At 45.2% G+C, this 72,089-nt stretch overlaps 1 protein-coding gene across 1 annotated transcript; it reads left to right on the top strand.

Annotated features, from left to right (window-relative positions):
• Positions 1-41,080: 41,080 nt before the first annotated feature.
• LOC115076881 (putative gastrointestinal growth factor xP4) lies at positions 41,081-71,783 on the top strand. The gene is made up of 6 exons (XM_029578855.1): positions 41,081-41,207; positions 59,793-59,933; positions 62,177-62,323; positions 64,330-64,479; positions 67,462-67,608; positions 71,452-71,783. The coding sequence occupies exons 1-6, from the start codon at positions 41,135-41,137 to the stop codon at positions 71,463-71,465; spliced, it is 672 nt and encodes a 223-aa protein (XP_029434715.1). The 5' UTR covers positions 41,081-41,134; the 3' UTR covers positions 71,466-71,783.
• Positions 71,784-72,089: the final 306 nt, after the last annotated feature.

Genomic DNA, 72,089 nt, shown 5'->3' with positions numbered 1-72,089 from the left:
AACAGAATGTTAGGAATTATTAGGAAGGGAATGGTTAATAAAACGGAAAATGTCATAATGCCTCTATATCGCTCTATGGTGAGACCGCACCTTGAATACTGTGTACAATTCTGGTCGCTGCATCTCAAAAAAGATATAGTTGCGATGGAGAAGGTACAGAGAAGGGCAACCAAAATGATAAAGGGGATGGAACAGCTCCCCTATGAGGAAAGGCTGAAGAGGTTAGGGCTGTTCAGCTTGGAGAAGAGACGGCTGAGGGGGGATATGATAGAGGTCTTTAAGATCATGAGAGGTCTTGAACGAGTAGATGTGAATCAGTTATTTACACTTTCAAATAATAGAAGGACTAGGGGGCACTCCATGAAGTTAGCAAGTAGCAGATTTAAGACTAATTGGAGAAAATTATTTTTCACTCAACGCACAATTAAGCTCTGGAATTTGTTGCCAGAGGATGTGGTTAGTGCAGTTAGTGTAGCTGGGTTCAAAAAAGGTTTGGATAGGTTCTTGGAGGAGAAGTCCATTAATGGCTATTAATCAAGTTTACTTAGGGAATAGCCACTGCTATTAATTGCATCAGTAGCATGGGATCTTCTTAGTGTTTGGGTACTTGCCAGGTTCTTGTGGCCTGGTTTGGCCTCTGTTGGAAACAGGATGCTGGGCTTGATGGACCCTTGGTCTGACCCAGCACGGCAATTTCTTATGTTCTTATAGGGCTAGTTTATTGCCCACCAGGCCTGCTCTACAAAGACTGCTCACCAATTATAGAACTGATCGCAAAGTATTCCCAGCTTTAGAATCTACAATAATTCTAGGTGACTTCAGTCTACAAGTGGTCAAAACACCTAGGTCCACTGCCTGTAATATATTCCTTGAAGCAATGGAAGCCTTAGGATGGATTCAACATGTCACCGAAGCAACCCATAAAGCTGGTCATACCCTAGATCTAATATTTGCAAATGCAAATAACTGCCAAATTAATACTAAACATACGATATTACCTTGGTCAAATCACCAATTAATAAAATTAGACTTATCCTTCAAAAATCTAACTAAACAAATAACTGGGAATAAAAACACCTTCACATACAGAAAGAAAATAAAAACTATTAAGTGCCCTAGAGAACAAGATGAGAGACCTTGATAAACCAACTGCAACAAAGCCTTCATCTCATGGGATAGAATAATAAACTAAATTGCAGAAGAGCACAGCCCAATACAGATAAAAACAATTAACAAGGAACAAGATAACAATAAGAATAACCCCTGTTTAATGAAGAGCTAAGAAAAGAAAAGCAAAATCTAAGAAAACAAGAAAATTATTCACCCAACGGATGAATCTAAAATATTATAATATATAAAGTCTACCTATCTCAATATTGTACCCTTACCCACAAAGCAAAAAAAGAATACTATGCAAAACAAATCCATGAGGTTTTATTCAATTCAAAATTATTATTTGAAACAGTGAAAAATCTAATAAAAGATCCATTGCAAATAAGCCAAAAAACACTAACCTCTCTAAAAAAAAAAGATTGCAATGAATATGCAGCCACCTTACAAGAGAAAACAAATAAACTGAAAAAACAACTCGACCTTAACTACAAGCATAAACCAACTGATGATATAATAAATTGTACAGAAGAAACAAACAATAAAAATACATGGACTTCTTTTATTATTTATTTATTTATTTATTTATTTATTTAAATTCTTTTAATATACCGATGCTCAAGATGAAGTCTTATCGTACTGGTTTACATCATAACCGGGGGGAAACCATTTAACTAGAAAGAAAGTTACAATAAACAGGGTGTACAATTCAGGGCCATTAAGAGAGAAAGAGTTAGTTTAACTTAACACTACTAAAGGAGTAGTGCAAAAAAGCAGAAAACAATTGACTAGCTTGGGGTGCTGATTTAGCAGCTAGTTTAAATAAACAATTCGAGCATAACAGTTCCTTTGGATAAGGGGCAGAGGAGGCAGCCAGAAGGGGCGAGGGAGGGCAGGGGCAGGAGGGGGGCAGGGGCAGGGGAAGTGGGTAAAGGGTCCAGGTGAGGAGGAAGGTATTAGGTAATAAGGAAGAGGTGTGAGAGTCAATGCTAGTAGGGAGTGATTCTTCAGGGGAAGGCTTGAGAGAACAACCAGGTTTTCAGTTTCTTTCTAAAGGAGAGATGGCATTGTTCCTGGCGTAGATCATGGGGTAGAGAATTCCAATGATATGGTCCAGCGGTGGACAGTGCTCGTTTTTGAATGGAGTTGTGAATGGAGGATTTGTTAGGAGGAGCCTGGAGAGATCCTTTGTATGCAGATCTGATCAGTCTTGTGGAAGAGTAGAGTTCGAGTGGGATGATGTGTTGGAGTGAGGATTGATGATAGATGGTTTTGTGAATGATGGTCAATGCCTTGAACAGTATTCTATAGTGGATGGGTAGCCAGTGTAAGTTTTTTAGTATCGGTGTGATGTGGTCCATACTGTTGCGGTCTCCGCCGCTTCCCCTCCCTTAAACCCGCACTGTACCGGCCTTCGTCGCTGGAGACGCCGCCTTCGGTCCTCCCACGTGGTCCGAGGGCCACCCCGGACTCGCTGCAGCCTCCATGGCCGGAACCGCGGCTTTCTTCGGGGCTGGGAACGCCCCCACCGTCATCTGGGTCTTCGCAGCTGGAGGCCGCAAAAGCCCCGGTGTTTCCTGGCGGCTGGAGCCGCCCTCGGGGCCTCCTGCAGCGGCTGGAGCCGCTGCACTCGTCGGAGCCTGCGTTCAGGCTCTCGCCTGCCTTCTCTGCTGCGTCTGACGCTGCCGACGTACAGACGCTGTGCAGGCCGCTGTCCAGGGTCCTGCACAGCCCTGCTCTGCTCCTGCTTAGATGCGCGGCCGCGTCTCTCTACAGGATTTAAAGGGCCAGACACAGGAAGTGTCTGGGCTCCACCTGACGGTCCATTTCCTGCCTGAGCCCTATATAGGGCTGCTTCGCTCATTGTACTATGCCTTGCAACGAGGTTCACTACTGGTTAGTAGTTCTAAGTTGCGCTACGTTTGTTCCACGTTCCTGACTCCGCTTCTGCCTGCCATTGACTTCAGCCTGTTCCTGACTCCGCTTCTGCCTGCCGCCTGCCATTGATTTCAGCCTGTTCCTGACTTCGCTTCTACCTGCCGCCTGCCATTGACTTCAGCCTGTTCCTGACTTCGCTTCTGCCTGCCGCCTGCCTTTGACCTCAGCCTGTACTTGACTCCGTTCTTGTTCAGCTTGCTTCAGCTCTCAGCTGGCTACAGACTCCGTTCCAACCTGCAGTCTACTCCAGTCTGGGTTTTACTAACTCCACTTCAGCTCGCTCCAGTTTCCAGCTTGCTTCAGCCCTGCTTCGGCTTGTTCCCATCACCGGCTAGCTACAGTCTCCGCACCGCCCGCTGTTTGTCTTCAGCCGGCCTCCGGCCCATTCAGCCGGTGCCTCTGCTACCAAGTATCCTTTGGACTTCCTCATGCCACAGACTCTGTTCCAGGTTCCCGCTTGCCGCAGAGACTTTGTCACTTCTTGGACTGCCTTGTTCCCTAGACCGGCCAAGTGCCTTTGCCCAAGTCCCAAGGTGCCAGAACCCTACAGGCTCCTCCTGGGGGGTTCCTGGTTCCCGGGTGAACGCCTCAAGCCTCAGGCTCCGCCTCCCGGCCTACCCTGCCTCTCGGGGTGGGTCGGCCCAAGGGTCCACTACCTCGCCAGCAGTACCAGGCCGTAACACATACGACAAGAGTTTGTAAGGATCCTGGCTGCGGCGTTTTGCAGCATCTGTAATGGTTTAGTTGTGGAGGCGGGGAGGCCGAGTAGTAGCACGTTGCAGTAGTCAGTCTTTGAAAACAGTATGGCTTGAAGGACTGAACGGTAATCATGAAAGTGTAGGAGAGGTCTCAGCTGTTTAAGAACATGTAGCTTATAGAAGCATTCCTTTGTGGTGGTGTTAATGAACTTTTTGAAGTTCATTCTGGTGTCCAGAGTGGCGCCAAGGTCTCTCACATGGCTTACTAATGGTATGATTGGGTTGCTGACGAGGGGGTTATTATCGTTGGGGGAGATGAGGAGGAGTTCTGTTTTGGACATATTAAGAACCAGATTTAGACTAGAGAATAGGAGATTGATGGAATGAAGGCAGCTGTTCCAGAAGTTTAGGGTGCTGTTGATGGGATCCGTGATGGGTATTAGGATCTGCACGTCGTCAGTGTATATAAAGTGGGTAAGGTTAAGGCTTTCAAGTAACTGGCAAAGGGGTAGCAGATAGACATTAAACAGGGTAGGGGATAGTGATGAACCCTGGGGTACTCCTAGATTGGACGGGACAGGGAGGGATTCTTTATCGTTAATTCTAACTTTGAAGTGCCTGTTGTTGAGGAAGGATTTGAACCAGCTGAGTGCAGAACCTGTGATGCCGATTTCTGCCAGACGGTTGATGAGGATTGAATGGTTTACTGTGTCGAACGCTGCTGAAATGTCGAGAAGAGCCAGTAGGTAGGATTGGCCTTTGTCAAGACCCATCAGGATGTTGTCTGTTAATGAGAGTAAGAGAGATTCCGTGTTTAAGCGTTTCTGGAAACCGAATTGAGACGGGTAGAGAATATTATGGGAGTCAAGGTAATCTGTTAGTTGGTTGTTGACCAGTTTTTCCATTAGTTTGGCAATATAGAAACATAGAAACATAGAAATGACGGCAGAAGAAGACCAAACGGCCCATCCAGTCTGCCCAGCAAGCTTCACACATTTTTTCTCTCATACTTATCTGTTTCTCTTAGCTCTTGGTTCTATTTCCCTTCCACCCCCACCATTAATGTAGAGAGCAGTGATGGAGCTGCATCCAAGTGAAATATCTAGCTTGATTAGTTAGGGGTAGTAGGGGTAGTAACCGCCGCAATAAGCAAGCTACACCCATGCTTATTTGTTTTACCCAGACTATGTTATACAGCCCTTATTGGTTGTTTTTCTTCTCCCCTGCCGTTGAAGCAGGGAGCTATGCTGGATATGCTTGAAGTATCAGATTTTTCTTCTCCCATGCTGTTGAAGCAGAGAGCCATGCTGGATATGCATCGAAAGTGAAGTATCAGGCACATTTGGTTTGGGGTAGTAACCGCCGTAACAAGTCAGCTACTCCCCGCTTTGTGAGTGTGAACCCTTTTTTTCTTCTCGCAATGGGGCGGAAGTTTACAGGGTTGGCTGGATCCAGGTTGGGTTTTTTAAGTAAGGGTTTTACGGAGGCAGTTTTTAAAGAGTCCGGGACAGATCCTTGCATGAGGGAGCAATTTATGATGTCGGCCAGTGGTTTGGCTATGGTGTTAGGGATGGTAAGTAGGAGTTTGGTAGGTATTTGGTCTGTTGGATGTGATGAAGGCTTCATTTTCTTGATTATAGATTCGATTTCCAGGGAGGATGTGAGTTCAAATGATTCTAGTGTCGGTTTATGAATAGCTGGGGAAGGGTTTTGGCCAGGTGGGGGCTGAGTGTTTGAAGTAGTCAGAGGTGCGAGTACATTTTTGATTTTGTTGTCAAAGAATAAGGCCAGTTCCGTAGATTTGTTTTGGGCTTCTTCTTCTGGGATGATAGGAGGAACAGGAGTGGTAAGGGCTGCAACATAAGAAAATAATGTTTTTGGGTCATAGATAAAGCTATGTATTTTTTTGGCATAGTTATATTATTTTGAAATAATATAAAAAATAGCGATAAATAGAATAATCAATAAATTAAAACCATCTACATGCTACCATTATGTAAAGTACTCATAGACCTTAGTCTAAACTTCTTCCTCTACGCAGATGACTTACAATTTTATTTTCCACTAACAAACGCAACAGAAAACACAGCATCGTTAATCGCAAAATATATGACAATGATGAATGAAAAACTATCCCAACTTAAACTAACACTACATACCAAAAAAACAGAAATCATATGGCTAAACCAAAACCCCCAAAAACGCTACCACTCGCTATAGACCTAGGAAATAGCCAAATTAATCCATTGACACAAATGAGAGACCTAGGAGTACAACTGGATGAAAACATATCAGTAAATTGATCAAATCTGGCTATAGCAAGCTGCGGATACTAAGCTGCTTGAAACATTTACTAACTACTACAGACTTCAGAACTGTTCTACAAACACTAATATTTTCGAACTTTGACTATTGCTACTCCCTGCTCCTTGGTCTTCCTGCTTGTACATAAAACCACTACAGCTTCTGCAAAATGCAGCCGCAAGAATGTTATCCGGAGGCAGGAAATATGATCACATTACTCCTTTATTGAAAGCACTACATTGGCTACCAATTCAATCTACAATCCAATATAAAACATTAATGATCATAATCAATATCATTAACTAAATAATAATGATCTGCTCGGAACACCACTTAAACAACACAAACCTCAACGAACATTGAGATCACAAAATAAAGGTCTCCTCTTGATCCCTACATTACAAACCTCCCACCTGTCATAAACAAGAGAAAGGGCAATATTATCTATTGCAGGTCCTGAACTTTGGAACTCAATGCTGGAAGAACTAAGAACCATGACAGACAAGAAGAAATTCAAACAAGACCTGAAAACATGGCTGTTCCAAAATGCATACAACTCAACTCAACAGAAACTGATTGAATGATTACTTTCTCACCCTAACTCTCTTCCCACTTTCTCCCTTATATCCCCTTCTCTCCCCCTAATACCCTCCCAAGCTACCACCCAAATATTCTACCCATTGTCCGGTAACTAATAATGGTGTATGTTATTGATGTACTTAGTGTTTTGTAATACTTATGAATGTTAATGTCATGAACCATGGTGAACTAGTGATTTTCATTTGGAAAGATGGTATACAAGATCTCTAAATAATGAATAAATAAAGTTTAATAAATAAAGAGAGAACATCCAGCCAGACCAGAGAATATTTTTTAAATCGCTACGTTTACATTGAGTTATTATAAAATATGTGTGACCTGATAAATTACTAATATTTTTTATTCCCCTTTAAACAAATGCATGTTTTCCAAAATGGGGGTTGGGGAGAGAATAATAGTCATGTGTGGAAGAGGAAGGACACCATTGGCGAAAATTTTACTCTGTGCGTCCAAGTGTTTGGAATTTTCACAATTCAAAGCTGGCAACCCCAGAGGAGGGTATTGGGGATACTGTTATGTTACATTCATAGATGAAATGCACTTATCAAGACTGACAATAGAGTCTTCTGGGAGGACTCATTGAAGTAAATGCAGTTGTGGAATTTTTTCTTGAACATTACAAAAGAAACCAAAAGGCAGCCTACAGTCAGATCTACTTCCCCGAACAATTCTGCTATAACGACAAAAGCCGCACAGTCTCCAAGCCTAAATGCATAAGAAAGCCACTGAGCCTCCACACACCACAGCTCAGATGTATGCAGCCTGAGGAAATACTTTAAAACAAGGTGCATATTCATAACAAAAGAAAGTTGTACACTTTGGGGCAGATTTTATAACCTGTGCACGCGGGGTACATTTGTGCGCGCTACACGGCGCGAACAAATGTACACCCGATTTTATAACATGTGCACGCAGCCACGCGCATGTTATAAAATCCAGGGTTGGTGCGCGCAAGGGAGTGCACACTTGCGTACTTTGCGCGCGCCGAGCTCTAGGGGAGCCCCGATGGCTTTCCCCGTTCCCTCTGAGGCCGCTCTGAAATCGGAGCGGTCTCAGAGGGAACTTTCCTTCCGCTCCCCCCCTTCCCCTATCTAACCCACCCCCCAGCCCTACCTAAATCCCCCCCTACCTTTATTTCAGGATTTACGCTTCTGGCAGGCGTAACTTGCGTGCGCCGGCCAGCTGCTGGCGCGCCATCCCCCAGCACGGCCGCTGTGCCGGAGGCCTCGGGACTGACCTCGGACTGCTGCCCCACCCACGGCCCCGCCCCTTTTTCAAAGCCCCGGGACATACGTGCGTCCCGGGGCTTGCGCACGTCGCCGAGCCTATGCAAAATAGGTCTGGCGTGTGCAGGAGCAGGTTTTCGGGGTTACGGGGTTAACCCTTTGAAAATCTGCCCCTTTTTGTTTCAAGCAAGAATAAAAGTTTAAGAAATGAACTACATTTGAAAGACAATCAAAAGTAGAATGAAGAAGTGATCAGGCCTTTCACCAAAGTAATGCATATCTCTTGGGAAAGACGCGCACAACACACACACACACGCACACAAAGCACGCATGGCATAGGCAGACACGTGTGCATGCAGCACACAGCTCTTACACACATTCTACGGGCTGGGGTAGACGTTGATGATTATAGTAGGTGGATCCCCTGTCCCACTCACTAGCAGGGCTCACTGGAGCCATATTCTGACCCATGCTCCTGGGTTCTTTCACCAACAGTGGGAAAGATAAAAGTATTTCAAGGTCTTAAGGCTTTCTGTGGAGGTCTTTTGAATAATACAGTAAAAGAAACACAACACAAAGTAGTGATTGTTCAAAAATAAATTCTTTTATATACTTGATTACAGATGAAAAATCTCTAAGAGATACAAGTCTGAATCTGGCCTGAAAATCTGGAGTCAGCTGGCAACCCTAGCAGACTCCAGATTTTCAGGCCAGATTGATCCATTCCTGGCTTTCCCTCCTGAAGAGAGGCTCTGTGCACATCGTGCTCCTGCAGCAGAGATTACAAACCTTTATTTTCAGATATTTTCATTTCCTTAGCCTTATAATCTTGATATATTTTAGTTCAGTTTGTGCTGAGGCATCATTCCTCACTTTTATTTAGAGTTTGTTTCATTTCTTTAGACTTTTATTTGATTTGTTTGTTTGAGGGGAAGGCAGCTCCTCTGCAGTCTCTCTTCCCTTCCCCCATTCACCACACACACACTTAATTTCCTATGTTGTAGGGTGAAGTTTTAGTTAGGCAGGGACAGTTTTTCAGGGATTTGGTTTTAGGGTGAGTTTTGTTTTAGGCAGGGTTATATTCAAAGCACATTTCCTCTCTTATTTGTTTTACAGTTTTAAGTTGTGTTGAGCTGAATGAAGAGTTTTATTTCAATTGTTTTGTTTGATTTAGTTATTTAATTTCAGCCCTTCCCCCATAATTGCCTTTTTTGATTTTATTTTAGTTTTATAAGTTAAAAGAGCAGCAAGCTCTTAGCTTTTTATTTTCTTTATGTAATCACTGAGACTCCTGGAGCTCTGGGAGGGGGAGGGCTCAGCCTGGCCACAAGCTCTGAAGCCCGGCTGAGCTCTGATTAGACACCTGCTGCAGGCCTTCCCGGAGCAGCCAAGGAGCCTTCTTTTCTAAGGAAGTTTTATTTCCAGTTATTTTGTACTTCTCACTCCCCTGTGCACTCTCTTTTTAAATTTTGGAGCACAGGTTCACTTGTTCAGTTAAAACTTCACTGTCATTTCACTTATTTTTACACATTTAATTTAATTTTTAAAAAATTAGGAAAAAAAGTCACACTTTAAGCGACCATTCTCACCTCCTTTAATTTTGATAGATGCTGCTTCAGTCCCAGTCCCCAATGCCTGTACCTCGATAGAAAGAACAGCCTGGGAAATGGGGAAGAAGCAGGCCCTAAGAAAGCTGGGGGGAGGGGGAAAGGTGCCAGCTGGATGTCAATACCGTCTGTGACGTTCTGGCTGGATCCCCAAAAGCTGCAGCTGCACCCTCAGCACCTCCTATTACTGCACCCCCTCAAAATGCAGCATCTGACCCACCAACAGCTAATAGTGACCTCTCTGCTGCTGCTGCTGGGCACAATACTCCTGGCCCAGCACTATTATTTGCTGGGGCAGAGACCCTTATTGTAGGGGACCCTTTAGTGGCTGGCAGTACTACGCCAGCCACGGAAAACACCATTGCTGCCTCAGCTCCTTCCACCACTGAGGAAGCCATTCTGGCCAACACTACCCTTCCTTCCACCTCAGAGGTGGCTGCGCGCCAGCCAGAGAGACAAGCGGTGTCCCTGCTGCTGTGGAAATTACTAAAACAGCTCAGGCAGCAGCAGCAGCAGCGCACTATAAAGATAAATCTCAGAGCTCAAGTTCCTCCCCGGTCATTGCTTCCACTTCTGCTGTAGTTAAACCACCGCAAACAAGGTCCTATGTGGCAGTGGTGTCGTGTGCAGCAGCTGAGGCCTCTGCCGGGAGGGATGGAGGACGAGCACAACACCCAGGATCAGGCAGTAGAGCCCCAGACCCAATACAGTATGTCACCTACCCCTTCCACAGACTAAATCGGAGACACGGGGTAAGGTGTCCAGCAATGGGAGGGGCAACTATCGAGGACCACGTTATGACACTGGTTGATGTGGTGGGTCCTGCAGCCATTGTGGCGGCTGGCAGGATGTACAGAAAAATAGTATTTTTCCTTTGCATGCTGGCCTCCACTCGTTCAGCAATTGTAAAGGGCAGAGTGGTGGAGGGGGACTTCGTACCAGTTGAACCTCTGGAGATCTTCGGAACCAAGGTGGTGCTATCAGATGTGACACCCTATATTCCTGAGGCAGTAATAATGGGTCACCTGCGCACCCTGGGGAGGTTCGCTCTCCCATCACCTTGATACCCCTGGGGTGCAGGCACAGGACTATACGCCACTTCCTGTCCTATAGACTGCAAGTGACCATGAAGGTGCCTCAGGGAAGGGAGAAGGTGGAAGGCTCTTTTATTATCCCATATGAGGGGGCCCTACACACTATCGACTACAGCACAGAGGAGGTGAGGTGCTTCCTGTGCCGGGAGGTGGGGTATAGCCACAAAGTATACCGCAAGGCCAAGAAAGCCAATAAGTCTGCCACCCCCTAAGCTTCCCTCCTCTGCTGCCCTCTCATCTGTAGCTGCTACTAACATCTTGGCAGCTGCAAAGCCCTCCACCCCAAACTCCACGTGTACCTCTGGGGGCCAAGGTCCTAGCATCCCTACCACCTTGGCTAGGACCCGCCCAATTGACACCACTCGGGCCTCCACCGCCAAAATTGCAGATACCCATCACCCCAACAGAACTGCAGTGCCAAGGAACACCAGGCCTCGATATGTGGAACCTATACTAACATCTCAGAGTTTCCCAAGAACATCACAGCCAGAACTGCCAGTTTTGGCACCTGACAACTTCCTCTGGCGAGCCAAAGAAAGCATTAAAGAAAACCAACAGGAGGATGAGGATGTCGTTTCTCCACTCGCCATCCTAAAGAGAACTACCCCTCACCCCAGTTCTGCTGAGGCAGATACTCCTGCAAATAACACCTCGCGGGGTGTTCGTTTGGATTTGTGCCTTTTATTTATGGCGATGATGTACACAAATCATTGTTCCCTTAGATCAGGATGCAGTTACCTCTAGTTCTCACTTAGAAAATTGTATGTTCGCTGTTAGTACTTGGTTAAAAGAAAACTGAGATACTGCAGAGAGGAAGTACATTGGAGAAAATCTTGATTTCTGTTGAGTTCTGCCGACGAAGTGAAGTTTTTAGGAGTCAGACTAGGCTCTTGTTGGTCAATGGAAAATCATATTAATTCAGTTCTTCAAACAGCTCATGGGTTAGTGAGTTTTGTGGCTCTAAAATCTGTGGTGTACGCTTTAGTAATTGCTGTGTTGGACTATTTCAATGCCATATACTGGGGTCTCACTGGTACTTTGATTAGAAAGCTCCAGGTAGAGCAGAATATGGCAGCCAGAACTGTAATGGGCCGCTCCAGACGCGAATCAGCGGTTCCTCTCCTAGGGAAATTGCTTTGGCTTCCAGTGAGGTTATGATGTAAGTTTAAGTTACTTGCTTTCACATTTAAGATCTTCCGTGGGGTTCGCCCTCCTCATAAGTTAGTAACTGGTCGATTTTAAAAGCTCTACACGTGCCAAAGCCGGCGGATGTGTAGGTGACTTGGCCTGGCGCGCGGATTTTAAAAAGCATGCGAGTATGCGCCTATTTCCCGGTCTGCGCACAAATTATAAAGTTCAAAAAAGGGGGGAGGCGCGGGTGGGCTCAGTCTGTTACATGAAGTCTGCGCAGAAGTATTTATGCGCACAAGCGTGCGCCAGGGTCCTCTTCCCTGTAACTTTACATCTGCTATGGATGGTGTGTAAATACTAAGGGGCAGATTTTAATACTTACGCGCGGGCGTAGATTTGTGCACGCATCCCGGCGCACACAAATCTACGCCCGATTTTATAAGATGTGCACCTTGCGCACGCCGAGGGGAGCCCCCGATGACTTTCCTTCTGCCCCCCCCACCTTCCCCTCCCTTCCCGTACCTAATCCGCCCCCCCCCAGCCCTACCTAAACCCCCCCATACCTTTGTTTTGCAAGTTGCGCCTGCCTCTGGGCAGGCGTAGGTTGCGTGCGCCGGCCTAGAGGCCCAACGGAGGCCTCTGGCCACGCCCCCGCCCCGGACCGCTCCCGCCCTGCCCCTTTTTTCAAGCGCCGGGACATACGCGCGTCCCAGGGCTTGCGCACGTCGCCGGGCCTATGCAAAATAGGCTCGGTGCGCATAACCCCCCCCCCCACGTGCATAAATCCAGCTGGATTTACGCTCGCAGGGCTTTTAAAATCTGCCCCTAAATAAACTAGGCTATCAGTGGGGTTTAAGGGTCGGGGTTAATAGGGTAAAAAGGAGGCAAGTTAGCTAGAGGCTTTAGGAAGTCCCTGTCCTTTACTGGGGTGAACTGAGAATGAACTGGGGAAACAGGTAATTGTGTTGGCACATGTATCTACTATAATCCCCCCCACTTATGTGACTGAGGCGGCATTTGTGCGTGCATGTGCGCATCAATATAAAATTGTGCTCACAGGTACACGTGTATAGCCGATATTAAAACAGGTGCGTGTATACGTGCATACACGCGCGTATGTTATGAAATCACCACGTCCATGTGCGGGAGCCGGCAAATGTGCACCCGTGCTTGGATCTGAAAATTCACCTCTAAGGCTGTGCTGGAAATCAGCAACCAGGAGTATATGCTCCCAACCAAAGCAGCAAATCTTTGTGGAGAATAAAATGGAAAATATCATATTGTTTTCTGTATCCATCCTCTGTGCCACCGCACCTTACATTAACAGGTGAATTTTCAAAGGTGTACGTAAATGTAGCATACTATCATATCAATTTTCAAAAGCCATTTACGTCTGTAAAGTGCACTTATGCAAACAAATCTTTTGAACAATTCAATGGCAAATATTGAAGCAATTTTCAAAAGCCCACTTACACGGGTAAAGTACATGTAGATGCTTTTGAAAATCAGGCCCATTGTGTTCAAAGCTGGTCGCTCTATCTCAAAAATACAGAGCGTAACTAGAAAAGGTGCAGAGAAGGGCAATAAAAATGATAAAGGGGATAGAGCAGTTCCCCTATGAAGGGAAGCTACATAGGCCAGGGCTCTTCAGCTTGGAAAAGGGACGGCTGAGAGGGGACATGATAGAAGTTTATAAAATCATGTGTAAGGTGGAATGGGTAAACAGGAGTCAGTTATTTACCCTTTCAAATAATACTAAAACAAGGGGTCATGCCATGAAATTAACAACCAGCAGATTTAAAATAGGTCACAGAATAGTTTTTCACTCAACCACAATCAAGCTGTGGAATCTGTTGGCAAGAGGACATGGTCAAAGTGACTAGATTGTGGGGTTTAAAACAGGTTTGGACAAGTCCCTGCAGGAAAAGTCCATAAATCAGTATTAGCCAAGTAGACTACAGAAAACCATTGCTCCCCCTGAGAGGGAATAAGAAGAAAAAGATCTAATTTTTTTGGGACCTGCCTGATACTTGTCACCGGGACTTGCTACTGTCAGTGACAGGATGCAGGGCTCAGTGGACTCTGCTCTGACCCGGCATTGGCACATTACTGTTGCAGGTGTCTCCACAGACACTCAGCAGCGAGGTCAGAAGAAGTGTTGGTAGTGTTCAGACACTCCCGAAGGGGAGGTGGCTAAGATTTGATGGACTGAATGTAGCTGAGAAGCCCAGACATTCCTGTATCTGTTATGCTTGGGCTCCGGTCAGGAGTCGTGAACACCACCCAGCAGGGTGGCTCCAGGTGGAGAGAGACAGGAAGCTAGAAACAGTGTCAGGTTCCAGGCTCTGTCAGGGCAGGCAGCAGTAGCAGTGTCTAAGTACAGGCTGGGTCAGGGCAGGCGGCAGTCAGCAGTGTCTGGGTCCAGGCTGGGTCAGGGCACAGTAAACAGGGCAAGGCAGGTCAGAAGGCCCATAGGCCACACACACACACACACACAGAAGGCCCGTAGGCCACACACCAATAGCGGGGCAAGGCAGGTCAGAAGGCCCATAGGCCACACACACACAGAAGGCCCGTAGGCCACACACCATAAGCGGGGCAAGGCAGGTCAGAAGGCCCGTAGGCCACACACATACATACAGAGGGCCCATAGGCCACACACCATAAGCGGGGCAAGGCAGGTCAGAAGGCCCGTAGGCCACACACACACAGACAGAAGGCCCGAGGGCCACACACCGTAAGCAGAGCAGGCAGGTCAGAAGGCCCGTAGGCCACACACCGTAGTCAGGGCAAGCAGGTCAGAAGGCCCGTAGGCCACACACCGTAAGCAGAGCAGGCAGGTCAGAAGGCCCGTAGGCCAGGTAAGAAAAGCGAGGAAGAAGGCCCGAAGGCCGCGCAGGGCAAGGCAAGGAAAGGCCCGAAGGCCGCGCAGGGCAAGGCAAGGAAAGGCCCGAAGGCCGGGCAAGGCAAGGAAAGGCCCGAAGGCCGCGCAGGGCTAGAGCAGGGAGCCCAGGTGAGCTCGATGCCGAAGCACCGAGGGAACTGTCAGGCAGGATTATAAGGGCCAACCCAGAATATAGAGTGGACAGGGGAGATGGCCTGGGCCTGTCAGGAGAGCCAGCACTAGAGGGACCCCTGGTGGTGAGGCGGTTGCACTGCAGCCAAAACTGTAACAGTACCCCCTCCGCAAGGCCTCCCCCTCCTCCTGGGTCCCATCTTAGCAGGGGGTACTCAAAAATGAAATCAGACCCCTCCGAGGGCAGCAACAGCTGGAGCAATTCAACAGGCTCAGATGGCTGAGTCAGAAAGTCTGTTAGTGGTACCGGTTTGAGCCCCTCCGGGGGTGGCAGCAGGACCGGTTTGGCAGGCTCGTCTCGGGGTAGTGCAGCAGGCTCGGGCCCCTCTCGGGATGAAACAGCAGGCTGGAACACCTCTCCGGGCATTGTAGCAGGTTCGGACCCCTCTCGCGGCGATGAAGCAGGCTCGGACCCTTCTCGGGGCGATGAAGCAGGCTCGGGCCCCTCTCGGGGCGATGCAGCAGGCTCGGCCCCCTCTTGGGGTGATGTAGCAGGCTCGGCCCCCTCTTGGGGCGATGTAGCAGGCTTGGATCCCTCTTGGGGCGATGCAGCAGGCTCGGCCCCCTCTTGGGGCGATGCAGCAGGCTTGGATCCCTCTTGGGGCGATGCAGCAGGCTCGGCCCCCTCTTGGGGCGATGCAGCAGGCTCGGCCCCCTCTTGGGGTGATGCAGCAGGCTTGGATCCTCCCCGGGGCGATGCAGCAGGCTCGGCCCCCTCTTGGGGTGATGCAGCAGGCTCGGACCCCTCTTGGGGCGATGCAGCAGGCTCGGACCCCTCTTGGGGCGATGTAGCAGGCTCGGCCCCCTCTTGGGGTGATGCAGCAGGCTCGGCCCCCTCTTGGGGCGATGTAGCAGGCTCGGCCCCCTCTTGGGGTGGTGCAGCAGGCTTGGCCCCCTCTTGGGGTGATGTAGCAAGCTCGGCCCCCTCTTGGGGTGATGTAGCAGGCTCGGCCCCCTCTTGGGGTGATGAAGCAGGCTCGGACCCCTCTCGGGGTGTTGTAGCAGGTTCGGACCCCTCTCGGGGCGATGAAGCAGGCTCGAACACCTCTCCGGGCGTTGTAGCAGGTTCGGACCCCTCTCGGGGCGACGCAGCAGGCTTGGCCCCCTCTTGGGGCGACGCAGCAGGCTTGGCCCCCTCTTGGGGTGATGAAACAGGCTCAGATGGCAGAGCAGCAAGGTTAGAAGCAGTGCACATAGAAGACACAGATTGCACTGCTGTGGGCTTGATACCCCGAGCCAAACTCTGAGGCTCCTTATTTTGTTTCTGGAGGAGCAGTTTAGAGAAGGCACAGGCAGTTCTAGGACGTCTAGGGAATGTGCTCGTTAGTGTCTCAACAGCAGCTGTGGGAAGCAGAGCCCTGCTAGAGTTAATCAACTCTCTCCGTTTGAGAGAAACCTGTTCCTGAGGCTCTAGCACTGGTGTCACAGAAACCTTCTTGGACCCAAAAAGCACGAAGGAAGGCGATCTATAATAGCCGTCAGGATGAAAGAAAAGAAATAGATGCCTGTAGTCTTAAAACAATCCTTTATTGCAGTGGAGACACAAGGGTAGCCCGACTCTGGCCGAGTTTCGCCGTTTCAAAACGGCTGCCTCAGGGGCTAAAAACATAAATAAAAACTTTAAGAATAAGAATAAAATAAAATAAAAAATGGCATCATCAATAATTGTATAGTTATTTGAATCAATCAACCACATTTGAGTGAATCAGTCATTTAAAAGTTAAATAAAAAAGCCAAGGTGACATATAGAGGATAAATACACTAAAAAGATGGGTTTGTAACACACCAAGTGAATTTGTACATAGCCTCACGGTAGAATAAATTGCATAAAAACAAAATCCAGAATATTAATAAAAACATCATCATTACCTTACAATAATCTTCTTGAATTCATTAGTTATATATCAACTAAGAATATAATGTGATCATATAAAGAGCTGTATGATCTCTTATGTTGCGTCTGTAATGGTGCAGAAAAAAGATGACAATATCACATGATGTATTATACATTATAGTTGAACATTAATCAAGATATTATGAACATTAACTGTACATATCAATGTATCTCTGTTAATATAAATAGATATATCACTTATTGTTGTGTGTGGTTAAACTGTACCCTGATAAAATCATTGTTATTATAATGTGTCTTACTGATGTATTTATATAAAATATTGAGCTTAAAACTGTAAAAGTGAAACAAATTAAGAACCTATGAGAATAAAAATAATTGTTAAGAATCTCTGTGCTATGTGAAGATCTGTGATGTATGTGTATGTGAACATTATAAGATAGTGTATGATAAAATTATTAATTGAGATGAATATGAATGAAAAAACTTAAAAAAGAGCAATACAAACTGGGGAGAACAACTTCTCATACATGTGTGAATACAACAATTGCACTACAAATTGCACTCTATGTACAATTTATACCAGCTAAAATGTCTGTTTTAGTGGAGCCAGAAGCAGAATACCGGTTAGGAGAGCTGATTGTTTTTTCTAATGGAACAGCTGATCCTAAAGCAGAACAACGGGGGCAGGGTTTGCCTGGTGGTAACAGACACTGAAGACAGGAGCATTTCCACCACCCTGGTTTAGGATTTAAACAATTTAAACATTCCTGATAGACTGAGACGTTCCTCTTATGACAACCACTGCATACCCAGTGTTCTTGGTCTGAGAGTTGACATGCAAGACAGTTCTTGTAACTGAGATAGTTCAAAGTCTGGCAACAAGCACAGACATAAAAACTTGGAGGCTGAGGCATAATGTGAGTAGAGGTAAAAGAAAAATTGGCTCACCGGTAGTACCAAGACCTGTCTCTTCCCCTGGAAAATTGATGGCTTCGGCATACTGTTACGCTTGGGCTCCGGTCAGGAGTCGTGAACACCACCCAGCAGGGTGGCTCCAGGTGGAGAGAGACAGGAAGCTAGAAACAGTGTCAGGTTCCAGGCTGGGTCAGGGCAGGCAGCAAGTATCAGAGTCTGGGTTCAGGCTGGGTTAGGGCAGGCGGCAAGTAGCAGTGTCTAAGTACAGGCTGGGTCAGGGCAGGCAGCAGTAGCATTGTCTAAGTACAGGCTGGGTCAGGGCAGGCGGCAGTCAGCAGTGTCTGGGTCCAGGCTGGGTCAGGGCCCAGTAAGCAGGGCAAGGCAGGTCAGAAGGCCCGTAGGCCACACACACACACACAGAAGGCCCGTAGGCCACACACCAATAGCGGGGCAAGGCAGGTCAGAAGGCCCATAGGCCACACACACACAGAAGGCCCGTAGGCCACACACCATAAGCGGGGCAAGGCAGGTCAGAAGGCCCGTAGGCCACACACATACACACAGAGGGCCCGTAGGCCACACACCATAAGCGGGGCAAGGCAGGTCAGAAGGCCCGTAGGCCACACACACACACAGACAGAAGGCCCGTAGGCCACACACCGTAAGCAGAGCAGGCAGGTCAGAAGGCCCGTAGGCCACACATACACAGAAGGCCCGTAGGCCACACACCGTAGTCAGGGCAAGCAGGTCAGAAGGCCCGTAGGCCACACACCGTAAGCAGAGCAGGCAGGTCAGAAGGCCCGTAGGCCAGGTAAGAAAAGCGAGGAAGAAGGCCCGAAGGCCGCGCAGGGCAAGGCAAGGAAATGCCCGAAGGCCGCGCAGGGCAAGGCAAGGAAAGGCCCGAAGGCCGAGCAGGGAGCCCAGGTGAGCTCGATGCCGAAGCACCGAGGGAACTGTCAGGCAGGGCTATAAGGGCCAACCCAGAACATAGAGTGGACAGGGGAGATGGCCTGGGCCTGTCAGGAGAGCCAGCACTAGAGGGACCCCTGGTGGTGAGGCGGTTGCACTGCAGCCAAAACTGTAACAGTATCATTCTGGCTCTCTCTGATGTGGGATCTCCGGCTGAAGGTCAGAGCCCCCGCAGCTTCTGAAAGGGATTAAGTGCCTGGAGCAGCCGGCAGGGGCTCTAAGCTGGAATCTGACAGGATTCCTATTGAGAGGAAGCCGAATACCAAATTTCTTGCTCTTTTGTTGGAATCACCCAGGTCCGAAGAAGTGGCACGATACCAAGAAAAAGGTATATATAGCATCTGCAGCTGGAGAGAGAGTCTGTGGGATCCTTTACAGAGATTGTCCTTCCAGTGGAAATTCCGTGGAGGATTTTATTCTTGTACAGAAAACTCCTGCCCTGTGAATCCTGAGGAGGTTCACAAGACTCAAACATGAAGTGACTTGCTTGTGACCTGCATTTGTGGTGGTTTGGATATTACTTTGGATGGTACCCAAACAAAGCAACTTTCTGTCTGTCAGTTGCATGCTGTATCAAATGCCTCAGTTAATGGCTTTATTTTTGGAACACCACAATTCTGGTGTGGATAATGGCATGTTTTGTCTGTGTGGCGTCTGCCGCCTCATCCTGTGGACGTCAAAGCCTAGAGGTTGCAGTGAGCCAGCTGATACCGGGCCTGCAGCGCCCCTACAGTGCGGAAGAGGGGGGTTTACACAGTCATCAACTTAGCAGCTTGGCAAGAGCGAGCAGGTCGCTGATGTGACCGATGGAAGGTTTCTGAAGGCAAATCCGCCATGACTCTTAAGATTTCACTTTCATTAGAACACAGCCCCAAAGGCAGCGGAATAGGAGGAGATCAGAAGAGGGGAACAGCCCGTCTCAGTTATAAAGCCAGATAGTGAAAATTAAAAAAACGATCAAAAACAGTCACCTTTACACCTACAAAAACCTTCTCCATTGTAAAATGAAGAAAACTGTGCCACCAGCCCTGTAACTACAATCAGAGGCCAGTGACCAAGCAGAAAGGCAAGCCTCCACCCCTGGGAGTTTGGAAACCACTGATCCATGCCATCGATTTTCTTTTTGCTTTGACAGCTGATGCTCTGATTACATGAACACAGGGTTTATCGTTTTGCTGAGAAAAATTTGCTGTAGGAAGCAAAGCAGTGGCGTGGAACATCAAACACTAGTCTGTGGCGACAAAAGACATTAATGAGATTTATCTTCCTTAAAATTTACTCTGTGCTGATAACTTACATATTTACATTCAGTATTCAGCTGCCCACAGCAATGAGAAATGATCTGTAGACAGATAAGCCCAACACAAAGGCAGGCTGTATCTCTTAACACCTTTAACCACAGACATATTTGTACATATAAACCTAAACATTTCCTTTTAGACAAATAATGCAATGGATTAGTGCAGACAGGCATCAGCTGCCAAGCAACAGGGGAGTCGATTATCAAAAGGATCAAGCTACCCACCTCTGGAGTTAAGCAACTAGATCCAACTGGCTGAAAATTTCGGCCTGCAGAGGGACTGACACACTTTTTTTTTGTGGCGGAGCGGGGGTCCTCCCTGGAAGTGTGAATATCTGGAAGGCCTGATGATCCAGACAGTGTCTTTTCCAGCTGAAATGCTCTACCCTGACAGCTGCGGGCTGGGTTTTAAACTCCCATGTGTTTAGGCCGGGAAGAAACCTGTTTGGCTCACTCAAGTTAGCTGACTATATGTTTCAGAGTGTGGAAAGCAGGCATAACTTTAGCCAGCCAAGTCTAGGAGAATTTTCAACTGCTACCTCAGTATGCAGACAGATATAAATGTGATTTGGCTGCACAGAGATCGGAACATTCTCACATATGTTATATTTCTATAACAAATAATGAAATTTTGGATAAGATATGGGGAACGTGTAAGGATACATTTATTTATTATATATATGTAATCACCTTTATTCTGCCTTTCTATACTCAGTGGAAGTACATAAGTAAAAAGTATGTAATACAATATTTGAAACAGAAAGTAATAATGCTAAAAACTGAGATACAGAAGAAATAGTCAACATATGATAAATGCCTGTGGGAATGTGATATTCATATTGAGGCAGTCGTAAAGAAATATTTCCTGACTGAGTCCCCATAGGTTCATATCTCTTCTAGGGGAATATGATATATGTACTTGTCATAGAAATCCCTGTAGATAATGGTGATCTGGGAGTTATCCAGCAAGGCTTGCGTATTGATCCCTTGCACTTCTACTGGAACATGGGAAGTAGGCTCTTTCATTCCCACTGGGGGTCACCTGAGACACCTTTCTTTTTTTCCTTTCCCATTTGAAAAGGTTGTGGGGTGGACTGATAGGAACCAACAGTGAGTTAACATTCACCTTGCTGTACTTTTGTTAACAGGCATGAAGTTATCATGTGACTGCACAAACTGCAAGTTATGAGGGCACTACATTTAAATCCATCACTGAGCAGCAATACTCAAGGATCAAGGATCCTGCAAGAAATCACAGGTATAGAGGCACTTTAGTGCTATGGAGGATCAGTGATTTGCTGAATGTCTTCACAGTCAGAAGACCATCAGTACTGGACCATCTTTCAAACAGTGCTATGCAGTGTTATTTTCAAAAGCAACACTTGCTAGTGTTGGTTTCAAAGTTCATCTTTCAAAATTGACCTCTAGGGCTTTTACCCCTCTTATGAAACGTGGACCCTGTGTCTGAGTCGAGGTTGACACCTAGCTGCTGTAGGAACCCTGTAGGTTCTTGTCGTCGGTAGGCGGAGCTGGCAGACTCGGATCCCCAACAGGACCTTCACCAATACCAGCCTTCATTCCCCTCAGGTTGAGCCCTTGGGTGCCGGAGCTGGCTGGACTTAGGAGTGGATCTCCAGAGAAGAGCAACTCCATGAGGCAGCAAGCTGACGGAGTCAAGGATGATCCCGAAATCAGGACAGGCGGTGATCCAGCAGAATCCATAACTGATCCAAGAGTCAGGGCAGGCAGCAATCCAAGACATAATCCAGATAGTTCAAACCAAAACCAGAGAGGCAATCCAGAACAAGACGGCAGCAGACAACAAGAGACTCACAAGGAGCATGACCTGTTGCTAAGGCAAGGCATAGCAGGCAGGAACAGCCTTAAGTAGGTAGAATCGCTGACATCATCAGGAGGAACCGTGGGAATTTTCCCGCCACGATCCCTTTAAGAATAACGGAGAGGCGCGCACACATACCTAGGAAGACACCGACAGGGTCAGACTTTGGCGTCCAGTCTGGTGCTGGCGGCGGCTCTCTGCCTCCTCAGGAGAAGACTGGGCTGGATCGGAGCTGCACTGGGTGAGTGTGACTGGCCATGGAACACCCTCATTGAAGATGCAGGCCATCAGACCCCACTCCTGCATTAACAGCAAGCCTCTATGGAGCAGATGGGGTGGTGTTCCACATCACTGTCCCAGACGAGGCAAGATGCATTAAAGGTGTTGAAACAGTTTCTCAGGAAAATGATTGCTCCTGTAAGTTGTTGAGAATATGGAGGTCCACATTCAAAAGCCATTTAAACAGATAACACAAAAGTTATCCATTTAAATAGCAAAATAGGCATAGTCAATCACTTATCCGGCTAAATTATAGCCAGATACATAGTTATCTGGCTAAAATTAGCCGGATAAAAAGGGACATTATAGGGGTGATCCTGGGAGGGGTTGAGTTATCCACCTATCTTAGCTGAATATCGTATATATATCTGGCTAAGGGCCTGATTCACTTAGCTGTTTTCCCATAGACATAGAGAATCACCAACAAAGAAGCCTCAATGAGACAGATGTCTCAGTAGAAGTGGAATCTGTCCTACAAAGTAATGCGCCCATGCCATGGTCATCTCCAGCAAGATCACCTTCGATTATTTCTTCAGGGTTATCACAGTCGCATGTTAGTGATAGATAAGGGTTCTTCTAGTTATCTGCAGCCTGCAGGCCCAAACATGAAGGGAGAAGAGTCTTGTATTTAGTAGCGATAGCCACCTGTTCTTAGTCTCGAGTTCTTTCACAAAGAGAAAAGCATTTTTGCTTTTTGTTAACATCATCATGATTGGTCTTCTTCCTGTGTTTGTCTCGGTGCTATAACTACATCAGGCAGTCTCCAGAAATCTTTTGGCTTGTTTTCGCAGATTAAATAATTAACTAACTTTTGTGCCATATTCAATAATTTTGTTATTTTCACTCAATAATATAAAAGTTGTGGGGGATAGTACAGTTCATGAAGATTAAAAAGCAGAGAGATTTTGCAACAGTAGTCTGTGGCAAGGTTTAGGCTTGCAAATGGCACAAGGGTAGGGATCTCAGTTATAAGATTACATTGTGGCTGCCGGGACCATTCCCGGATATTCTAAAGAAAGACGTGATTGTACTTATCCTACATGCCATGGAGAGCTATTAAGAAAAACAAACAGATTAAAATGAACAGTATTTATAAAAACATAAAAGATTCAGCTGCAAAAAGCCAGCAACAACTATACAGCAAGCACACTCCAAGTGACTGCCCCATGCACAATGACTATCGTCCCAGTAAATGTGAGCTCACAATTACAGACAGTGCTGGGCCTTGTACTGGGAACTGTTATTTCCTTGCTAGTTAAAGGAATGGATAATCAGCAGAGAATTCTTTGATCAACCCTATTAATAACATACAGAGCAAAACAAAAAAGTAAGATAATTTGTCAATCAGTACGCTTCTTTGTCTGGTCAGTATTAACAGTGCAATTCTTTGATTAATTGGCACCTTTTCAGTGTTATCAGTGCATTATAATCTTCTTTGGTAAATTAACAATTAGTTAGTATCATCAGGGCAGTGTGGGATCCTTTGGTAAATCAGCGCCTTTTCAGTGTTATTGATTCAATGTTGTTCGCAGCAATCACTTGAAATTGAGAATGAGATCCATCAGGGTTAGTGAATCTTCAAATGACTGAAAAGCCCAGTTCTGAAGTCTGTGAGAAAGGGGGCATATTATTTCTTATGGTTATGGAATACACAGATCCAGGTTGTTCCTCTTCTCTTTCTTCTGCTACCAGCATTTAGCCTTGATATCAAGCCATTGAGCCTTGAAGTGGCACATATCTTGATGAACTAGGTGCCACACTGAGTGGTTAACAACTTGCTGCTCCTAGTCATCAGTGTCAATGCCATGGTACTTGAGGGTGACCTTTATATTATTTTTATACTTTTCTACCAGGCCTTCCCCTAAGACCCACATCGTCAGTCTTTCCTGAACTCCTAATGAGGGAACATGTTATACACAACAGGGACACATTTGGGTCTTGAAGCTATTCACAAATAGTTTTCCTATGCTGGATCTCAATGCTATGTCGACTGAAAACTCTTATTCAGTTGTAAGCTATTCTAATACCTCTATGCATGATTCCAACTTTGGGAAAAGGCAGAATATCACATGTTCAAAAATAAATAATAAATATTTCTTTAACTACCTTTTGAGTATTGGCCAATGGAGAGCTGGGAAAAAAGGATCTAGCAAGGGAGGTTGTTCTCAAACATCCAGGCACAATGGCCCATCTATAAGATTTGATTTCTCATGAGCAAGGTTTCAGTGCTGGAGGACACAGTGGAGAATGGTCCAGTGATCTTCCCATTTAGTCCTCAGGATTTGATGCAAGCACTGCAGATGAAAATACTCAAGGTTCTTAGGTGATATTAGTAGAAAGTTCATTGCAATAACGAAAGGTGATTAGAAGGACAACCTTATAAATCAAGACCTTCATCAATTTCTGAAGGTCTTTGTTTTCAAAGATGCATTGTTGTAGCTTGAAGAAGGTGGCATTGGTGCAATTGACCAGGTCCTGAACTTTTTCATCAATGATAGCCCACTGGAAAAAGTGACTGCCAAGGTATGGGAATTACATATCTCAAAGTCTCCCTGTCTATGTATATGGCATTGGGGAAGGCAGAGTGATAGAGGACCTTAATTTTGGTAACATTCAAGAACAAGCCAAGACACTTATATATAGATTAAAATAAGGTATAATGCAACAGTCCTCTACATACTGAAGATCATGGATACCCGTCTTTGCCTTAGAACTACTAAGATTAGGAAGCTTCCCATTTGGGCAATATTGGATAATGATACAGGGAAATAGATTGTCTTGAACTAAGATGGATAATGATAGGCAGATGGTGAACAAGGAAGGGGCAATTACACAACCTTGTTTGACCCTGGTCCAGATACAATAATCATTAGTCTCAGATCTTCCATTTAGGATAGTAGTGATCATATTGTCATACAGAAGACTTATCATGGAAACAAACTTCAGCAAGCAACCAATTCACTGGAGGACGATCCGTATAGTCTTGTTATTTAAGGAATGAAACACTGGCAACAAAGTCCATATCCACAATGTCCTGTTATGACTGGAAGCCATAATGGCTTTCTGGGAGAACTTCCTCGGCAACATGATGAAGGTGGTTCAAGAGGATAGGAGCCAAGATCTTATCCACAATGGACAGAAGAGAAATCCCCCTTCTATATATAATGTCACAATGACCGTTGGCAGTATGTGTTTCTTCGGAAAATCAGCACTCTTTCAGTATTATTGATACAGCTTGCACTCCTTTGCTGATGACATCACTGTTCCTCTGAATGTGTAAGAATCAATGCAGAGAAGCAAACTGATGTCAGCTGTTATTCAATAGTTTTGTCTTAATATTAGAGTTGACTCCAAAGTCTCTTGTTGTTACACTTTCATAAATAGATATTACCCACCTGGACCTGTGCCTAGTGAGAACATGGTTGCCCACACAACTAACAATGTGCATTTTATTACCATATTAGAGCTGTGTTTGGAAACATTAAACATGGCAATGAGTGGGACACAGTTAATTGGAGATGAGTCCCGGAGTTTTTGCAGTATCTGAATATGTCAGATCAAGACAAGGTGGCATTGAAGTGGCCTATGACTAAGGGGCACATGTAAAGGATGAAAGAGGCACCTATTTGGGTGCAGGACTTGGAATAAAACAGAAGCACTGTGCCCATGCCCAAAGGATCAAAATAGCAAAAGCAATAGAGGGAGAAGGATTCTAGGTGGGGGAGACAGCTTTGTCATTATCCTTGGAAGTGATCAAATCTGAGCTCCTGTAACTTTTTCAAGGTTTACAATGACCTTCATGAATCCTGATGATGTTTGTGGAGATAAAGGTCTAATATTACCCTCTTGCTACAAAAATGTCCTCAGGATTTATGAAGGGTCATGAGGGGAGAAGCCATGATTGCATTGTGGGTGCAGTGCTCAGACACATTGGCTAGGAGTTCTTTTTTTTTTCTTTAGCATTTGCCTGTAATTTGAGGGGTGATGATGGTGATGTATAAGGGCACGTTGAGGAGTTACCTCAGAGCATCTCCTATGCCCATCCATAACTCTATTGACTCCTTTGTTACCATGTGTGAGAAGAAGAAAACCATGTTCGAAAGCTCAGGAGTAGGAAGGAGCCAGTTAATCTAGCAGAAGTCTCCTTCACCCCCTGCTGCCACCAAATAGAGTTCTAGATGAAGCTCTTGTCTCTTCTGCGGAGCAGCCAAGGCAGCCCATAGGGGCAGGCAGAGGGATATTTCCCCAGCCAAAAACAGATTCCAGAATGAGGTTTGATCCCACATAGGCCATGGAAGAGCAGAGGAGCTTGCAAGAGGAAGGCATCTTCCAATATGGAGGAGGCGCCTGTTGCAGTGGGGCTCAAGAAAAGAGCAGGGACTAGGGGTGCAAAAGGGGTGGCTGCCTTAGGCATCATACTGCAAGGGACATAATCAAGCCACTCTCCCCTGTGGTGATGCAGCCCATGGATCAAAAAATAAAATAGCTGACTCCCCATCTCATAATCCAGCCTATGTAGGGCCCAAGGAGGGAGAAGGGAACAGTGAGAGAGGAGAGAAAAAGAGGGTGTGTGTGGGGTGGCAGTGAGAAGCAGGAGCAATGGAGAGTTTTCAGGTGGAACAGTAAGAGAGAACAATTGTATATGGGATTGGCAGTGAGAAGTGAGAGCAAGAGAGTGTGTGGAGGGAAACGAGAGGAGACAGTGTGGAAGGGCACTAAGAGGAAGGAGCAAGAGTGTGTGCAGGGAGCAGTGAGAGGAAAGAACAAGAGAATATGCAGGAGGACACTAAGAGAAGAGAGTATGAGGAATGGCAGTGAGAACAGAGAACAAGAGAATGTGCATGTGGGATAGACAGTGTAAGCATTGTGAGATCATGTGCTGTGGCAGAGGTTGACATTGATTAGCGAGTGAGCCCACCAGGCCCACGCCAATAGTGGTGAGCATGCACAGGTCTGGGACAGGCTGGAGCTTTGCCTAAACTAGCTCCGTTCTTTGCAGGTTGAGCCCTTGGGTTCCAGGGGCCAGCAGGGCAGGAGAATCCTGAGGGTGATACCAGAGAGAGTCCAGAGATGGCCAAGAGTCAGGGCAGGCAGCAAGCAGGTGACATCCATATCCAGGCTAAGGAGCAGGATGGGCATTGATTCAGGAGCGAAGTCGAAATCCAAGGTAGGAGTCAGAACCGGAGGAATAGGCCAAAATAGGGATAGGACGGCAAGATAGGACAAGGCTTTGAGGACATGGACAAGACAGGCAAACAGAAGCAGAAAATAGAGACCAGTCATGGGCAGGGGACAGTGACGGTTTTAGAATTTTGCTGTCCCTAGGCACTGTTGCCCCCCTTTTTCTCCCCCTCTCCCCACTCCCCCTTCAGATAAGAGACAACAGAGCAGAACATCTAAAGTGCAACCTTCTTTGCTCATTCTGCTCCAGCATCTCCTTCTCTTCTTAAGTCCATGAATGACAGGAGATGTTATGCTCAGGCTTGTGGACCCTTGGGCCGACGAGAGGATGGTATACCTTGCGGAGGATCCATAGGTTCTCTCATCGGGTGGCGAGGCAGGACGGCAGAGGAGAGCAGTTGACCCTTGGCACTGGAGATGGAGGCGACTGCAGGCAGATGAAGAGGCTAGAAGAGGAGCTGTGCCTTCACCCCTGGAAGTCTGTGGTCCCCCCAGGAGGAGCCCATAGGGACCCAGACCACTGGGACTTAGGTGGATCCAGAGGAGTCGAGGAATCAGTGCAAGGGCTGACTGGAGCTTCGCCCTGGAAGTCTGCGGTCCCCCCGGGAGGAGCCCGTAGAGACCCGAATTGCTGGGACTTAGGCGGGCCCTTGGAGATGGAGTCCAGGAGAGGTCCAAGATCAAGTGCCAGAGAGTCGTCGCTTACCAGTCCGAGGTCACACACCGAGGGATCACCACTTGCCAGTCCGAAGTCACACTAGAGAATCACCGCTTGCCAATCTGAGTCGCACACCAGAGAATCACCGTAAGCCAATCCGAAGTCAGAAACCGAGAAGACCAAGACGTAACAGGAATAAGGATCCGAAGCTCAAGGAACTCGCCGAAGCAAGCAGACTAGACAGCGCTGGTGGATGTTGCTAAGCCAGAGAATAAGCAGAGGAAGCTTCCTTTTATACTTCCCCTGCACAGGCTGATCAAGGACAGGTGAGGCTTGTTAAAGGGATCAGGTCCCTTTAAATTTGTGAAGGGGGCACGGCCTCGTGCCTAAAGATGGTGGCGGCCATCTTGGATTTCCTCCATGGAGGAACGGCTGCAGGAACGGCGTGGGGGCAGAGCAGGGACGGCTCTCCCCCCAACGGTCAGGCCGGGAACCCACACTGGGGCACCGAGCACGCAGTCAGGGGTTTCCCCCGAAGCTGCCACAGACGAGTCGCTGCCACAGACGAGGTAGGGGACCGTGGTCGTGGCCTCCCACGGCCGCGGGACACCACAGGAGAGGGGCAGGATTAGGGAGCAGAGTGACTTTTTTTGGCTTCCTGCTGTGTGCTGTGGTCTCACCTCCCTCCTCCTGTTTCCTGCACAGGATAGGAGGGGAAGGGCTGGATTAGGGAGAAGAGCACTTTTTTTTTAGCTCTGTCCCTTCCAGCCTCATCCCTTCTTCCTTCCTGTTCTTTGCACTGGAAGGGGAGGGTTTGGAGCAGAAAGCAGAGGGCCATTCTCTGCTGTGTGAGATTCAGCAGAACTGGGAGGCAACACATTTTCAGCTGGCCTGCAGCCCCCCCCCCCCCCTTCAAGTGTGCCTATTGGAAAATCCAGGCTGGGCAGGGCAAGGCTGGACGAGGCTAGGTGAGGCATGCAGGTCAAGGCTGGAGAGCAGAGGCAGACTTGGCAAGGCTGGAGAGATGAAGCAGGCTATGGCAACACAACTGCTAGGCAGGAATTCCATTGCGGAGGCGCCGGCTGGAAGCACGGCTGGGGTTTAAATCCCCAGCCGGTGCTGACATCATCTTCAGGTGCTTTTCTGCTGTGAGACCTTTAACAATGCTGGTGTGCCATGCACACATGCCTAGGAGCCCCGGCAGGAAGGAGACATGGGGGTGTCCAGCCACATGGCTGTCAGAGGTGAATAGGCCATGACTGGCAAATGTGTCAGACAGTGAGACGAGAGTCCGTTTGGGGAAGACATGAGTGGAGAGAGCAAGAATGTGTTTGACTGAGACAGAGAGTGCGAGGCGAGATCACGTCGGGCAGAATGAGCATAGAGATCAAGGATGGGAAGGAGTAAGAATGTAGGGGAAGCAAGATGGGGCATCAAGGTGAAAAAGCAAAATTTGAGGGAAAACTGCAAGAGGAAGAGAAAGTGTATGGAGTGTAGTGGGATGTGGTGGAGTGATCAAGAATGAGAGGGAAACGCGGCAAGCAGGAGGACAGAAGAAGAGAGGATAGAGAGAGAGTTGGGGAGAGAAGATAGCAAAACGAGGCAAGTAGAAGGGGATAACGAGGGGGTGAATGTTGAGTAAGGATAAGATTAGAGCAAGCAGGAGGGAGAGCCAAGGACGGGGGATGAGGAAAGGGGAGAGAGAGGAGTAAGAGAAAGGGGTGAAGGGAGAGAAAGAGGGGTCTCTGGATTGGGGGAGGGGGAAGTAAGGAATCCAGGGAGATAATACAGGAGGAAGGTGATGAGGAATGGAAGAGAGGAGGGGGAAGGAATAATAGGAAGAGGAGACAGAAAGAAAAAGCAGGAGAAGTGGTCACTGGTGAAGAAAAGAGACATTTCATTCATCTGGTAAAGAGTTTGAGGTCAGTGGGAAAATCTTTTTTTTACAGTTACCATCAGCTAAATCATTCCACCACTCACAACTGAAGACCCAGTCCTTTTTAGGGCCCATTCCAAGCTGATAACTCTGCTTTCTCAAGAAGTTTTGCGAGAAAGGACAGGTTGGATATTGACGATAGTTGTCTCAATCGTCAGTTCTACCAGACTTATTTTTTAGGATTGGCTGCGATTGTCTGAATGATAACCTTGTGTACTTATTTCAAGGAAGGAATTGTGTTACGTGGGTGTATGGCTGATTTAATCTTAGTAATGATTTGACTAATTTCCAGTTTCGATACTGTGTCAAAAGTGGACCATTTAACCATTCCATTCAAATCTTCAGTTGTTTTTGCTGGAGAACAGTTAGGGAATTGAGTTTTCAACTCATTGATTTTTTTTTTTTTAGTTCTTTATTTATGAATTTCCACAACAAACTAGAATTCACAAATTTTGTATCCAATTATACGTTGAATTCTTGAGGAAAAAACCTAGGTACATAAACATTTACAAATAATAAAATAAACTTAACTTTCCTAGTTTTCCAGTTACCAAACTATAGTAGGAGCCTGTGGAGCAAACCATATATCATAATCGAGAAAAAGAAATCCTATTATAGGAAGGACAGAAGAGCACTGATATTTTCCTTAATTCCAACTTACTTATTTCAATTTGAGGGTTCCGTGTCCCTACTCTGAGTTCTATTTTCTTCCAAGAACTTTTCCAAATCTAAAGGATCATAATACACATATTTTATACCTTCCACCCTCATAATGCATTTGCACGGGACTCTTATAATAATCTGTATTCCAAACGTTCTAGCTTGATTAGCTAAAGTGATAAATTTCTTTCTCCTTAATTGCGTGTCCTTTGCTACATCTGGGTAAACCCATAATTTCTGACCCAGATAGAGAGAGGATCTGTTTTGCATGAATGATTTTAATACCTTATCCCTGTCCAAAGAAAGGGCAAATTTAACAATTAAAGTTCCTCTTTTCTCAATCTGGGCACTGTATGATGTTTCTAACAGTTCTGTAACATTCAAGGTAGATTCTTGTGGGGGTTCAACATTTTGATTTCCTTCACCCAAAAAGTATGCACTAATAATAGAGGGAAGATTATCAGAAGAGAAGGACATAACCTCAATAAAATAATTTCTAAGCTGCTCTGTTGGAGAGATCAACTTACATTTTGGGAAATTTACAAATCTGAGATTAGAGTAGCGAACTACATTTTCTAAATTTTCAAGTTTTCTAGATAAAATGTTTCCCCTTTTATTATTGATGTCTGCACCTCTTTTATCTTAGTTATATCTACTTCAACTTTCTTAAGGGTTATCCCATTATTTGTTACCATCGGGCTTAAACTCTGTAATGTAGACTGAACATCTTTAATATTAACATTCAAATTTTCAACATACTTCTGCAAAGACATTATTGCTGTCCATAACATTTCCAAAGAGACTTGTTTAGATTCACCAAGCTTAACATTAGGGGTGGATGGCCTACATAATAACTTAGACAGTTCTTGTTCTGAAGTATTTTCAGAGAAAGGAACAGACGTACTTGCTCCAATTGCCATAGATCTCCCACTGGCTTCTCCAGCTCTTTGATCCAATAGAGGGGGTTCCCCCCCCTCGTTTTCCGTTATTGCAGACTTATTACCATGAGCTTCCTCTAACGGGTTCACCCCTATATACGCAGTCCATAATGTTGGTGAGCCTAGAACATTGGTATCTGCAGTGCTCCATGGTGGTAGAGGCATCGTTGGGACCCCGGGACTAAGACTTACATCTCTTGACAAGGGGGATACTTGCTGAAAATCCCCCATTGTAATGGGACACTCCGGAGCCAAATTATCTGTGCGTGTATAGAAACCAGTTAAAGTCATTTGTAAGGGACCCGGCCTTGCAGGGGTAGAGGCATCCTGCCTGACCTTGCCTTTTCTCTTTGTATGAGGCATAAATATTTAGTTAGTAAATGTTATAACACCTTATTGGTTCTACTCACACTTCCGTCGCCAAAAAGTAAAGATGTAGGAGGAGGAGGGGTTCACAGTCCATTGGCCAAGATTCGGTGGCAGCCTTCACCGGCCTAAGCTGGACCAAGCCGCGCGACCTTACGGAGCACGCGGCTTAGGCAGTGCGCGCCTACGGCGGCGATGCGCCATCCACTCCTCAATTTGAAGGGGCGGACGCTCCTCTGATGTCACTCCAGCCTCGTTCTGGGTCCCGGGCACCGGGTCTCCTCTGCTGTTCCGGGGCTTCAACCCACGATGACTCTGGGTCTCCAAAAGTGGCGACAGACCTGGTAGCCCCTCTCACCTCCAACTCAGGCTCCCCGAACTCATTGATTTTGTTTAAAAGTGCAGTGGCGTATTCATTGCAATCAGCCTTTGTGAAGTTGTAGTTTCTCGAGATGGAAGATGTTGGGTCTTGGATTAAATGTTAAACAACTTCAAAGAGTAGTCTAGAATTAAATATAACCCCATGAATCTGTTTGGCATCATAGTCTTTTTTAGCTTTATTGGTTAGTGTATGGTATTTTGACAGGAAAGATTTATATTTTTCTAGGGATTCAGCAGTTTGGCATTTCCGCCATTATTTCTCTAATTTTCTGAGGTTCTGTTTAGTTCTTCTTAATTCATCATTATACCGGGGCTTCTTATGTTTGGAGTTATTCCTTTCTTTGTTACTAGTTTTTGTCTGGCCCAGACTAAGGTTTTCAGCTGTGTCATTGACAATCTTATCCCAGGAATCAAAAGCCAGTGTGGAGATGGTTTGATTAGATTCTTGGCGCTTGTTTTCCAATGCTTCAGCAAGTAATTCCATCTCAGTCCTTTTCCTGAAGGTAAAAGTAAGCTTATTATCTGTACTATTATGGATTTTGTTGGAGAATGCTATTTCCACTTTTATTAATTAATGATCAGATCAGAGCAATATCGTGCATGAGGTTTTGGTTAGGCAATTGCCTGGTATTAGAAAATATTAGGTTTAGAGTGTAACCCGCTTTATGGAGACAAATTGTGGCCACCTCAGGGCTTCCATCGCCTCTAAAAACATTTCGCAAGCTAGGGATCTCGATGTTTTGTCTACATGGATGTTAAAGTACCCTAAGAAGTACCCTAAGAAGGAAGCAAAGAAAGATCACAAACCTAGACCTTCTACAATTAATGTAGAGCTGGAGATGGAAACACCTTAGTGAATAGTTTAATTAGTGGTGAGCAATCATTTTGCCTGGGAGCCAGTAGACAAGTTCTAAGTTTATTTGAGGAGATTTTAGGATTGCAACCTCAATCTTATAAGATACTAGCTTGTGTTCTTTTTTACTAATTATTAACAATCCTCTGCCTTTTCTTTTGGGTCTAGGAAAGTGAAATATATCATAGTTATCATTCAAGATTTGGTTTAAGAGCACATTATCTTTGTCATTCACCCAGATTTCAGATGTGCAAAAAATAGAAGGGTTTAAGCCCTTTAGTAGATTGTTAATTAGAGGGATTTTTTTTGATAGAGATTGAGCATTCGATAGAAGCAGAGTAAACATGACGCAGGAAGAGAGAGAGGGAGAGTTGTTACTTATTGTGGGGAGGACTAGGTTTGTGATCTTTCTTTGCTTCCTTCTTAGGGTACTTCTTAGGTCTCCATTCAGGCCCCATCCTAGAATAGTCTTAATGGAGAAGATTTGATCGATAGTTGTAGTAGTTATGTCCAGGTTGCTATGTTAGAGAGCACTTCTTTGGATCTGAACGAAGGGGCGCACAAAGGGGCAAGCTCCTTTGTTGTGCTCCTGTGTGTGAGTGCCAAGGGTGCGTACCCTGCAGCGCAAGTGCCTTCTGTGTTGCTGCCGCACTGTTTAGCTCTCTGCTGGCAGGCGGGCAGTGGGTGGGTCCGCCTACCTGGCGCCGGCGACTTTCTCATCTTTTTCGTTCCTTGGAGAAGGGAGCGCCAACAGCGCAATTTTCTGCTGCCTCCGGTGCCTGCCTCCAGTGCTGGTGGACGGTGCAGCCGGGTAGGTCATTCGCTGATTGTGCATTGCCGCTATGCTGTTCAGCTCTCTGGTAGTGGACAGGCAGTGGGCAGGTCTGCCTACCTTGCACCAGCGACTTCCTCCTCTTTTTCGCTCTGGGGGGGGGGGGGGGTAAGGGAGTGCCCTCAGTGTGATTTCCTGCTGCCTCTGGTGCCAGTGGATGATGTGGCCAGGTAGGCCATTCGCTGACTGTGGCTTCCTTACCACACTGTTCAGCTCTCTGGTGCTGAGTGGGTGGTAGGCAGGTGGTGGGCGGGTCCGCCTACCTGGCACCAGCGGCTTTCTCCTCTTTTTTTGCATCTTTCCCAAGTGGGCAGACTGAATGGGTCATTTTGGTCTTTATCTGCTGTCATTCACTATTAGACCTATGTTCAAAAGATCTAGATACCTAAAGTCAAGAATTAGGTAGCTAGATCTGGCAAATTGAAACATTTTCCTATCTGAGTGTCTAAATAAAGGTGCCTGTTTTTACTAGGTACCTAAATTTAGGCCCCTAAAAAGGGCAGAGACAGGGGAGGGTTCAACTCAGAGAACAAAGTAGCCACTAGTTGCAACACTCCCTCTCTCACACATATAAAGGCTCTCTGTCCCTCTGTCTCAAGCATACCTGCACTTACATGTCCACAGGTTCTCACACACACTCATATATAGGCTGTCAAACACACAGAGTGTGAAAGAGGCTCTCTCATGCACACTCTCACACTCACACACACAGTCTGTCTCTACACACACATATGAGCATGCAATTTTTTTACATGATGTGAGGATGACAGTCTTCAACCAGGTTAATCTAGATGGGTAACTACTTAATCACCTGGGGAGATCCTTTCAAAAACTGTCCTGCCCGTGGTGTTGGTATGATACAAAGATTATAACAAAGCCGCCTATAAATGATCTCTCTCACTCACATACACACCCATCAGCTCTCTCACATACATACACACTCACATATGCACACCGACTCTCTCTTATACTCTCTCTCTCAGATGCATACAGGTTCTCTCATAGATCCTCTCTCACACAGATGCATACATACAGGCATTAAGAAATGTTTTATATTAGTCTTCTGGTAGTCTACCTTGTCCTCAAGTTACTCTGAAGTATCCATGGGTTCAGTAGAATCTGCATGGTCTTTTAATCTTCATAAGTTATTGGTCCTGTTCGCAAGCTGTCTCTCAGACTAGCCTCAGCTTTATAGGGCTGACTCCTTCCTTCCTCAGCCACTCTCCTGGGAGTCTCCCAGAGTACTCTGCTACTGCTGGGAAACTTAGGAAATGAGGTCCCTTGTGGTTGTGCAATTTCTGTGGAATTCCTGAATTTTGGGTGGGGGTCTAGTGGCTTCCTCTCTTATTTTTATTGGTTGCGTAGGGCTTGGAGATTCTAGCTGTCTTTCTTCACAGTGCTCAGTACTGATTTCTAATGATAGATGCTTAATTTAGGTACTTAAAGTTAGGAGTAAATAGCAGTTCTAAATTTAGGGTTCCTCAGTTTTATGCACCTAAAGTTTCGGGCCTATTTTCAGCCAAACTTAGGGATTTACTTTTTCTAAAAATAGGTTCATTTTTTAGGTGCCTTAATTTACTCACTCATCATTTTTTTAATATCTTACCTTTATGCTGCTATGTTTTATTCCTCAGAGGGTGCAAATACCCTCATGGTGCCAGCAATCTGTACAGATCACTTACTCTTCTCTTCCTTCCCACAGATTCTCCTCTTTGATGTCCCCCATAGTGGAATTATCACCACCTGCAAGAAATTATTTAGAAGCACAATTGCCTGTGAAGGAAATGAAAATTATTTACAGAGTCGATACTGGCTGATTCATTATATCAGTGATAGAATCAGAAAATATTTACATAATAGGATTACCGATGGATCACACTGCCTGCAAAGAAATCCACGAGTTATTTACACAAGATAAGACAGACCTGTCAAATAGGTCAGATTAAACTACAGGAACTCTCAATATGCTTTGCGCAAGTCCTGTATCATAAAGAGATTAGCAAAGAATAAGGCAAAACAGTATTAGAACAGAGAAAAGTGAGAGAATGTTCAGTGGCAGTCAGTTTTTTATAGTTTGCTATTTTTTTTAAATACTTTTTTTTTTTTGGTCTTTTTCAGAGTAACAAACATGTAATTTAAAAGTTAAATCATGAGATGGCTCACTCACCTGACATCCTCTATGTTCCCTCATGTCAGGGATTCTTCCTCTAGGAATAACTTGTAAATTGCAATTATGAAAGCAAACAGAGAGAACCCCCTCTTTATTTTTGAACGTCACTGGGAATAGTTCAATATCTATGACAAACCTAGCTGCAGAAATTTAGTCGTAATGAGCTGGATGGGGCTTTATTTCAATTCTCTCTGGCCTCCAGGATGCCGATCTATTTCGAGCTGAGGAGCCTAATAACAGAACCAGAAAGCTGTCCTCTCCAAAGCTGTCCTTCCCTCTGTATTTTAGTATAGCAGGACACTATTACCTCTCTTCCTGCTGGTGATTCTTAGGCAGTCAAGCCCTACGGTTCGCTTCCCCTGCTGCTTTATTACTCTGACACGCAACCTTCATGTCATTCAAGCTGGTTACTCCTTGGTGCCTTTCCTGTTGTGGCAGTTTCCAGCGCTTGCCTTTCTAATGGGAGGTGGCAGTAGTTAGTTGATATGCCCGCCAGGGCTAAAGTCCCTTAGATACTGGAACTGTGATCTCTGGGTTGCTGATGCTGAGCTGTAGAGAGAGACTATAGATAGTGAGTAGACAAGGTATGCTGGATACATAACCAGTAGTAGATGATACACTCACAATTGTAGATATCTTGTAATGGCTTCAGTGCAACAGAGAGTCTCCGAATATTCAGGTACAGGAGCCGTAGGCGAGTACTGGTTCCTATATGCAGTCTGGAATAAGAACTCACAGTATCTGTGTATGAGGTGGCTTCTGTAATAGAAGAGAGTCTTTGGAAGGTTTTAGGAACATAGGCCCTCGTGGAGCAAATGCTGGTTCTTATCTGCAATCTGTAATAGTACTTCACAAGATATAGGTATGCGATAGCTTCTGAGATAGAAGAGAGTCTGTGAAGGGTTCTAGGCACATGGGCCCTCGAGGAGCGAGTATCGGTTCCTATCTGCAATATGAAATAGTAATGTACCAGATATAGGTATACGATAGCTTCTGAGATAGAAGAGAGTCTGTGAAGGATTTTAGGAACATGGGCCCTCGTGGAGCGAGTACCGGTTCCTATCTGCAATCTGCAATGACAACTCATGATCTCAGTACCTGTGATAACGTCTTAGACAGAAGGGAATCTTCAGAGATTAGGAACATAGGACCTCGTGGAGTGAGTACCGGTTCCTATCTGCAATAGTAATGTACCAGATATAGGTATGCGGTAGCTTCTGAGATATAAGAGGGTTTTGAAGGATTTTAGGAACATGGGCCCTCGTGGAGCGAGTACCGGTTCTTATCTGCAATCTGCAATAATAACTCACGATCTCCGTACCTGCGATAACGTCTTAGACAGAAGGGAGTCTTCAGAGATTAGGAACATAGTCCCTCGTGGAGCGATTACCGATTCCTATCTGTAATAGAACTCACAGTATTCACGTCTGCGATCGCTTCCAGGCAGTAAGGAGTCTTCTGAGCATTCAGGGATGTAGGCCCTCGAGGAGCGAGTACCGGATCCTGTCTTAGCAGTCTGAAATCAAAAAGAGAGAGCGGGGCCCCAAAAGGAGCGGGTACCCCTTGGTAAGTTTGTGGAGGCAGAGCAGCAGAGAAAGATTTCCCCTTGCTAACTAGATTTGTAGTAGCAAACAAAGACCTTTTAAGTTGGAAGCGGATGACGTCACTACGGGGGGACGCCCCCGAGGTTCGCGCCCTTGCCGGCACAAACTCTGGAGCGCGCGCGCACCCTTACGTCATCAGGAACATGGCGTATCTCGCCGCTTCTCCCCGGGGATTCCGGGGAGAAGTGGCGAGGAGAAGCTGCGGCAGCATCTGTCCGTCAGAGCCGAAGGGAATCGCCACAAAGGTAGAGAGGGTGGAGCGAGGGCAAGAACAGGCACGAATGCAACACCCACACATGCACACATGCTCCCTCTCACTCTCCCACATACATGCTCTCCCTCAATCTCCCACACGCATGCATACATGCTCTCTCTCACTTCCTCCTTGATGTAGCAGGCAGCAGAAGTCTCCTCCTCCAGCCCCCATGGCCAAGAGAATGACTTCCGGTCACGGGGCCAAGCCAGCTCTAGCATTGGACTACTTTCAGCAGCATAGGGTGCACTCCTCCTTCTCCTCTGAAATAGCGTGGTCTCGCCAAAATTGATGGCGTGGTAAATGCGGCCTTATAAAGTGGAACAGCAGCCTGGCCCCGCCAGAATCAGCAGAGTTGCCAGTAGGGCTGCACCGACCATGCTGTCAATTTTGACAGGACCGCACCAACCACACTGTTGATTTTGACGGGGCCGTGCTGCCTTTTCTCTTGTTTATTTATTTAACAGCTTTTAATATACCGGTGTTCGTGCGGGCACATCACGCCAGTTTACAATAAAACTTGAAAAGGAGGAAAATTACAAAAAACAGGGAGCGGGTGTGGGAGCAGGTGAGAAAGGGGGGCGGGAGTGGGGGGGATAGATAGAGGAGGAAGGGGATAGCAGCTGAGAAAGTAGAGGAGAGTAACCATAATTGTGGTGGAGGTATTTACAGGAGGAGGGTATTTACAGCAGAAGGACTGCAGAGGTGTGATAATTTAAAGCAGGTTATACATTATAACTTATTTACATTATAAATTCTATACATTATAACTTATTTACAGCAGTGTGTGATACAATTAACTAATGTCAAGCTAATTCAGGTGGCATGTTAGTGAGAGATCCATAGGAGCGTACAGGAATTGCGGTGGGAGGGGGGAGGCGGAGGCAGGGGGTGGTGGTGTCTGGGAGGGTTGGCTTCAGAGGTGGGGGATTGTCTATGGGGGGTTGGTTTCAGGGTAGGCCTGTCTGAAGAGCCAGGTCTTGATGCCTTTGTTGAGGACTGCCGGCCACACTGCTCTCTTCAGAACATGGCAGCTCTATGACGCCTTTTGGAATTGGTGCCTATGGCTGTGGCCATATTGGCCATAGGCACGTTACGGCTCTGAATGATAATATAAATGCATCACTCTCCAAACCTGCAAACTTTTGATTTCCAGTCACTCATTGTCGTGGGAGAGTGGGAGAAGGGTTGCTCACACAAACTTTGTCCTCTTCTATTAACACACACATGCTTGCTCACACACACATTCTCTCCCCCTCTGGAATGCACAAGCTGTAGCAACCTCCACCTATAACTCATACGGTTGATAGGACTACACTTTCCCCATGGGACCTGGGCAGAGGTTGCTCCTACTTTCTTCTGGCCACATGAGCCAACACTGCTCCTGCTCCTTCTCCTTCTGGCTAGCAGTGATTGTGTCACCTTCTTCCCACCCATGTGAGCCCATGCAAGAACTTCCTATGCTGGGCCCACATGGGTAGGAAGAACAAGGAGCTGCAATCATCACAGTCCTGTCCCCACTGTACCACCCCCAAAACTGTGGCACACTAGAACATACAGCGAGAATTAATGTGTGGCAGACAATCTACTGGTCAATATCTCTTAACAATATAGAAATTTTAATTGTACATACAATCACCAATACAGTACATATTTTTAAGTACACAGTCACCCCAACACGGCCGGGTTTCGCATCAGGGGCTGTGTCAGGGGGACCACAACTTCTGTGAGTCTTAAAGGCTAAAGCATCGTGATGCAGGCTACCTTGGGTTGATTGTATGCAGTTGGGGTGATCTACTGAGTCACTTGATGTGAATACCGAAGTTCAATGTATATTGCACGGAGCGTCTGTGAGAGTTGATCGTGCAGCGAGTAAAATTCTAAGCCGCGGGTCAGTGGAGCCACCCGCGGTGCTTGAAAGCACAAGACAAGTGCTTAGTTGAAACAGGGAGTTTTAAATTTGAGCTTAGGCGCGGTCTAAACAAACTTCCCTGCTGAACTTATTGAAAAAACCTCTGTGCCGGGAGTTCTAAATGGCGAACTGATTATTTTGAAACAAATCAAAGTAAACTTTTAATTTGGCGCACCTAACCATTAATTCCAGCCTGTTCTTTTCAGTAAAGCTACCCAGAAGTGCTGCTCGTAGCACCCAGGAAAGGGATTCCAGCTGCACGCCTTGGGCCTTCTCCCCTCTCAAGATGAATCCATACCCTGCAGTGAAAGGAAAGGACTGAGGGCAGCACAGTTTGGCCTTTGGCCTGGGACTGAGTATGGCCCCAGCACAATTCAGAAGACATCCTGAACTGAGGTCACATTATTTCTCTTATTGCTTGCCCTGTCTTTATCTTCCCTCCCTATCTCTTTTCTTTCCCTGTCCTCTGTTCATCTTCCAGTTCTTGTCCTTTCTTTCCCCAGGCTTATCCCTTATTTCCGCATCCTCCAGTTCTGTATTCCATATCTCGTATTTTCTTCCCCTTGTTCTCTTTATAATCCAGTTGTTTCTCCCCATACATCCTTTTTTCATTGCTTCTCCCTCTCTCTCCTCTTATTCTCCCTTACTATTTTTGTCTTCCTCCTTCCTCTTCTTTTGATCTTGCACACTAGCTCTCTCTAGTTCTTTCCCTCTTCCTCAACGCGCTGTTCTATACTGCTCCCCTATCTTTGTCTCTCGTCCACCAAAGAGAAGGCTTTAACTGTAGAAATGTATCCTTTATTTTTGGGAACTGTTTATCAAGGGATCTTTATCTTTATTACAAGTTTTTTAATCACCTAAGAGAAAATGCCAGGCGATATACATAATAAAACATACATAATTAAATAGGAAATGAATAAAACAGCATAAAAACATAGGATACATAAAATGACATAAACTAATGTATTCCAAGAGATTCTTTTTTTTTTAACCCAGTGATTTTATTGAACTTGTGTTCCTGGAAACTCCTGCTAATTTATTTGCCAAAACAAACAATTCTGTAAGACCTATGTGAACAAATTGGTGCATTACATTATCTTAATACAGGATCCTAAACTTGGCAGAATAATTTATTTGATAGTAGATTTAGGTGACACGTCACCCTTTCCACATAGAACTTTAACAAACACTTATATATACATACCATCGGCTGTCTCCCCTCCCCCACCCAAGACTATCCAGATTAACCATTGAGACTTTCTATCCTGATTGTCATCAAGAATGTTCGTACAATATGGGAGGCAAACACTGGAAAAAATCCCCTTCCTTTGATAAATATTATCAGAACTTAATTCAATAAACACAATGGCAGATATAAAATGGTCTCTGTTCTCCAGCTTCAATTCACCTTGCATACAAGAGGCTGAGGACTTTCAGTGGCGCTCAAGATGTTCTGGATGCTGGCGACAGCTCTTATACTGGGACTCATCCATTTGAGCGAAGGAACCACAGGAGCGCAATGTAAGATCTGCCACATCTGTCTGTGAACAATATCTTCTAGAGGCAGTGGTACCTTATTTTTAGAATAAATGAAAAGGTTAATTCTTTTTCTCAATCTGTCTCATCTTGTCTCTTCTCTCTCTCTCTCTCTTTATCTTTCTGGAAGACTCACTTTAACAGGGTGAGATAATTATCCGAGTTTTGTCAAATGCTTCTCCTGTCAAAGTTTTGTATGAATCTCTCTGTGTGACCACTCTGTTTCATGTCGAAGATTATATCCTAATGAATCATTACAAAGAAAATTAAAAAGAGAATGCAAATAAGTGCTTTTTGAGGCCACACAACGTCCCTTCTTCAGCCGTGACCAAGAAGGGACTAATGTGGTATTGAAAGTTCATATACATCATCATCTTTGGAAACTTCTTACATTGGCCTAATTAGAAGCGTCACAACCTGCAAAGATTCAAAAGGGAGAGGGCAACATTGGTTTTCCTATGTGTATTTAAATGCCTCTCCAGGGACCCTATAATGTAAATATTATTGGACACCTCATTGGTCATTCAGGTTGCGGTTATAGGAAGGCAACGTGAGGGTAAACCACCTAAATGGTAAGCAAAAGCCCTATAACTCAAGTATAGAAACCACTGAGACAATTATAAAGTTCTATCATTCAGTCTGGAAAACTATAATACAGTGCTACTAAAGCACTGGAGCCTTGATGATGTGTATTAAGCACTCTGAGATTAGCTTTTGAATTTTTAAAAAAAAAACTATGTAATCTCCTCACTGCTAGATGGAATAGAATGACCTCTTTGTCAAGGGGTCATTCTATTGTACCAGGCACATTATATTTATGTGATGGACAGCTGTGGGCTGTATCACCAGATAACTCGCTGCATAGAAAGTTCAATGTTTTTAGCAGAAGGCATGATGTCTAGTGGGCAAGGGCAGTTATCATGTGATAGGCTTTGTTAACAAAGGGGACTATCAATTTTAGAACATAAGAACATGCCATACTGGGTCAGACCAAGGGTCCATCAAGCCCAGCATCCTGTTTCCAACAGTGGCCAATCCAGGATACAAGTACCTGACAAGTACCCAAACATTAAATAGCTCCCATGTTACTAATGCTGGTAATAAAATGCAGTGGCTAATCCCTAAGTCATTAATAACTTGATTAATAACAGTTTATGGACTTCTCCTCCAGGAATTTGTCCAAATCTTTCTTAAACCAAGCTATGCTAACTGCCTTAACCACATCCTCTGGCAATGAATTTCAGGGCTTAATTGTGCATTATCCCTCCTCAGCCATCTCTTCAGCCTTTCCTCACAGGGTAGCCATTCCATCCCCTTTATCATCTTGGTTGCCCTTCTCTATATCTTCTCCAGAGCAACTATATATTTTTTTAGATGCAGCGACCAGAATTGCAGAGAGTACTTAAGATGTGGTCTCACCATGGATTGATACAGAGGCATTATGACATTCTCCGTTCTATTCACCATTCCCTTCCTAATAATTGCTAACATTGTTTCCTTTTTTGAACACTGCAGCACACTGAGCCAACAATTTAAATTTATTTTCCACTATGACACCTAGATCTTTTTCCTGGGTGGTAACTCCTAATATGGAACCTAACATTGTGTAATTATAGCATGGGTTATTTTTCCCTTTATGCATCACCTTGCACTTATCCACATTAAATTTCATCTGCCATTTGGATGCCCAGTCTTCCAGTCTCTCAAGGTCTTCCCTCAATTTATCACAATTACCTTGTAATTTAACTACTCTAAATAATTTGGTATCATAGGTAAATTTGATAACCTCACTCATCTCTCCTCATTCCAGATCATTTATAAATATATTGAAAAGCACCGGTCCAAGTACAGATCCCTGAGGCACTCCACTGTTTACCTTTCTCCACTGAGAAAACTGACCATTTCATCCTACTCTCTGTTTCCTATCTTTCATCCAGTTTGTAATCCACAAAAGTACTTTGCCTCATATCCCATGACTTTTTAATTTTCTTAGAAGCCTTTCTTGGAGGACTTTGTTAAACACCTTCTGAAAATCTCAATATACTACGTCTACCGGTTCAGCTTTATCCACATGTTTATTAACCCCTTCAAAACATTTAGCAGATTTGTGAGGCAAGATTTCCCTTGGGTAAATCCATGCTGGCTGTGTCCCATTAAACTATGTCTATCTATATGTTCTGTGATTTTGCTCTTAAGAATAGTTTCCATGATTTTTCCTGGCACTGAAGTCAGGCTCATTGGTCTATAGTTTCCCGGATCACCCCTGGAGCCCTTTTTAAATATAAGGGTTACATTGACCACCCTCCAGTCTTCAGGGACAATGGATGATTTTAATGATAGGCTACAAAGTACAAGTAATAGATCTGAATTTCAATTTTGAGTTCTTTCAGAACCTTGGGGTGTATACCATCTGGTCTGGGCAATTTGCTACTTTTCAATTTGTCAATCTGGCCTACTACATCATCCAGGTTCACCGTGATTTGCTCAGTTCATCTGAATCATCACCCTTGAAAACCATCTCTGGAGCATGTATCTCCAAAACATTCTCATTAGTAAACATAGAAGTAAATTCCTGTAGTCTTTCCTTGATGGCCTTATCTTCCCTAAGTGTCCCTCTAACCCTTTGATCATCTAACAGTCCAAGCGACTTCCTCGCAAGCTTCCTGCTTCAAATATATTTTAAAAACATTTTATTATGAGTTTTTGCCTCTACAGCCAACTTTTATTCAGCTTCTCTTCTAAACTATCATATCAATGTTTTACATTTAACTTGCTAATGCTTAGGCTTTTTCCTGTTTTCTTTAGATGGATCCTTTTTCCAAGTTTTTAAGGAAGTTCTTTTGGCTAAAAAGCCTCTTTCACCTTGCCTTTTAACCAGTGGCGTAGCCAGAATTGATTTTTTGGGTGGGCACAAGGTTAACATGGGTGGGCTGTAGGCATGCAGGTCTACTAGTTGTTTTTTTACTGATAAATAATGCCAAATTATGCAGCATAGCATTCACATCTACGCCTAAGTATGAGGTTTACTTAATAATACAAACATAATTCACGGTGATTTGTGGTACTTTAGCCTTCTTATTATTACGATTTTATACACGGCTCCTACCTGTCCATAAATTTTGAGAGAGCAGTTGTGTTGCTAATATTTAAATTGCTAACATCTCAAAATATAGATATATATTTTTACCTTTGTTGTCTGATCTTTGTATTTTTCTAATCAGTTGGTCCTGGTCTCTTTTTCCCATTTTTTCCCTTATAGCTCATTTCCTAATTCCTTTTCAGTGTCTTTCTTCTATTACTGTCTTCTTCCCTTCCACACACACACACACACACACACACGCTTTCTCTCACAGACTCCCTCTCACACACTCAAGCTGTCACTCTCATATGCTCTCCCCCCCCCCCCAGCTCACATTCAAGTTCTCACTTTCTCACCCCTCCCCAGGCTTATATTCTTATGCACACACAGACGCACATCCAGGCACCCATTCTCACCCACACACATAAACCCAGACTCCCATTCTCTCCCACAAACCCATGCTCCCAGTCTCACCCACACATATTCAAGCTCCCATTCTCATCCATACATATACACATTTAAGGTCCTATTCTCACCCACACATACACACATTCAAGCACCCATTCTTATCCACATATTCAAGCTTCCATTCTCACCCACCCACACAAACCCAGGCTCTCATTCTCACCCATATATACACACATTCAAGCTCCCATTCTCACCCACCCACAAACCCAGGCTCCCATTCTCAACCACACATACACACATTCGAGCTCCCATTCACCCACATATTCAAGCTTCCATTCTCACCCACATACACACCCAGGCTCCAGTTTTCACCCACACACACTCCCATTCTCATCCACACATACACATTCAAGCACGTGCACAGCTTCCGCTTTCTCCCCCAGAGCAGGAAGATCAGCTGCCTCTCCTGCTGCCACCGGCCTCCTGCTATCTTCGGGCGTCGGGCCGTACTGCCCGCCGAACTTCCTGTCGGGGGGGGGGAGCGGAAGCGCAGTGCACAACGTCCGCTTCCTCCCTCCCCCCCCCCCCCCAAGCAGGAAGATCGGCGGACCATACGGCCCGACGCCCGAAGATAGCAGGAGGCCGGTGGCAGCAGGAGAGGCAGCTGATCTTCCTGCTCTGGGGGAGAAAGCGGAAGCTGTGCGCGGCGCTTCCGCTCCCCCAAACAGGAAGTTCGGCGGGCCGTTTGGTCCGAAGATAGCAGGAGAACGGGTGGCAGCAGGAGAGGCAGCTGATCTTCCTGCATTGGGGGGAGGAAGCGGAAGCTGCGCGCGGTGCTTCCGTTCCCCCCCCCCCCCCCCGGAACAGGAAGACCGGTTGGCCATACGGCCGCAGCAGCGCTTCCCCATGTGTGCCGTGATGGCGCGCGAGGTGTGGGTTCTCTTGTTCGCTGTCGCGGGGATGGGATCCCGCGACAGCCTTGCAGTTCCGGTGCCAGTTGGGTGGGCCTGGGTCTAAGTTGGGTGGGCACCTGCCCACCCAGGCCCACCCGTGGCTACGCCACTGCTTTTAACCATGCTGGCAGTCGCTTGGCCTTTCTTCCACCTTTCTTAATGTGTGCAATACATCTGGATTGTGCTTCTAAGATGGTGTTTTAAACAATGTCTATGACACTTGTACATTCTTAACCTTTGTAGCTGCACTGTTCAGTTTTTTCTATTGTCCTTATTTTATGTCTTCCTTTTGAAAGTTTAGTGTTAGAGCTGTAGATTTAGTTATTGGCCACCTTCCATTCATTAATTCAAATTTGATCATGTTATAATTACCACCATTAACTATCTCACCAAATCCTCCGCTCCACTAAGAATTAGATCTAAAATAACTCCTGAACCAATTGCTCCATGAAGCAGTCATTTATTCCATCCAGGATCTTTACCTCTCTAGCATGTCCTAATGTTACATTTACCCAGTCAATATTAAGGTATTTGAAATCTCCCATTATTACTGTACTGCCAAATTGGTTGGCTTCCCTAATTTCTCTTAGCATTTCATTGACCATCTCATCATTTTGGCCAGGTAGATGGTAGTATACTCCTATCGCTATATTCTTCCCAACACACATGGGATTTCTATCCATAAAGATTCTACTGTCCATATAGTCTCTTGCAGGACTGTATGCCCTCCAGAACATAAAGCACATATCCCCCCCCCCCCACCAAGATAATCCACCCTTTCATTGCAATATAATTTGTACCCTGGTAAACACTGTCCCATTGGTTATCTTCCTTCCAGATACTTGAGATAAATTTTAAAAAATTATCATTTGAGTGTTTTTCTCTGAAATAAAAATGATGGAAGGAAAAAAGAGGAATTGGATTCAGACAACAGCCAATGGTTGGCCTTCACTTTTATGGTCCTGGGTCCTGGCATTAGGGAAAAAGCGCAGGACTGCTTCTATGGCCAAGTCCAAAGCAAAGCACGTTCAAGCAGCATTTTTATAAATTATTAAGAAGGCCTCTCACCCTGTAAAAAATGTTGTTAGCAGTAATTTTTGTTATGGGTTTGACAGTTGCTTGGATTTGTTTGTTAATATTACTACCCTTAACTTAATGCTTGGGGTTTACCTACACGTAGTTTCAATTACTAACTTAAGAAACTTGTTGGGCAGACTGGATGGTCTATTTGGTCTTTTTCTGCTGTCATTACTATGTTACTATGTTACCATGCTGGGTAAGGCCAATGGTCCATCAATTCCAGTATGTTCTCTCTTACAGTAACCAATTTGGATCACTTGTAAGTATCCAGAAGATCTTAATGGCAAGATCCTCTCCATGTTGTTCTCACCCAGAAATAAAAGATGGCAATCTTTATGTCTACCAGATAATAACTGTTAATGCATCAGTACTCCAGAAACTTGTGAACATAAATGCCATGCTGGGTCAGACCAAAGATCCTTGGAGCCCACCATCCTGTCTCTGATGCAGGCCAATTTGAGTCAATAGGAAATACTCATCAGATCCCAAGGAGTAGATCCATTCGTTGTTGCTCACTCCCAAGAATAAGACTTTCCCAAGTCTACCTAATACTGTTTTTAGAATTCTTAACAATAAAAGTAATAAAGGATTTTTTTTTAAATTTCCATCATAGATTGTAATGAGCAGTGTGTCATGCATGTGATAGCCATCTGTCAGGTGTGTCTCGACCGAAAAAAGATTGAGAACCACTGTTCTAGCGGCTTATCTCCCCCAGGCACCATCTTAGGGTTTGGGTTTTCAGTTAACTTCTCAGAGGACAGGAGCTCTCTGCCTCCTGTTTAATTTTTCTAATTTATTTCAGAGGAGGTGTCTGTTTGCCCTCTCAGGGTCAGCTGGTCAGTTTGACCTACTTCTGATTGCTTTTTACTCTTTTTAAGTCAATTTTTGGAGACTTTCCATGGGAGAGCCTATGTAAGGTTAGATCAAGGGGTAGGGAAGATTATGGCAGTACTCTATCACTCCCCCAGAGGATGGATCTTTCAGCGACCTGATGCAGAGACGTTTCAGCGTTGAATTGTCTGTCTTCAGTGTCTATTTCCTCATTTTGGAGGACAGGAAGTTTCTCCACCCTTCCTTTCTTTGAGGTTATTTTCCCCCTTTTCAGTCAAAGTCTATTTTTGTTTCACTTGGAGCTGAGTGCCCATGGTATCTGGGAATCAATTTCCAATCTCCTGAGAGAAGAGGCATCTTTCATCTCCGCAGAACCTGAGGAGTGAAGGCACTATCAGAGGAGGCAGGAATTCCTCTCCATTTCCAGAAGGAAGGATCTGAAGGTATTGGTTGAGAACTTTGTTGCTGCGGACCCAAGGGTGCTGCACTAGAGAGAGAGAGGAGATCTAAAATATTTATGAAGACTTCAGGAAAGATGTGAGAATTGTGACTTATGTTCCGATAAATAACTGGGTCTTTATTCCCTCCATTCTATAGCTGGGAGAAATCTGGATAAATCTGGGAGTGGGAAGGAGGATTAAACTTTTTTCAATTTTGAGTAACTGAAAGGAGAAGGAGATCAAGTGTTTAGGAATTGACTTCTAAAAGAAAATTCAGAGACTTGATTAGATCACAAATTTATTAATCTTTTTTTTTTTAATTTTATTTTTATGCATTTCAATTATTACAGACATCAATATACTTGTGTCAAAAGAAATATCGGGTATACATGGCGATATTACATTTCAACCAAAAGAAAACTTTTTTTTTTAAATCAAGCTATCTAAACCATTTATCCTTTCAAAATACTAATTGGGGGGGAAATCCAATAATTGAGCAAATACACCAACTATATAATAATAGAGAAAAGGAAAAAGGAGAGGATACAGATATTAATCATATACCGACGATTTCTGAGGACATTGGAATTCACTCAGTTCCTTGGATCTGTTGATGAGAGTCTATATACTTTTCCAATTGAACAGGATCAAAAAATACATATCTAACCCCCTTAACCCTCATGATACATTTACAAGGAAATCTAATTATTATTTGTGCACCCATATTTCTTGCCTGGGTTGCAAGGGTCAGAAATCTTTTACACCTTTGCTGTGTCATCTTAGATACACCAGGATACATCCAGATTTTCTGTCCCAGATAGAGTGAGCTCTTTTTAATAATAATTTTAATATATTGTCTCTATCAGAAGACAATGTAAATTTTACCATCAATGTGCCCCTTTTCTCTATTTGGGATTCCAAGGAAGTTTCCAGCAGCTCTGAAACATTTAAAGCTCTCTCCTCGACTGGCTGAATATTCATTCCTTCATTATGGGGCAGATTTTCAAAGGCTACGCGCGTAACCTGAGAAAATTTGCCCCTGTGCGCGCCGAGCGCGTATGTCCCGGGGCTTTGAAAAAGGGGCGGGAAGGGGGCGGGTCCGGGGGCATGGCGGTGGTTCAGGGGCGGTTTCGGGCAGGGCCGAATCCCCCGGCACAGCAGCCTTGCTGGGGGATGGCGAGCCAACGCGCCATTGGGGCTCCCCTCGGGCTCAGCGCGCGCAATGTACACGTGTGCGACCCCTTGCGCGCGCCGAGCCCGAATTTTATAACATGCGCGCGGCAGTGCATGTTATAAAGTCGGGCGTAGATTTGTTTGCGCCAGGTTGCGCAAACAAATCTACGCCTGTGCGTAGATTTTAAGATCTGGCCCTATTTATTCTGGGTAAAAAGTAAACTTTAGATAATGGCAGTAGGACATCTATTGGCAGCTCTAAAATCTCTTGAAGGTAATTTTTAAACTGTTCTCTTGGTGAAACCAACCTGCATTTGGGGAAATTCAAAATTCTCTAATTTGAATATCTCACTGAGTTCTCCGAGTTCTCAGTTTTTTATTCAGTGCCATTTCCCCTTATATCAAGGTACTTTGCATTTTATTTATTTGAAGAATTTCTGTCTCCATCTTTTCCACTTTTTCAGTATGCTGAAATATAACTGGGTTAATATTGTTAAATTGCTCTTGTGTCTCTTTTATAACAGCAGTTAAATTTACTATAAAATTGTGCAAAGTAGAAATTGCTTGCCACAGTGAGTCCATAGTTGCTATTCTTGTTTTTCTAATGTTAATTGTGGTGTAAACATTACCGTTTGAAATGCTTGAGCCGTCTGTACATCTTGGATCCTCGGGAACTGTGCAGTTTCTCTCAGCAGTTCTGTGGCTCAATCACCACTACCAGCACGATCCAAACTGAGGTTAAGCCCTTCCAACCGTGGGGTAGATGTTGTAATTCCACCCTCCAAAACCGGCGTTGTGATGACTCCCGGCGTCGTGATGACTCCTCGTCTGTGCTCACCCCAAAAGACGCCATCTGTCACTGGGGTGTGTCCGGGCCTGCGGTTACAGCGCTCGTTGGTGGGGAAGGCATTGTTGGCGCTCTGGGACTATCTATTAAAATCCCGCGTACTCTTGTTTGTGCCTGGTGCGCGAAGAAAAGTACGCACGGGTGCAGATTTATAAAATCTACCCCAAAATGTATCAACTATAGGTAAAGAAGTTGGAAACCACATTGCTTCTCAGTGTGATTTTTGCTGCTAAAATAAGGGATTACATAGACTGGAAAAGGTACTAAACTTCTCCCCACAGGGAGCCCTGGAACTCAGAGAGAACTGAGAGGTCCATCTCTCTCTCTACATACCCCTGGGTTCAGTCTAAGGGATTCGTTCTACCTAAAACATTAAGCTAACAAACAAAACAAAACTAAGGAGGCAGAGGCCCCTTAGCCCTTCTGCAGCTTTCTTTTTTTTTTTTTTTTATTTTATTTTTATTAAGTATTTTTTTACATTAAGATATTACACAGGTGTATAGAAAATTTTCATATCATGATTCAATATCATACATACATACACACTGTGAAAAACTAGAAAAACTTTTTAAGCAAAAAGAAGACCGGCTTGCTAGATATAACAAGAGCAGTTATTAACAGAAATCATCTATAAAGTGTCTTTAACTGTGATATACATTTATTTTCCTCCCCTTTTCCCTAAGGACAGTTACGGGGTTAGGTATCCAAGTATGAGCGAAGTTGTTCGGGCAGTTGAAACACAAATCTTGTAGTCTGATACAATACAATACATCGGCAGGGAAATTGCAAGATAAATTTAGCTCCTCGCTGAATAACTTTTTCCCGTAGCATTAAAAATTCTTTCCTTCTTAACTGTGTATTATGTGAAATGTCGGGAAATATTCTAACAGGAAAACCATGAAAATTATTCTTCTGATATTTAAAGTATAATCTGAAAATGGCATCCCTTTCTGCTATATCAACAAATTGGACTATCAATGTTGCTCTAAACTTTATCTCCATTTCGGAAGATTTTTCTAACAATTCAGACAAATTAGTATTTTCATTTGAATCTCCCAACTGTTGATCTTGCAAATCACCCTGACCCGTACTTTGTGTAATATAGTAAATTCTAGATAACATAGGTATTTCTTTCTCTGAGTATTTTAACACATTCTTAAGGTAACTCTTAAACAATTCCTTTGGGGAAAGTAAATGGGTTCTGGGGAAATTTAAAATCCTCAGATTTGTCCTTTTAATTTGATTTTCCAAATACTCAATCTTATCTGTTTGTATCTTTTCTGACTTGATTAAATTTACTTGTATTTTCTCGACATTAACAGTTCTTACATTCAGATCTTTAACTTCATTACCTATCTTCTCTAAATTAGTCTGTAATAGCAAATGGTTACTCATTCCCTCCTGAACCATCTTAGCTAAATCATTTATTGATTTTTGCATAGAAGATAACATACTGCCTATTTCTTCCAATGTAAATTTTTTTGGAGTTATTACTTGAATATCGTCCAACATCCTCCCCTGGATTCCTAATGTCCCTTTGTCCTTAGTTGCCAACTCAGGATTAAGTAATTTCATAGTCAATTTTTCTTCAGAAAACATTTCACCTCCCCTTTTTCCTGTGGGTGGCTCTGGTGTCAGAGGAGCACCAGGGCTCAGAGATGTTTCGTAAGTCAGGGAGGTTTGGCCCTGCTCTTGGCCAATCACTCCAGCGACTTCCTCTCCTGGTGTTACTAACACAGTTTTCCCAAAGAGATCATGTATTCGTGGCTGGTTGTCACTTGCCACTGGCGTAGATGTTGATATTTTCCCTTTTCTCTTGGTATGAGGCATACCAAGAGAATTACCGCCAGCAATAACAAGAAAAAGAAAATGTACCTGGTAAGGGAATAGATCCCTTTGAAGACACTATCTCAACAGCTCCCGGTCTCCGGTGGTGGCTGACTAAGATAAGATAATCACCTGGATCCCGCCGAATCCGGGCGAAGCCGGGCAAAGCCGCGCGCCCCTTAGGCGCGCGGCTTTGGCGACGCGCCGACGGCAGACGCGCCGTACAGACGCCGCTGTTATTGGCGTCAGGAAGGGCTCCACCCTCCGGAGTCGAGGACCAACAGGTGAGCAGGAAAGGAATTGCAGGGTAACGTCTGCTACCTCCGACAGGAAACAGTTTCAGCATTCTGCAGCTTTCTGAGGACAAGAAGGGCAAGAACAAGCTGTAATCATTCCAACTCCACTGCCTCCAATTAAAAAATGGTACTGATTTATGGGCTGCCCAGTGGCAAGTTGTGTTATGGCCATTTTATACCATTTTTATCTTCAGAGGGCTGCAGGGGGGGGGAGACTTTTTAAAAAAAAAAAAAAAAATTTATTGGTAAATAGTGTCCACTGTTTGCAAATAATGCTCACTATTTCCTGAAAAACGGAAAAGTTTGGGGGTTTGCAGAGGCACCAAGGATTTGATTCATATGAAACAAACCAAACCCCAAAATGTGCTTTTTTGGTTTGGAGTCCACGTTCGTTTCAAATGATACGCATCCTGAATGAAGCATCTCCCAGTCTTAGAGGTGAATTTTCAAAAGATGCAAATGTGAAAACTAGCAGGTGCACTCGTAAAATGGCATTATGGCATTTTAAAAACTGCACAGCTAACAATGTTCAATGACCATCATACTAGGCTTCCTCGTCTGGGCTTTCGCCAAATCAACTCGGCCTTATAAATAATCATAGGTCATATTAGTGAAGTTATTTTTTTAAGAATTTTTCTCTTATGCACTTAAAATTCACCAAAACAAGGCAGTATTTAGCCTGAGGTAATATCATGCTTTGTGCATGATATTACCTTTGTGCATGATATTACCTCAGGCTAAATACTGCCTTGTTTTGGTGAATTTTAAGTGCATAAGAGAAAAATTCTTAAAAAAATAACTTCACTAATATGACCTATGATTATTTATAAGGCCGAGTTGATTTGGCGAAAGCCCAGACGAGGAAGCCTAGTATGATGGTCATTGAACATTGTTAGCTGTGCAGCGTCCACAATATCTGGTTTAAGGTGAAGAGCACTGGGTTATTTATCATCATTGGCTTACTCCCAATACTTTTCGTTCATAATTTGAAGTCCTACTCTATTGTATTTGTGATTTTAAAAACTGCAACATGCGTGCATATATCAGGCACCTCAAGTAAATTTGCGCATGTAAAAAACTGGTGTTTTAGGGAGGGGCCAACATTTATGCACATAAGTTTGTATTTTACAACCCGCCAAAGTGATGCGCATAAGTCTTTTATTTGTGTATATTTACTCCTGTTCAATATCTGGTGTAAGTGATCAGAAACATATCAAAAATGAAAAAAATGTTGTGGGTAAGAGGTCTGGGCCAGGAGGGCCTTCATGAGCTGCAGATGGACTGGGTGAACTAATTGGTAAAACTGGTAATTTCATTGCCACCTGCATGTTATAAAATCCCTGGTTTATGCATGTAAAAGCCAACTTGCGAGGGGTAAATGCATCTAAATAACGCAAGTAAAATCCTTTGCATAGCCCTTTAAAATTTGAAGTGCACAGTGAACTAGCTAAATTCCAATTGATCTGGCTAAAAAGCGCCTTTGCCAGTACTTAGATAGACAAATTTGAACTTATCCAGATAAATAGCACTTTTTTTTTAGACTTATCCAGCTATCTTATATGCCAGGATAAGTCTGAAAAGTACTAATTAGATGGACAAATAATGCTTTGCAGAGTTATCTGGCTAATGTTGGGAACGTGGACCCTTGAGCCAGCTCGAGGATGGAAGATCCACTGGAAGAAGGCCTCACAGCGGTACTCGAGGCCAGGAGGCGGACAGGACCAGGAGACCTGACAACCTGTGTTCCCCGCAGGTTGAGCCCTTGGGTGCAGGGGCTGGCAGGACTTAGGTGAAGGTCTCCTGGTGGAAGAGGTCCGAAGAGCAGTCTGGGTCGTGGCAGGCTGAAGCCTAGAAGAGATGGAGACGGTCCAGGGGTCGAGGCGGGCAGCAGAGGGGCAAAACAAAGAAGCAGTAGAGGTCAGGGCGGGCAGCAGACAGAAGAATCCAGAAACCAAGCCGGTCAAACCGAAGAATCAAGCAGAAGCTGGAGCGGAAGCAGGAGCGGGATCACAGGAACTTGGGAGTGGAGGCAGGAACACTGGAGCAGGATCAGGAACAAGCAGGATCAGGAACACACAGGAACAGCATCTAGTTACTCACAAGAGATGACCTGTTGCCAAGGCAAGGCAAAGGAGCAGGAAGTGGGCTTAAATAGCCCCAAGCTGTGATGTCATCGCTGGGGGCTGGGCCGAGGTTTCCCACTGTGGCCATTTTAAAGGTGGAGCTAGGCCATGCTCGCGTGCCTACTGGGGGCGGAGCCCAAACAGCAGTCGGAGGCATCTCCTTTGTGGGGAGAACGCCGAAGTGGAGGCTCGGTGCGGCCTAGCCACCGGGACCGCAGGGAGCATCGGAGACCGCTGGGTAAGTGAGGGGGACCCGGCCGTGCAGTCCGCAGCCGGGGTTCACAACACTAAATGCCGTTACTTAGCCCATAAATCAGAATTTATCCAGATAAGTGCCACTACTTTTCCAGATAAGTCTGAACTTGCGTGGCTTGTGTTTTTTTTTCAAACATGAGCATGTATGTGCACATATGTACTTGTATTTTATAACCTATGCATATCTGGCTGGCGTAACTTGCGCGCACTGGCCGGCTGCCGGCACATCAACCCCCAGCAAAGGCCGCTGTGCCAGAGGACTCGGGACCACCCCCGGACTGCCCCTGGATCGCTGCCACGCCCCCGGCCATGCTCCCGCCCCTGGCCCTGCCCCCGGACCGCCCATTTTTGAAAGCCCCGGGACATATGCGCGTCCTGGGGCTTGTGCACGCCGCCGAGCCTATGTAGCGTGTTCTTGCCGAATCCGGTCTGCTTGTCAGGATTTCCACAGTTGCATAGAATGGAGTAAAAGCATTTCATCTGTATCTTCCTTGCGGAAGACCTGTTTGTGGCCCTCTTGAACAAGATTTGGGGATCTCTGTTCTCAGTGGGATTGGGGAAAAGTGACTGTCGTCAGAGTGGGAAACCTTCGCAACCTATTTAGCGCCTCTTCTCCAGTTTTCACATTTACTTTTCCTGTCTTTGGGACCTTATAATCTTTAGCAGTTCCTGTTATTAGTTTGATACTCTTGACAATCACACGGGAAGCAATAAGCTCTTGCTGTTTTCTGGTTTTTGTCCTTAAGCAGCTCTGGATAGTTCTAAAGTCAGTCCTGCAAAAGGAAACCCAGAACACAGAGGATCAGGTTTCCTCCAGGACCAGCTCCAGGAACCCATTTTCCACAGGAATTTGTTTTAATGGCGAAAGAGACTTTTTCTCTTTTCCTTCGTTTAGTTCATATTTTAAGCACTGGTCTGAAACATTTTTATATATGCAAATAAAGTGCTGTGCCTGCAGACATCTTTAGCTGGATCAATCCCTAGATTAAAGAAATGTTTGCAAAACGCTACTCGAGGCCTACGATTTCTTTAAAAGAACTACAAACATCTCTGGCTGAGACTGGGGAAAATGTTTCCTCTTCAACAAATTCAAGAACTATAATTCCATCATAATAGTTAACTATACTGATAAAAAAACCCAATATCCCCTCACCAAATTAGAAAGAGAAACATGGAGACAAAAGCTGACCTGGAAACCCAAAAAGCCAGACTCTGCCTACAGTATAACACCAGAGAAATAAAAAAGTTTTCTCTGTAGCGTAAAAATATAGAAATATTCAGAGGCACATTTCCAAAAAATGGCAGAGAAAAACGACAGAGAAAAACAGAACCCAGCAGTCACACCCCCAACCCCTCTTCCCTCCCAGATCTTCCAGCCAGACTCATAGGCAGGGCAATAATGCAAAAACAGAAAAATCAGCATTCCTCATAAAACAAAATCAAGAAATACAATTCCATCATAATAATTAACCATACTAATAAAAAACAATATTTCAAAGCACTAAGGATAAAAACATCTTTAAACATTTCCCAAATATCAATTAAATATTTCTAAATAGCAGACATATCAAATACCCAATAATTAAAACTATTAAAGATTAAAAAAATGTTTCCCTTCCATACTTGGCAACTTTTGATTTGATGAGGCGGTCATGGCCGTGCAGCAGGGGTGGGGAGGAGTGACAGGAGATAATTTCATGCATGGTGTGAGCAATTGAGCACAGACTGCTGTGCAGACAAGATTCCCGCCATGCGTCCAGAAGCTGCTTTGCTGGGGGGACAGTTGGGGGTTAGATGAATTGTTAAGCTGCCGGGGCAGCAGGGCTGGGGGAAGGGGAGTGTGGCAGGAGCTAAATAAACTTGTGCCTCGTCAGGCCTATGCAATACCGTGCGCTCCACTGAGCGTACTGGTTAACCCGCGGTTGGACTCGTGTTTTCAATGTGCAGCCATAATCCCCTTATGCAATAAGGGGATCAGCGCTTTCAAAACACACGTCCAAACCAGCGCGTAGCTCATAGCACTCATCACACGCAAATGCTATCTTGATGAGGCTATTAGATATTAACCTCTTATGTAAAAAAATAAGTGTTCGTCCGACGTGCACGTTTTTAGCCTCAAAAATTAACGCCAGCCCCAGAGCTGGCTTTAAGTTTTGAGGAGCCCCAAAAGTTAACAGAAAAGCAAAAAATACTGCTCTTCTCTAGTTCCTCCGACTTAATATTGTGGCAGTATTAAGTTGGAGGAACCGGAAAAAGGAGTAACAAACGTAAAAAAAAAAAAAAAATAAAAAAAAAAATATATATATATATATATATGTCTTGCCGACTGTCGGGTTAGGAAAATGGACACTCAGTTAAAGGTGGTAAGTACCGCAGGACAGAGCAAAAGAGGTCCTGACCGTTGGGAGGAGACAAGGGCCTGGCTCAAGGCTGCATCGTTGCGGGCTGAGAGGAGGGGCTCACGCTGTACCGTGCAAACTGCAGCCGCAGAGCACTTCCAGGCAGCCCTGAACGCACACGCGCTCTCTCAGGCTGGCGTCCATGTGCAGCGTGCCCGGCGCTGCAGCCCAGCTAGCGGCATTTCCCACACCGCAGCAGCTGCGGTGGCAATAAGAGATTGGCTTCGTTGCCTCTGGCTTCCGGACACAAAACCCTAATTCAGAACAGTCTGGAGAAAATCCGTACAGTTGGCAGCCCTAATAGAAACCCATCGGTCATGTTGGGCTGATGCTGCCAATGGACAATGTTTACCCACTGTCTATATCAGAGTTAGAATAATTAAACCTCAGCTTTACCAATTTATACTGCCTAAAGGACTTATATGCTCATGAGGACCAGTGCATGCTCTGGAATTTCTAGTAAGCAGAACGATCATAATTATAATAATAATCATTTTGAATTTATTTTGTGCTTTTCATCGAAATAATATCCAAATCACGTTACAGTTTGAATCAGAAAGGTATAAGAACTATATTATAATTATTGTTATTGATATTATTTATTATTATACTCACTGCCACCTCTGGGTGGATGGCACATTTCTGGCAACTGGACTGAAGAGAGTTTCCAAACAAGAGTGGGCAGAAGTGAAAAAATTTATTAATTGTTAGGCAAATACTGAAAGGTTTAACCCCGGGGTGACCAACTTCAGTGCTGGTTTTCAGGATACCCATAATGAATATGCAAGAGATAGATTTGCATACAATGAAGGCAGTGCATGCGAATCTCTCTCATGCACATTCGTTATGGATATCCTGATCATCAGGCCGGTTTGTGGTTCCTGAAGACCAGAGTTGGCCATCCTAGGGTCTGAATTTGGCTTTGTAAAATAAAATGAGTCCATTTGTGTATTGCTTTCAATTTCAAACTCACATTTTTTTTAAAGAATCAATTTGAGTATGAGAAATGAGTGAAAGGTCCATTTCAAAAGTGCACTCCGTGGATCATGGCCCATGGGGCCCCTTCAGAAACCTTCACTCAGACCCAGAGAGGGTGTGCGAACCCAGGGGAACCCCTTCCTGCTAGGGGGAAGGCCATGCTTTATCCTTGCAAGCAGGAAGGGATTTCTGGTAGGGGTGTGCATTCGGTCCCTACGTATTGGCAATCTGCAACGGATGTGGCCATATTCACTGTATTCGTGGGGAAGTGAAACGTATCGTGATTCCCCACGAATACATGAGTCTTCTTCAAATTATTCGGACGCCTAAAGAAACCAATTTAAACAAACCCCCCACCCTCCTGACCCCTCCAAGACTTACCAAAACTTCTTGGTGGTCCAGTGGGGGGGGGGGGTCCGAGAGCCATCCTCTGCACTCACACCCTCGGAGCCGGTTTCAAAATGGCGCCGATAGCCTTTGACCTACTATGTCACAGGGGCTACCGGTGCAATTTTGATTACTGGCAGCCGACAGTCCGAGTGCAGGAGGTTGCTCCTGGACCCCCGCTGGACCACCAGGGACTTTTGGCAAGTCTTGGTGGACTCTCCTGACCCCCACAAGACTTGCCAAAAGTCCAGCGGGGGTCCGGGAGCGACCTCCTGCACTCGGCTGCCAGTAATCAAAATGGCGCCGATAGCCTTTGCCCATACTATGTCACAGGGGCTACCAGTGCCATTGGTCATCCCCTGTCGCATGGTAGGAGCACAAGATGGCACCAATGGCCATGTGACAGGGGCTGACCAATGGCACTGGTAGCACCTGTGACATAGAAGATCAAAGGCTATCGGTGCCATTTTGAAACCGGCTCCGAGGGTGTGAGTGCAGGGGATAGCTCCCGGACCCCCCCCCCTGGACTACCAGGGAGTTTTAATAAGTCTTGGGGGGGGGTGTCAGGAGGGTGGGGGGTTGTAATTAATTTAATTTTAGCGGGGGAATGAATCGAAATGGACGTATTAACGAATCGGGGCGCCATATGGCCGAATGCAACGTATCCGCCCCTCGACAAAACCGAATCCCGAACGCAACGTATGGCTTCCCTCTGCACATCCCTAATTTCTGGGAGTGGTTTGCAATTCCTATGATCATGATTTACATGAGAAATCATTTCTACCTTAGAAGAGACCACCCCACTTCAGATACACGTAGTATTTAGACTGGATGAAATCTTTAGCAAGAACAAGTTTTTGAAAAATGAAGTAGGTTTTTATTTTTTTTTAACAAAATGAGTGCCTCTCCCTTTAAATTGATAACAGTTGGCTACCTTACTGTTCACTGCATGTATTACAAGTATAAATAATACTTCTGGTTCAGATGTACTCTTTTGATCTCTGTCCTAAAAGGTCCCACAGCATGTTCCATAGCTGAATATCAGACATATGCATTATGATGCTATTCAGTACAGATTTTCTCCCCAAGATTTTCCTAACAGCTTTAAATTGCACTAGAGAAGAAAAGTTTAACAGGAAAAAAACTGAAAAATAGCTGCCTTTCTTACCTAAATGGAGGAATCTTCCCCTTATGGAAGAAGTTACCAGTGACTTTTCACTACGAGGGTCCTGCTATTAAGTTCACTTAGAGAATAGCCACTGCCATTAGCAATGGTTACATGGAATAGACTTAGTTTTTGGGTACTTGCCAGGTTCTTATGGCCTGGATTGGCCACTGTTGGAAACAGGATGCTGGGCTTGATGGACCCTTGGTCTGACCCAGTATGGCATTTTCTTATGTTCTTATGTTCTTTTGAAAATTCCCCACTCATTTAGTCCATCCCTGTAAGCTAATGGCAGATGATGACTGTAATCTGTATCTGCTCTAAATCAGACAGATGTGGAGTTGCACCACCAGCGAGAATCAACTGTGGCCCTCCGGGCATCATTGAACAGGAGTGCACTGCCAAAGGGTGCTGCTACGACTCCAGCCACCCCAACAGCATCTGGTGCTTCAAAGCTCTCCAAATCGAAGGTAAGGGGGCACCCCTTGCCGTGTCCTAGCTGGAAGCATGTGCCAGCTTCCACAGAGGGCCTTCTTGTAGCTGGATTGTCAGGAAGCAATTCCGGGGCGCGATACAGCTTGGGGGGGGGGGGGGGGGGGGGGGGGGGAGAAGAATTGCGCAATGTGCGAGGCATTTCCCGTAACTGCAGGCGCCGCGTAAGCCTCCTCGGCCATCCACACAGTCTAGCAGGGGGCAAAGCTCGCAGGCCCTTTCAGGGTGTGTACGTTACACAAATTGCAAAGCGGAAGACGGTCTTGGAAAGCCACAGAAGCAGATAGAAAACGTAGACCGGCCGTCTCAGTGGTAGAAGCACTTTATTTGGGAGATTAAGTTCAAATACAAAAACCAAAGCGCCCGGCTCAGGCCCGAGTTTCGCCTATAAAATTGGCTGCATCGGGGGGCTTTATATATGCGATTAATTATGTATGCGAAATCAAATTGTGGCTCACATAAATCCAACTCGGTTAATTCGGCAATAAATGTATCTTGGTTGTTATTCAATGCTGCAACATTTTCTATCTGCTTCGTTACCCAAATTATCCTAAAGTACAAATGCTGAAAGCACCTGCGAACTTTTCAGTTAGGAGGACAATAGCGCCATCTCCATAGGTAAAGAGCCGTTTTTACTTGTGCAAATGGGCTGTTTGATCGTCGCCTCCTCTATGCACAGGCACAAACACGTGCGTGCAGCCGCAACACGGGTACTTTTAACTGCACATCCTCAGAGGCTTTTCTGGGGCAGGGTTCGATCGGAGCAGGATAATCAGAACTACCCCTGTTAAGTTTGCCTTGTGCCTGTGCTAAAAGAAAGTGGAAATCGGTGCGGATAGTGGTGCTTCCATGGCCAGTTGTGGAGTTTGCCAGAGTACAAGGAGTTTGGCTACTTACCTCTGCGCAAGCTCTTTGAAAATTGCCCCCATATCAATTGCCATCATTTAAGTACTTGATTTGAAGAACAATGCAATAAACTCGTAGGAAGAGTTTGAGAGTATTTGTTTGTTTTGCTCTGGTATGGAAACGGAACGGTACTGAAGCAGCTCTGACAAATGTTCTTCTGACTGAAAAGGTAGCACAATGTTTCTTAGGTTTTTTTTTATCCTATCCTATTACACTTTGGGATGTGTCACTGCATTTGAACAGAAAACACTTGAAATGGAGAGGAGCGGGGGAGGGGCTAAGAGGGCCAGGCCTCAGACCTGGCTCGGCAGACAGCACTGCACACTGCCCTGCAGAGGACCTGTGCTAAAGTCCCAGACCAAGCAGGGGATACTGCGGCGGCACCACTTGCAGACCCCTGTAGGGAGGGCGTCCCAGCAGTTCTGCCATGGTGACACCTGGTGGCCAGACTTAGGGCCCACAATTGCAGGATTCCAGCCCCGATGTGTGGTCTCTGACCGAGGACCCAGGCAGCAGTGACCGGGCTATGTGAGTTGGAAAAGGGGTGTGAAAATCAGAGGGGAAATACCTGGGCAGTTGCAAATGAAAGCTCTTGGTGCCACAGCCCAACTGTGTCCGGTTCCGACTGAGCTGGAAGCCCAAGCAGCAGGAATAAATTGCTGGGCCAAAGAAAAAGAAACAGGCCTGGGTCAGTTTGGCAAGGCAGACAATGCTGCAAACTGGGTCATATGACAGTGGTTTGGCACATCCTCTTTAACATCATCTCATGACATATGATACCTTTTTGTCCTCCGTTGCAAAACATTTAATTCTTCAGCCTCAGGTGGTTGTAAAACAGTAAAGATCATTCATTCATTGAGATGATTAGCCTGACTGCTTGTTCTGTACTTTCTTAATCCGTCCGCACTGTGCTTTACAGCCGGGAGGATCAGTAACAAGACTGCTCCATTGCAGAGGAGCACGGAAGAAATTCTGCCGCCTTACCACAGTGGGGAGGGGGGGTTATACTCACTACACAGAAATCCATGTCTGCCACATCTGCTGAGTGCCTTTCGTACACAAGCTTTTCTGCAAGGGCAACGGGTTGTGCCCCTGCGCCTTGAGCGGGAAAACGTATCACGCTGTTTCACTGCACTCAAGTGCACTCAAGTGAGAAAGGAGCAGGCTAGTCCAGTGCACGATCCGGAGGAGAGGCCAGGGGGACTCCGATACAGTGCACAAGAGTGGACCTGCTTCTTTACGTCAACAAGCTTATACCCTTTTTCAAAAAAGCAAGGCCAGAGGTAAAGGTTAACATGTCAATTGTTTCAAACAGCTGAAGTATGTCAAGCCCAGCAGCCGAAAACAAGAGTAAACTGTGGCCCTCCAGGCATCAGTCCTACCGACTGCCAGACGAAGGGCTGCTGCTTTGACTCCAGTGTCCCCAACGTCATCTGGTGCTTCCAACCTACCCTACAAGCAGGTAATTTGACTGACTGGATGGCTGTGCTCTCCAGGGTCCCTGGTTTGACTTCCCTTTTTGCCAGTCACTTTGTGATAGTTGGCAAGTCACCCACTTTCCTTGTGCTTTTGGAAAAACCTTTTATGCTGGCAGAAAATACTTCGCTGTGGATTGATTCTCCAGGCATAATCCCAATATCTTCTATTAGGGAAATCAGAACTACATCCCAGTGCATGCATTTGGGTAAAACCAGGACCTGGATGAATTCGCAACCCTACCTACCGGACAAAATAACTCAAACACATCTCAAGCTCTGTAACACATAGGGAAGGCTGGTCACGGCCATGTTTTATGTCTGCTTTCAGAACATAATTATATATGAAAATAACTTTACCTATCTCTCTATATTTAGTTTCCCCTCTGCCAAAACTGATACATTATATAACATTCATTATAATTCAGTCTCCCTAGAATGCTTTGCAAAATCATCAAGGGTCAATCTATTTTGCGATTGACAAGCATGCATCGTCACTTTCGCGCATTGCTGGGCCCTTTTGAAAATGCTCTCGGCGCACACAGGGCCCAGCCACATGCGTAAGTGACGATATTTGCGCGCGTGGCCGATTTAAAATTCAGCCGCTAGATTGTACAAACTTCACTCAACACATCTTTCTTAAAGGAAAGCTACATTTGAATGTTTTTCTTGTTAAAAAAACGCTTTATAAACCTTTTATAATACTATCAGTTAATTCCAGTATACATCGACTTTCCTCTTCCTCTAGAAAATATAAATTGTGGCTTTGACAAAGTCCATATAGATTGCTGGTGAAAAACATCTTACAGGTCTATATAGCTTCAGAGCTATCTGGGTAAGGAAAGCAGCTTAAAAAAACAAACAAACAACAAGACGCAAGCTTCCTGGCCCAATACCTACCTCCCCACCAGGTCTCTACCCCCCTCCCTCCACCCCCGCTGTCCCAGAAAGCTGCCCTCAACCTTAAGAAACATTTGAAACCTACAAACGAAGATTGCTGCCGACCTTGCTGTCCATCCGTCCATGCTCCAGAGAAAATGGCTCTTGGCCTGACTCTAATTTGTGACATATTGCTTCTAAAACTTTCCTATGAAATAATACTATGTGGTTGGTGGTAAGACAATATGGAAAGGGGCCTGGGTGTTGGATTAGTTATCAGTCTTGTAAGAATCAAAGGTGAAGACAACTAAGCTAAGCAGCGGGATTTCCCATAGGTCAGTGGCTTGTTTCACGGAAACGTTTGCTACCTATAAAAACGAGATGGGTAGCAGACTTGTGAGTGAAAATTTGCTAAGGGGCTTGGCAGAAGAAGATAACGATAGAACATTGAGGTGTAGCTATCTTGTTTGTGAAAAGTGGCTCGACAAGATGTCTTTGCAAAATTCAAAATTAACGAGCTTGTAGATGATATTGTATCATAACAGCTCATTCATTTTGAAGGTAGCTAAAATGTTTCTGCAATAATTGTTTCTACTGCGAAGGCCCACGTTTTTGGGTTTCCATGCACTTTTGCATGCATGGTTCCATTTTCAGAAATTTCCACATTTTAGTACATCTGCAACAGTAGTTAGTGGAGGCCAGCACTGCAACATAATTTGGGTATGCTTGGGATAGAAATGGAGGAAGTGGTAGAAACAGTTTTGACAGCTCCAGTTAAAGACAGGTGGGAAAGAGGTGGGGTTGGTTTACGGATGGGAATTTATATAATCATCTGCCCAAAAATGGTAGGAAACCAGAAAGAGGAAATCTAGACTGGGCAGACTGGGTGGACCAACTGGCCATCATTTACTGGCCCACATTCACAGGGCACAGAAAATTTAGCCAGTCGGAAAAAAGCAATGACTCTGGCGGCGTTCCTGGGTCAGGTTTTCGATTTCGCCAGCCAGCGCAGATTATTTAGCTGGACAGCTCCGGTTGCACGACAGGGAGTTTGCGGCGGAGACACTGTAGGCTGGCGAGCCACGTTACAAGCTTGTACTTTTCTTTTCAACAGTAACCAGGGAATGTGCAGCCGTGGAGCCCAAATCCAGAGTCAATTGTGGCCCTCCAGGTGTCTCCCCTCAGCAGTGCAAGAACAACGGGTGCTGCTTTGATTCCAGCATCCCCAATGTGAGCTGGTGCTTCAAACCCAAGATCATACAAGGTAATGTGATAGGTGTGAGGAATGGGTCAGTGGCAACACACTCCCACACACAGAAGAGGCCAGATAAAGGAAAGAATAGCAGTCCTTATGGAGAACCTCTTCTGTGCTGTATGTGTGGGGAAATGATTTATTCTCAGCTTTTGTATATAGTGTCTTGTAAGCATAACGTAAAACTGAGAACACAGAAAAAGATGCAGAAAGATCTGAGAGATTTAGGCTTCTGGATGTGTTAGCCCCAAAAGACGGGCGAGAGCGGATATGGGGGTAACTGGTTCCGGTGGAAGGGTGCTAGACGGCAGCAAGCTGAAAGGAGGCCTGGTTAGTATGTGCGATAGGAAGGCGCGCAGGAGACGGGGGTCAGACAAGACGTGGAGCAAAGTAAGAATGAATAAGCAACGAGAAATGGGGCAGGGGGCAATCCATGAATGCATCTGAAACTGGAAACCAGGAGAATGAGCAGTGAGCAGCAGAGCCTGACAGGAAGCCAGCGAAGAGGAGAAGCAATGAGCATAGCGAGGCAGCCCCTAGAGAAGTCTGGCAGCAGAGTTCGGGAGAAATCACACCGGGCAACAAGGAGAATCGGGAAGATTGGCAAGGAAGCTATTGCAATAATCCAGGCATTAAAAAAAAAGGCAGCATGAAGAAGGAGGCATCAAAAGCTGCGAAAGAGCAAATATGGATATTAAACATTTAGAGGGTAATTTTCAAAGGAGTTAGGTGTGTAAATGTAACATACTACTGTAGCAATTTTCAAAAGCCATTTACTCAAGTAAACTGCACTTGCGCAAATAAATCCTATGGATAATTCAATGGCCTGTATTGTAGCAGTTTTCAAATGGCCACTTACATGGGTAAAGTGCATTTACATATGCAAAACCTAATTGTAAATGTGTAAATGCTTTTTAAAATTAGGCCCTTGGGATTGATTTGTACTGGTTTCTGTGGGGTTTTTTTTGTTTTTTTTTATCAAGTAAGGATCCTCTATACAGAGCTCTGATGGTATCTATTTTGTTCCCTGCATAAGACTTGCCACAGGGGGCAATGATCAAACAGATATCACTATTGCTCCCATGGATAGTAATAGAAGCTGCAGTGTGCGGCAGCACCCGGTCTGGACTTTTACCATCCCTGAGCAGGTCTGAGGCTTGCACAAGGTGAACGTGAAGCACTCATGTAGTTGGGCGTTTGTAGGGTGCTCTGTAGGCAGAGTGCACTATCTTTGTTTGGATAAAATAAAATAAATCCAAAATCCCACCATGAATTTTGCAAAACTGTATTTTCTTATCAAGGTTTGTCAGATGTTTAAATGCCTGAACTAATGTAGTTTGAATGGTCCTTTTAATGAGTTTTTTGTTACATTTTTTTTCATTGCATGCAGCCAGTCTTTTAGATGACCCTGACATGGTGCCGTGTTTCGAATCAGTCTGTGTCAGGGGGTAGACCCAGGATTCCTGTGTGGTTGAGCCACCTCCGTGACTCGGATCTACTGCTTGAATGGGTCCCATGGAGGTCCTGCAACCCCAAAGGTGCACAGCAGAAGCGAATGCTGTTAACCGATGCAGACTGATTCAAAACTTGGCACCGATGTTAGGTCAGGATCATTTAAAGGACCGGCTACCTGCAGCTAAGTTTAATTTTAGTTTTCATAAGCACCATTGTGGAATAACTGACGTGGCTTGAAATTTTACTGCAATGAAAAGATACTGCACTCTGCCGACAGAGCAGCCTCCAAATGCTCTGGAGCATTTGGAGGGAGCAAGTTTTACACTTACAACACTTTTCTGAGCTACAGTCACTTACAGCACTTTTTTGCTGCTGAGGGGCAACAGGAAGGAACCTTCCTCTTTTATTCTGTCACATAAAAACATGTTTTTTTATGTTGAGCTTCCAGGTTAATTGAAACCATGGCTGGGCTCTGGTGCCATAAAGTCTTCATTTGCAACTTTGTGAGGATTTTTTTCCCACTATTTAATCTTTCTTCCCAACTTACCTTTATCCCGGTCATTGCAGCGAGCGTCCTCAGCCTGCTGTCATGCATCGGGGCTCCTTCCAGACCCTTGCAATCGTGGGCCCTAAATCCGGCCACCAGGTGTCACCCTCGAGCCCTGACTTTGACTCACTCACACGGCCTCTATGGTATCCCCCAGCTCCGGCTGATCCGGGGAGCAGAAGACCTAACTCGGGCATTGAACACAGGTCCCTGCCACATGACAGGATGCAGCATTACCCCTGAGTCACCGGGACAGCGGCTTCAAAAATATTTTAACAGCCTTCCCATATATTTAAAGATCGTCTAATGTCTTGCATACAAAAGCTGCTTTTTAAGGGCCAGAGCTGCTTTTTTCCACCAGAAATCAAGGCATTTTCATTTTTTTATGCTGCTAACTTCCATTAGCCTAGGCAACAATCAAATCTTGCTTATGCTAATCTGAGTCTCACTTTCCTTTTATTCACATTGTATACCCTGCCCTCTCACACACACACGTTCTGTCATGTCACTGAGGAAGTGCAGTGAAATCCATGTTACCACACACCCTGGAATGCCTTACTGCATTTATAATGCAGAAACAAAATCCTCTAATTTGCTAGTTTACAAGTGATCAAGTGCGTGGATCTGGATGACCATGGGAGTAAGTGGAATTTACTGCATGGACATGCAGTTTCACCTGCCCAATCACAGTACTCTATTTAGAATGATGCTTTATGAATATTTTTGATGTCTGTGTCTGAAGACCTCAGGGCAAACTCCATGGAGTTAAGTTATTGGCTAAAGCTGCACTGGACATGCCAGGGACGGTTCAGGTATAAGTATAACCTACCTGAACGCAAGGGGATAGATTAGATGACCTCTTGAGATCTGTCTTTTTATCAGTGCATGAAAAGAGGGAAATAATCTTCAAATGCTTGGATCTCCAGTGAAGGGGAGGCGGCGTGGTAGCTGTGGAACAGACACTGACCAGTGCTTCTTCCTTTTTTAACCAGAGTTGGTCCAATGCGGACTGCAGCCTAAGGAGAGAATCAACTGTGGCTACCCTGGCATTAGTAGGGAACGCTGTATGAGTAGAGGATGCTGCTTTGATTCCAGCATCCCTCAAGTCATCTGGTGCTTCTATCCCCAAATAAAAGAAGGTAATGTATATATGCAGGCACATCCAATTGTAGAATTTCTGTGCATAGAGACAATGATTAGGTCATACCCAGGCACGCAAGAACCACTGGAGTCATGTCTGAAATGCCAGTGTACCACATGCTATGTTAGTCCTCCAGGGTTAAGTAAAAAGGCGTTAGGCAACAGAAGGTAATGGTAATGGAGTTAACCCTAAAAAAGGGGGGGATATAACTGGAATGCCTTACAGATCATCCTGGGTCTAGTTCTATTGAATATTTTCGTGATATTGTAGGGGAGTGAGAAGGAAAGGTTTAAGCAGCTTGTCATTGATTTTGGGCAAAATGGTAGAAGCTATTCTAAAAATAAAATTCCTGATCACAAAGGTAGACATGGTCAGAGGGATAGCCGTGTTAGTCTGGTGTAGCAAAAATAACAAGGTGGATGGCACCGTATGGACCAACCAATTTATTGAGGCAGGAGCTTTTGAAGACCGAGTCCATCTGATGAAGTTGGTTACTCTATAAGATGCCACCCGCCTCTTGTCAAGGCATGGTTTAAGGAGGGAGAGTCAACTTGGATTTTGCAAAGAGAGCTCTCGCCTTACCAATTTACTAGATTTCTTGGAAGGTGTAAATACACCTGCGAATAAAGGCGAGCCAGGTGAGATAGTTTATTTGAATTTGCAGAAGGCATTTGACAGTCCCTCAGGAAATTGGGAGATCAAGGTATAGGAGGCAGTTGTGGATAGGTACATGGTTTAACACCCCACCCCCCTCTTGCCGGAGGGGTCCACCTTCTCAGTCCTGGAGAGTCCTGGGCTTACTCAGCCAGAGTGGAGGAACATGAGCCCTGTGGATTGCGGGGCAGGCTCTCCTGGGTAGAGATCAGTCCACAAAGCTGGTGCTCCAAACAATAAAAAATGTACTTTAGCAAAATAACCAGTTCAGCAGAAAATAATTCAGGTGCAGTCCGCAAGAGAATAGTAAAGTTCATCAGTTACACAAGCAGGATCAAAACAAGGTCCAATAATCCCACGGTCCAGTAGCAGCAGCTCCCTCCCACAATGCACGTCTCTCGCTCCACAACTTATTCCAGTGCTCCCACTTCAAGGAGCAGCCCATGATAAATGTCCTCACTTTCCGCTGGCGGTTGGAATATCCTGGCCCCCCTTCTTTCCCCCCTTCTACTGGTTCACAAACACTGGAAGCCCAGGAGAGGCCACGACACAGCCCCTTGCTGTACATCCCTGTCTCCCCAGCACTGAAACACGGATCTCTCAGCTTCCAAATTCATTCCCAAAAACCTTCCTGTTCGCCTCATGGGAGGCAGTTTTATAACCCCCAGATGAATACATCACCTTGTCACTCAGATAGCTTTCACACCCAGCCCTTAAACTACAAACCTCTCAAAACCTCCGCCCCCCTCAGTGAATCTTCCCTGCTTGAAGAAACTCCAGGGTTAAGATAAAAACAACACTCTGGTACGCGCTGGTGGCCAAGCAGGGCCCAACTTAACTACTGCCAGCACAGTGCTGGCAGTATTAGCTCAGGCACAGCACCCCTCTGGGCCTTGTGCCGGCAGGATTTTGCCAATCCCCAAATCTTGGCGCTCTAGGCAACTGCCTAGTTTGCCTAACGGAAGCATCGGCCCTGGCAACAGATTATAAATAATGTGTGAAGGACCTTGTGAGATTAGAAGACTGGGCTTCTGAATAGCAGATGCAATTTAATTTGGAAAAGTGCAACGTAAAGCACTTGGGAAAAAATAATGCTAGGTTCCATGCTATGAGTCACCAGCCAGGGAAAGGACTTCAGAGTCCTTGTGAACAATCGTTTGAAATCTTCAGCTCAGTGTGCAGTGGTGGTCAAAAAGGCAAATAGAACAGTAGAAATTATTTGGAAAGGAACAGAGAACAAAACTGAGACTATCATAATGCCTTTGTCTAGAACCATAGTGCGATTGCACCTTGAGTACTGTGTGCAGTTCTGGTCACCCCATCTCAAAAAAGACATAGCAGACAGAGAAACTTCTGATAGTTTTTCTCTAGTCGCAATGATAAGGCAGAGAGTTCCATAGAGAAGGAGCGAGAATGGTGAAGACAACCCACGAGTAGGTTCAAAAACAATTTCCTTGGGTGATGTTAGCTTGAAGAGCTCAAGCTGGGAAGAATGAAGAGATCGAGTTGGTTGATAAGGAGGTGTTGTGCTGGAAAGATAGGGAGGAGTTTGATACCGTAATGTTTTAAAAGTTAGGCAAAGAATCTTGAACCAAATATGGGAAGAAATCGGGAGGTAATGAAGCTTCTGTAACTGGGGAGGTCACGTGGTCATAATTATGTTTGCAAAAGATGAGTTTTGGCAACAGTATTTTGCACTAGAAGACAATGAATTGAGTGGGAACTGAGACCATGAAAAAGAGCATTACAGTAATCAATCTGGCTGCAAACAAGAGCATGGCTAAAGGTCTTTAGATCCAATAAATCTAAAAAGGGATGATACCATCATATAAAATATAAATAATAAAAAGAACGCTGCACTAAATATGAGAAATATCGAGAGAAGTTCAGGTGGGAGTCAATGCTCAAACACATAACCACTACTTTCAATTTGATTTTGGACCTAGCCATAACTGGAGAAGGATAGCCCTCAAGTAGGGTTGCTAGCTGGCTCCAGATTTTCAGGAAAGGTTGATCGAATTCTGGTTTTACCCCATTGCATGCTGGGACTTATTCTGATTTCCCTATTGCATTCCCTAAGAAAAGCAAGACTATAAGTAACTGCATGCAGGTGAGTAAAACCAGGATTGGATCAAGCTGTCCTGGAAATCTGGACTCTACCATCAGAGTCTTTGTGTCTTTAAAACCATATGGGCTCCAATTTATTGGGATTGACTTTAAGTGGTTAGAGCAGTGGACTACGAACCAGGGAGACCAGGGTTCCAGTCCTGCTGCCACGCCTTGTGACCTTGGGCAAGTCACTTTACCCTCTAATGCCTCAGGTACAAACCTAGGGCCTGATTCATCAAGGTCTTTTCTCATAATGGGAATCAGGCCCTTAGACTATAAGTTCTCTGGGGATCGGGAAATACCTCCAGTGCCTGAATATAATCTGCTTTGAAGTGCCTGAAAGGCAGAATATAAATAAAATGAATACATACAAGTCTATGAAAAGAAAGCCAGCGGGAGACCTCAGACAGGATACATATAGATTTCGGGTTCTTAGAAGCAAAAGAGGTGGCTCTCTTTTTCTCCTGGGTACCAGCTGGGTATCTACCTTTTCTTCAATTGATTGCTAGATTAATAATGGCGTTCCCCAGACTGTATAGTGAAGGACGGATGGGTAAAACTTCCTCCCAACAAAAACCATACAATTAGTAGACACAGTACGTTACCAACCATTGGATGCGAATTGGAAATCAATCTCTTAACCTAGACTCCTAGCCAAGGCTTTTGGGCCTGCACTGTGCAAAGGAACTGAAATGAAAAGCTCTGACCCATTTCGCCTCCAAACTGAAAGGAGGAGGAATAAACCAGTGAAGCAACCTCCCACGAGGGAGCGGTGGCAGACCATCCCTCTACCGTCTTCTGCAGGACCCTGCGACTCGGTCACACTCCTTAATAGGGATCCCACTGGAGTAACAGCTGATTTCTCTCAATCGCCCTGCTCTTTCCTATTAGATTTACTCTGCTATTATGTATTGTATTTAAACTAAAAAGCATAACTTAACTCTTCCCCACCCCAAAACAAAACCCAGAGGATGGTGAGATAATAGAAAATCAGGTCTGGTGTAAAGCTTTGTGATGGCAAGGAGTTTCTCTGATAATGCTTTATAATGGTTACTTTTTTATTTCTTTTTGCTTTTAGTTACTTCTTTCTAAACGAAACGTCTCCGGGAACATCCCCTGATAACGACTACATGCCTCCTGAAAGCTCTGATGCCTTCTGAGAGCAGGGGAGAAATCTGCTTGCGCTAATGGCCAAAAGTCTTTCTGAGTTCCTTCCTAGGCACCTCTGAATCACTCTGTACCGCACGGGCTGTAATTCTTTGATTCTTGGTCTTTTTTCACCTGCCATCCGCTGTTCAGGAAAGGAAGCTCATCAAGCCCTCACAGCTCTGCAATGCTTTACCGCTGGGCGTCGAGCCAAAAACACATTGCACTAATGTTAATCAGAAGACGAATAAAAAGTTAAACCTGCCTCTGTCTCCAGTCACTGCTACACTTCTCTATCACATCATGCAGGGACATGCTGCCAGCATCCCTGTCCCCAGCTCAAGGGCATCCTTTACTGCCAAGTGCAGCTAGTGCAGATAATATAACATTTAATCACAGAGCCGTAGTGTGCCGAAGGCTGCCATAGTCCCACCAGTGCCATCGAGGGCAGTACTGCCCCAATGGAACAGGCAGCATGGCTGGCGCAGCGGGCCTTGGGAAGGCAAAAAGAAGTGCCACCTCGCCGGAATCAGCAACGTGGCCAGCAGGATCTTAGTAAGAGGAAGGAAA

This window comes from Rhinatrema bivittatum, chromosome 15, assembly GCF_901001135.1.
Source record: "Rhinatrema bivittatum chromosome 15, aRhiBiv1.1, whole genome shotgun sequence".
Taxonomy (NCBI): Eukaryota; Metazoa; Chordata; class Amphibia; order Gymnophiona; family Rhinatrematidae; genus Rhinatrema; species Rhinatrema bivittatum.
Note: the sequence above shows the minus strand (reverse complement) of the source record. Positions and strands in the feature narration are given on the sequence as shown.

Excerpts from the sequence above, each read along its gene's own strand:
- LOC115076881 (XM_029578855.1), top strand. The coding sequence starts at position 41,135 with ATGTTCTGGATGCTGGCGACAGCTCTTATACTGGGACTCATCCATTTG. Across the intron at positions 41,208-59,792 it reads AGGAACCACAGGAGCGCAAT|ACAGATGTGGAGTTGCACCA; the intron begins GTAAGATCTGCC and ends GCTCTAAATCAG. Across the intron at positions 59,934-62,176 it reads CAAAGCTCTCCAAATCGAAG|CTGAAGTATGTCAAGCCCAG; the intron begins GTAAGGGGGCAC and ends TGTTTCAAACAG.